Genomic DNA, 72089 nt, shown 5'->3' with positions numbered 1-72089 from the left:
AGGTCACCCAGTGGGTTTCTATGGCCAAGCCAGGGTTTGGCCAACACTCGAGCCGCTACGTCACACTGGCTCTGCATGCTGTTGTTGTGTCTCACCGAGTCATTTGTTACTTAACGGCAACCCTAAGGTGTGCCAGAGTGGCGTAGTGGTTTGCATGTTGGGCTATACTGTATTCTGCTTTGGTCAGGCCCCACCTGGAATATTGTGTCCAATTCTGGGCACCACAATTGAAAAAGGATATTGAGAAACTAGAGCGTGTCCAGAGGACAGTGACCAAAATGGTGAAGGGTCTGGAAACCATAAAGCCCTATGAGGAACGACTTAGGAAGCTGGGGACGTTTAGCCTGGAGAAGAGAAGGTTAAGAGGTGATATGATAGCCCTGTTTAAATATTTGAAGGGATGTTACTTTGAGGATGGAGCAGGCTTGTTTTCTGCTGCTCCGGAGACTAGGACCTGGAGCTATGGATGCAAGCTCCAGGAAAAGAGATTCCAGCTCAACATTAGGAGGAACTTCCTGACAGAAAGGGCTGTCCGACAGTGGAACACACTTCTTTGAAGAGTGGAGGAGTCTCCTTCCTTGGATGTCTTTAAACAGAGGCTGGATAGCCATCTGTTGGGGATGCTTTGATTGAGATTTCCTGCATGGCAGAATGGGGTTGGACTGGATAGCCCTTGTGGTCTCTTCCAACTCTATGATTCTGTGACTCTGGATAACAGAGTTCGATTTCCAGCTCAGCCATGAAACCTATTGGGTGACCATGGGCAAGTCACACTCTCCCAGCCTCAAGGGAAGGCAATAGCAGAGCCCCCTCTGAAGAAACCTGCCAAGAATCCCCCATGATAGAGGTCACCTTAGGGGTCGACATATGTCAAGACTGACTTGAAGGCACACAAAAACAACAAACCCTAAGGCTTGTTCATGAAGTTTTCTTGGAAAGTTTCTTCAGAGAGGGTTTGCCATTGCCTTCCTCTGAGGCTGAGAGAGTGTGACTTGCCCAAGGTCATGGCCGAACTGGGAATCAAACCCTGATCTCCAGAGTCTAGGTCCAGCGCTCAAACCACTACACCGCACTGGCTTTCATGGCTCTATATTTATAAATGCAGTTAATTTGGTTGCTTCGGCAGTAACGACTAGAAATGGTTTCTGGGGGACAATAAGAGTAGACTGCTATTTAGGCATGTCATCTTGCTGCTTTTGGTGTGTGTGATTGGGGATATGTATATGCAGACATATAGTTACATATAGAATGCTACCTATGTTGGTGTCAGGCTACATATTAGATCCCAAATTTAAGGTATTTTGGGAATGTGTCTATTTATGCTTTGTGTCTTTCTGTATAAAATCCCATCTGTGCTTGCCTTTTTCTGTCTCATTCAGTAGCTGAGGAACTGGCTCAGCGTTAAAGATTCCTATTTATGTGGTTATCTTGGGCAAGTCACATGCTCTCAGCCTCGGGGGATTGCAATAACAAACCTCCTCTGAACAAATCTTGTCAAGATAAGCCTGTGATAGGGTCGTCTTAAATCAGAAATGACTTCAAGGTGCACAACAACAACAGCAAGCCAGTGGAGAAGGGATTTTTGCCTCAGGGTGTCCCAGAAGTGATCCTGCAGGGCATCTTAAGAAAGCGTAGGCGTATGTAGTTGTGGGGAGGTTGGCACTAGGGCTGCCAGTTGGCCACATATGCACACATACAGACACACACAGCCTGGGCTCTTTTTGTGCCTTTAAGTCAGATCTTACAGAAATCAGCTAGCAAAGCTTTTTGATACATGGAGCTAAAAGTGATGGTCAAATGCATGGCTGAAAGGTTGGTAATCCTACCTGGGTGGGAGATTGGGCTTGGCCTGGTGTTGGCGATTACCATTTCTTCTTCTTAGACTCTCCCAGTGGTGAAGAAAACCTATCTCTAGGTAGCGAAAAGGCAATTACTCATGAAGACAGAGAGCATGCTGGGCTTTCCTTGTTAGGTGATTATTTATAGATGGGGGATGTAGGGATTCTGGCTTTAAAGTATGTTAGTAAAGGCGTGTTGAAATAGGGAGGCAAAAGTAGTTAGGTTAGGTTGGGTTGGATAGTTCCTGAAATGAGATGTCAGCTCAACTCTGGCCTTTCCTCCTAAACTGCATCCACACTGCAGAAAAAAATCCAGTTTGGACCCACTTTAACTGCCATGGCTCAGTACTATTCTGGAAATTGTGGTTTGTCAAGGCATCAGCGCCTCAACAAATTATAATTCCCAGAATTCCATAGCAGTTAAAGTGGGGGTCAAACCAGGTTGTTTCTGCAGTGTGGATGCAGCGCTATTGTGTTTCCTTTGCATAGTAAGGTGTACTTTTAGTTCTTGTAGTACAGTTATGAATTTAGGCCCACCGGTAGGTGCGAGGTAAAGTTTTGGGATGCTTTTCTTACCCAGAAATATTTCTGCTTCCCACAGAACTTTGAGAAATGTGTGTTTCTAATTTCTTGAGGTGACATTAAGGCTTTCTTGATAGACAGATAGATAGATATTCTTCCCAATGAGATATAACGTCAATTGGTCTGTGTTCTAATGAAATGAGAGTTTTGGTTGCATTCGTCTTCTATTTCTAGTCATTGATGAGCTTTGCCAAGAAACCCCCACTACAGTTTTGCTTTAGGGCCACTGTAAGTCTAAAAGTACTTGAAGGCACACAACAACGGCAACAACGACAACAACAGCAAAAAGGAGAGAGTCTTAACTACGTATTTATTTTAATTTCTTAGTCACATTTGTAAGCTGCCTTTCCTCCAGTAAGCTCAAGATGGCATACATGGTCTGTCTCTTCTCCACTTCATGCCTACACCAACCCTATGAAATAGGTCAGGCTGACAACCAGTGACTGGGCCAAGATCTCCTAGAGAGTTCGTAGGTCAGTGTAGACTTGAACCTGGATCTTCCAGATTCTGGTCTAGCACTCTAACCATTGCACTAAAGTAACCATGTATGGTCTAAAATTGCCAGGCTGTTCAGAAGAGAGAGAATTTCAGTAGGCGTTGCTTGTTACCTGGTGGTGTGACAAATGGCACCTGCTGAAACTCTTCTCTTCTGCATCACCATTAAAAATATAGCAGCCCCCTCCAGTTTTCATCTGGAAACCCAAGTGTGTAACTCATTGCCAGGTTTCTAAGAGGGGAAGAAATCTCCATTTGTGGCTTTAAGGAAAGCCCAGGGATCTGTGAATAGGGCAGTCCTTCCATTAGACAGTATTGTTTGTTTTTGTTTTTAGCATATTCGTATATTATTTTAGTATTTTAGCAATTTATAGCATGGTGTTTTATTGTTTGTTTTTGACTGTATATGTACTGATGTACTTTGGTGGAAAGGACATTATAAATATTATTATTATTATTATTATTATTATTATTATTTCCATGCTAGGTAGCAGATTTTGGGGACAGCAGTAATGGCCCTCCCGAGCTGTTCTTCCATTTCCTCTCTTGGTATTGGCCACAAGTCTTTTCATTCCTTCCTTTTTGTCAGTGCTGAAGTAAGTTTCAGTTGCTAATCCAACTGGCATTTGCACATGGACAAGTGTGTGTGTATAAAAGACAAAAAGAGAGACATTTTCTCAGGCTGCTAAATATCTTGGGCCAATCCTAGCTGGGAACATAAAAAGACGAAGGTTTCAATGGTGCAGAAGTGAAAAGAACAAGAGTGGGAAGCCTTTTCTGTTTGGTCCACAACACACTGCAGGAATAATCCAGTTTGAGACTGCTTTAACTGCTCTGACTCAGTGCTAGGGAATCCTGAGGATTGCAGTTTGTTGTAGCACCAGAGGCAGAGCTCTCTGACAGAGAAGGCTAAATGTCGCACAGAACTACATCTCCCAAAATCCCCTAGCATTGAGCCAGGGCAGTTAAAGCAGTCTCAAACTGGATTATTTCTGTAGTGTGTTTTGGAGTATAAGCACAAGAGATGTAACTGTGCTGCACTCATGAATCTCAAACCAGTGGTTAGAGGAAGGCACTTCCATACATGTCTATCCATTTCTGATTTTTCCTTCGTGTGCTTCCAGACTAAAACTGTAGTGCTGAAAATTGGTATTGGGGGTATATTCTGGTGGACCAGGAGTTACACACAAGCATCCAATGGGTATGTTTTCTTGTAGACAACAGCTTTGTGGGAGCCATGTTCATATCAGGAAGGGGAAATGCTTTACAATATTCATTCTGGGAAGGGATATGCCCAGTGTATGAGTTTTTCAGTTTTGCTTTATCATTGGTCATCATCAGTAACTTCTTATAAAGTCACACTTTCCATATTTGCTTTCTTCATGGAGCAGAACGGCAAAGCGGAAGAGAGATTTTAAGCAGTGAGTGGGGAAATTCCATCTCTTGCAGAACTGTGTAAGAAGAGGTGAAATCTCAACTCGGCTCCTGCCACACCTTTTCCATTATCACTAGCCAGCTATGATTCCTGTTTCATCTTTATAACTTGACAATATTTCCTTACTCCCAGCAAGCATTACAGTAGCACAGAGTCATCCAAACAATGCGCTGTCAAGACTGTTCAAAGGTAGTGTTTGATGCATCCGTCTGTTTTGATTTCTCCCAGTTTCTCATTCCTCAGTCTTGAGTTCAATTTGCCCCGATCTTTCCAACCATAAATACGGTTTGCCTGAACTCTCAGAATGTTTTAACCAACATTGGCATGAAAATTTTATGAATTTGTGTTCAAATCACCCAATTTTGGGGTATATTTTTGTTTTATACACACCTTTGCATGCATTTTCAGAATGCTTTTTTTTGTTTTGGACATTGCTTTCAGTATTAAACATATTTTTCTACTTTCCTCTATATTCCCATAATGTACACACATCTGTTTGGAGAACGATTTTTAAAAAAGATAACTGAATGTTGCTTTGCTTATTGTTCAAAAAAGTGAAATATGTTCATTTTACCTTAAAATACAAACCAATCCTATTTCTCCCCTATCCCTAGTTAGAGGTCCTGCAGTTTGTTGGGCAAACTGCACAATGTGCATACTTGTATTGTAATCCTCCACATAATGGATTACACCTTGTTGTTATTTGCCTCCACAATTGACTTCAATTTATGGCAATCCTATCAATTTCTTGGCAAGATTTAGCCAAAGAAGGTTCTCCATTGACTTCCTCTATGGCTGAGAGTGTGTGACTTGCCCAAAGCTAGTTTTCCATAGGAGAGCAGGAATTACTATCTCCTGGTATCCAAGGGTGCATCTATACCAGGCGTTCCCAATCTATGCTCCAAGGAGTCCTTAGGCATCTGCATGCTCTTCTCAGGTGTTCTGTGGCCACTCCAGGAAAATGAAAATTGAATTAAATTAAAGAATAAGAATATATTCTTATATATACTTCTAAACACCATTAACTTGTAAGACGTGGGGTAGGACTCTTAGAAGCTCCGCCATAGAAAAAAGGGCACTGCAAGTCAAAAAGGATTGGCACCTCGATCTGCACTATAAAAATAATGCAGTCTGACACCACTTTAAGTGCTTTAGCTCCATCCCATTGAATCCTGGGATTTGTAGCTTTACAAGGTCTTTCGCCTTCTTTGCCAAAGAAACTACAAATCCCATGATTCTGTAGGAAGGAGCCATGGCAGTTAAAGTGGTGTAAAACTGCCTTATTTCTACAGTGTAGATTGTCCAACACTCTATTACACTATGCTGGCTCTCAGAATTGGCCTTCCATGGATAGAAATGTTCTGCATACAGAAATTGTGTCTGTCTGTTTTTGGAAATGACTTGAAGGCACACAACACACACACTTACTTCTCCCTGAAGGTCATCCTTTTCACCAAGATACTCTGCTCTCATGAACACAGTTTTCAAGGAGATGGAGGGAAAAATGGATTGAGAAATCCAGCTTCAAAAGCCCAGTTAGCATGTGTTGGACTGGACCCAATTTGGGATTGGACCACTAAACTCTCCAGGTAAACAATGTGTTATTTCAGTTCAACTGAGTGAGTTTACTGTACTGGCCAAAGGTCATTACAAATACATTAAAACTATAGGAAAGTATAGGAAAATACAACCCCTGGCAAACATTGATAATATAAAACTGTTTCAAACGTACCATCAAGAATCTCTATCTCAGATTAGTACTGTGGATCTCAAAGTCAATTTATAGCAATTTTATCTAATTCTATCTAATATTTTTTGCAGCCCGCATTAGCACACCCTTCATGCCCCGCATTACTTTCATATTTTTGCTATCAAGGGCCAGGCATGTTCTTCAAAGGTCACAGTGATCTTTGGAGCACCAGGTGAATTCCCCATGGGAAGGTCATGGAAGACCTGAAGGCCTGTAGAAGGACCCAATAAATTCTGAATGGGTTTACAGTACTAACCACTCCTTCCCTTGGCCAAGCTCTTGGATATTTTCTTGTACCATGAGACACAGGAGATCTTATTGCACCAGTAAGCCAGCTCCTTCTGCCTACCCCTTGCCTTGCACCCAGCCAACTTCCCTGTCCATCCATGCTGGGGCTGTCCTAATCCAATTGTTGTTTTTGTAACTCTGAAATTAAACCTGTCCAGAATCCCATTGCTGATTCCTTGGAAAGGCCACCAAATCTTTGTTACCTTGCAAGATAGCACCTAGAACCCCTTGAAACTAGGATCTCTGGTATAAATATCAGTCCCAAAACCTAGCCTCTTTGAAACACCTAGACTCCATGGGCTCAAGACACCATGTGCTTGAGACATCATGTGCATCAGACACAGGGTGCCCCGATACAGTTTATGTCTCCCTCAGACTCTGTCTGAACCACTTACCACTTTCCATGATCTACTCCTTCAGACAAGTATGTATTGTCCCCTTTACAACCCTAGAACTCCTCTATCCAGTTTCCATACCTCTATTTTGGGCAGCTCTGCTTGCTTGATCGCCAACAATCCATACTCTCCTTTCCTCTCAACAGATCCTTCCCTTAATACTTATACGTGAAATTCATAAACATATTTTATCTTAATTTCTCTAGTAAACAGAACAATATATTTTTTTACAAAGGTCCATTACTTCACAGTAATCAGTTAGAGAAACATGACGCCCCACAAAAATAGTGGGTCTAGGCCAGCACTGCCACTTTTTAAAAATGGAGCTGTTTCTAAAAAAATAATCATGTTCTGAAGTTCTGAGAGGAGATGGAGAATAACTTTTTGTTCAGTTATGTAGCTGTTGTGCAACGCTGCCTTGTTGGTGAATTGTGCCATGATGCAAAAAGTGGGACAACAGAGCATTCACAGTATTTTCAGCATTCTTCTCCAGCACCTTCTCTCAAAAGAGTAGATTTTCATTCTTTTGACTTTCTTCACTATCCAGTTCTCTCATCCATACATGGGGATGGGGAATACAATGGCTTAGATGATCCTCACTTCAGAGTTATATCTTTACGCTTTAGGATCTTGCTCAGTTCTTTCATAGTTGCCCTTCCCAATCCTAGTCATTTTATTATTTCTTGACTACAGTCACCAATCTGATCAATATTTGATCCAAGGTACGGGAATGCTTTGACTATTTCACTTTCCTTGTTATCTGGAGACAGGTTTGAGATGTTTAAGTGACTCATGTTCTTTTATAGTGTAGTGTTTTGAGTAATACTCCTAGAGATCGGGAAATCCACTGGGTAACCTTGGGACTTTGGACAAGTCACACCCTCTCAGCCTAGGAGGAAGGCAAAGGCAAACATCTCAGTTAGTCTTGCCAAGAACAATTTGTAGTAGCTTCACCTGAAGGACGCCATAAATCAGAAATGACTTGAAAGCACACACCACCACAAAAAAAAGTGCCAAAATAACTCGGCTCACTTCAAACCCTATGTTCCTTGAATTGGGTGAACGGAGGTTGCTATTTGCTGCTCTGACACTGCAAAGTGTCTATGGTTAGCCTCAAAGTAGAAGAGTGACACTTATTGTGAGAAAGAATGCAACAAATGTCAGCTTTTACAGTTTTCTGACAAACCAGTTAAAGCTGAATAAACTAACTGGAGCAGAACGCTTTAAATCTGCTGTGTGAAAATACCCAGAATCTCTTCCTCAAGCCTTTGGGTTTCCTTATATCTGCATGATTTGAAAGGATTAACACATTGATCCCTGTGTGCTTCTGCCCAGTCTTAGGGAAAGAGTTGCTAAACTCTAAGCTACTCTGAACCAAGAGTGTAGCAACTCCTGGGAGAACAATACCAGCTGTCCGGTGTCTAGACAATAATTATAGCCATTCCTTGCTGCACCAAACCACGAACCTGGCTTTGGTCCAAGATGGGATATATATTAATCAAAAGCTACCATGAGCTGGCAAGCTTAGTAGCTTCTCCTGGCAAGAAGCCATAGCAAATGGCCATACCAGGGAAGCAATCAATTTAATTGGTTGGCACAGCAGCTTTGGAAAATTTGGGTGCAAAATCTTGCTCAAATATTGGCTCATGACACAGATCCCTCTCCCAGTAAATAGCACTATTTTGGAAGGTGCAATGCAAACAGGGTTGCTCTCTTCCCTATCACACATTCGAAAACAGGTTAAACTTACCCAGATCCCTAAGCTGCTCCTCACACACAAGACATGCTTTCCAGACCTTTCACCATTGTGGTTGCCTTCCTCTGGACATGCTCCAGCCTGTCAGTATCATAGTTCATGATGAGGATGGGAGGATGTCAATGGGGAGGAGTTACTGGGTGACACCAACCCTAGGGATGACACTGCACACGCACACACGCGCTCGCGCGCACACACACACACACCCCGATCTACCCAAAAATATAAATCATTGAGTAGTTTTACCTTTAAAAGGGCCTTTTTCCTTTACATTTCCATGTGTGTGTGTGTGTGTATGCTCCCTCCAGATCGAGATAGATTACAACTCATTAATCAATAGCAGATTAAAGTCAGCAGCTATCTATCTATCTATCTATCTATCTATCTATCTATCTATCCATCCACATGTAGCAATTAGTATGTCTGAACAAAGAAAGAAGAAATAGCAAAATAAATTCTTTTATCCAATTGTAAGACAGTTTTGGTTTTTCCTTATCGTGTGTGTGTTTTGGTTTGTGTTTATCATTCTTTCATCACTTCCCAGAAAGGGAGACTAGCACTCAGAATGATTCAAAAGACAGTATGATTAAATTATTTCCCATTTATTGCAGGCATCGTTCATGATGGTGTCATTCATCTGGTCAGGGGGGGGGGATCGCTGCAGCCGTCAGCTAGCCTTTAGATCTTGATATTATGGAAGCAGAAGGAAAAGCATCTTGAGGCAAAGGAAATCCACAAAAGGCTGGCTGGCTGGTCCTTCCAGTGCCAAAGCTGGTATGGGAAAGTAAATCAAGGGATAGTTGATGGTGGGATATGGGGGGGCAATCCTGCATGGATCAGTGTAGTATTGTAGTATTGCTCCATGTGTGGAACTAGACTATGCCAAGCCATTTACCACTCTCTGGACCTACTGCAGAGATGCTGAAGCCACTCTCCCCACTAAATTTGTGTCTGGTGAGGGTGAGGATTGCTTCACATCTGGCTAACCTCAATCTTGCATCAGGTTATGTCCCTGTAGCCAGATGCAAAGAGATTGTATCCACCAATGTCCTGCAGAGATCTCAGTAGCTGAGACGGGTGTAGATGTAAGGTTCACCTATGCCTACATATGCCAGCCATGAAATGTGGCCAGGGTGAAGCAGCGCCTGGTTATCTACACAGGAGGAATCTTCTTTGGAGGATTGTTTGGAGCAGCCCAGTTAGGACAGCTACCTGAGGGAAAAAAGTCAGGAGTAGGAATTTCAGGATGAAGCTGAAAAAGTGCAATTGGCCCAAAGTCATGCCATAGAGTGGGAATCTGATCTCCCAGAGCCCTAGTCGAATACTTCAAGCACTACACCAAGAGTGGGCAACTGTGGAAGACTAGAGACATTAAAATATAGTACTTCCATTGACCCACGGATAAATCGACTCAGGATTTTTGGGTCAATTTTTAAACCTAAATTTTTAGACATATACATCAGTATATACAGTACAACACTGAGGTTATAGTTTCAGTGTTCATTTATAATTGGTTCCACAGAATCTGTAGAAATGGTACACACACACACAAAATGTCAGTTTAACTATCTTTAATTGACTCTTCAAATACAAAATTGTAGCTAAAACAAAATACAAACTGAGTGAGATAGAAAAAAAATCCAAAATTAAGCAATATTTGAAGCACAGATGTACAAATGAAACCCTACCGAGTCCAGTCTGGTCCAGTAAGTAAGATGATAGTTTTCAAAGAAGTAGCTGTGTTAGTCTCTTGCAGCATATGAAGGTCAAAGGAAGGGGGGAAGACAAAGAAATGTGGCAGCACCTTTAAGACTAATTTGTTCTTAATTCTGCCTAAGATTTTCTGGATATAAACCTACTTCTCCAGGCACAGTACAGACTATGTATTACATCTGAAGACATGGGCTTATATCCACAAAAGCTCAAGTGAAAATAAAAGAACCAGTTAGTCTTAAAGGTGCTGCCACATTTGAAAATTTCCCCTTCCCTTTTCTTTCTACCTTTCTGTAAGAAAGCTGAATGTGTTTTGACTCTCAAGGGATGCCTCCTTTGTATAGCAGCATATTGTTATTCATCGATGAAAGGAATCATTCTTCATTGAATACAATCTACTGATGTTCATACAGTCTATAAAAGCGAATTCATGAACCAGAATGCAATTATACTTTGATTTGTACTGCTACAGCTTTTGCAATGCAGTTTTTCAGTTAAATATGCACACAAAAAGGTAGATATTAGGGGAAAACAGAATATAAAAAGGCATACCTTGAGGAAAATGCAAAAAGGTATCTATTACGGGAAAGTGCAAAAGGTACATATGGTGCAAAAAGGCATATGAAAATAATTGTACATTTTCATGGCAACTATAAACATTTGCAGACTGGTATAGAAACAGGACAGAATGAACTGTGCTTGGAAAAAACCCCCACAAACTCTGTACAAGATTAAACTCATTCATTTTGTTCTTAACTTTCTATTTAGCTGTCATGACAAATAGTCATCATTATTCGGACCAAGGGCAATTTACCTATCATAGGGTACATCTTTGTTGTTGTTGTGGGCTTTCAAGACATTTCTGTCTTATGGTGACCCTAAAGCATCCCCAGCAGATAGATGCCTAGCTTCTTTTTGAAGATGTCCAGAGAAGGAAATTGGTGCCATTGCTGATCCTTTCATACTGTCAGAGGTTCCTTCTAATGTCCAAAGAAATCTACTCTCCTGTAACTTACAACGATTAGACCTAGTCCTTTCCACTGGGGCATTAGAGAACAGGCCTGCCAAAGAACAGGAATAAAATGTGGGACTTTCCAACCAGTTCAGATGCACCCAGCGTTAATAGCTATCCTCGGCAAGCTTATCCCATTCCTTAGTAAAGCCATATGTAAAATGAAAGTCATCAGTAAGTTAACATTAAGTAAAGCTCAAGCAGGAAGAGTTTGGTCACGTCCACACACTATAAAGTTAGGCTGACGAAAACTAGGACAAGTCTCAACACTTTAAGTTGTAGGGAGGGGCAAAAGATTTCTTAAAGTAGAAACTTTGATTCTGTGAATAACCTCATAAACTGTTATCTCCAAGGTTATTGGAGGAAACCCAGACATTTAAGCAAATATTGAACTAGTTTCTCTTGCAATATTAATGCTTCCTACTCTCTAGAGTGTAACTTTTCAGGCTACTCTAGGATTTACAGATTTACCATTGGGTTCTTCATTGCTGGGTGTTAGGATCATTTCTATAGCCAGCATCTTCAAATCAGGGCATAAATAAAATGGTCATTCATCCTCCTCCTCACCGGAGGAACCTTGAAATCATGCCACACCGAGCACAGAACTCTGAACATTTCTCAGTGCATGAATGCCTGGTTTCTGGGGAAAGCAAGAAAGGAAGAGATCTCTATCAGATCTTTCCTGGACAAAGCCTTGCAGGTATCAATCAGTGTGCAAGGGCAGAGTGGCAGGTCTTCAAGACCCACCAAGTGACCTATTTTGGCTGGAAGAAGGAGACAGCCGAATCCTCCAGGTTGCATTTCCAACAGTCCAGAATAAGCGCTCCAAATGCAACCAAACTATTGAAGGGAGGGCATTTCCGTGTATAATTGAACATGAAATTGGCCCATGATGATTCCCATGGGTTTCTTGCTGGGCCCAACACATCAGTAAAACACTCGCATGTGAAATAATCACATACTGGAAGACAGCCATCATGGCATGGAGAATAGCTAACCTCTATTCCATACTTTAGAAAGCCTCAAAGGCTCCATGAGCAACTTTAACAACTCTGTAAATACTACTATCCTCATGTTGCAGATTTTCGGCCGAGGAACGCGGAGACATTCCCAAGGCCAGCTACTAAGCCCTTTCAAGCACGGACCTTTTGGTACTCAGCACAGCCCCTTAAAACTACACACTTACTAGCTGCTTATTCATAATTTAGCACAGAAGGACCCTGTATATACATATATATAAATATACCTGCACACACTTATGCACACACACATATATAAACGTGTATATAAACATACATACATACATACATATATATATATTTGAATGTATTTATGTCTGTGTATATATATATATGTGTGTGTGTGTGTATGTATAAATATATAGACGCATATATATATATACACACACATACAGAAATATTTATATACACACACATGCATATATATATATGCACACTCAAAACACAACCAGGATTGCATCTGCGCTGCAGAAACCCTGCCATCATGGCTCCATCCAAAACAAGCTCAGCTTTTAGCATTGCCATAGTTTAATTCCATTTTAATGGCCACTTTAACTGTATTGTGCTTTTAGACCATAAGCTGCTTTCAGACCTACAAAGGCCCAGAGAAATGTTTTCTCTAGTAGTCTCTAGTGCTGCCTTGTATTCCTTTGGAAATTAGAGTCAAAATGTTTCTGATCAGCCCTTGGTTGCCAATAGTCTGACTTCAGAGCCTAGCCCAGGAGAACCAAGAAGTCTAGGAGAAAAGCCAGGGTATAAATCCATGCAGTGAATAAATAACAATAAGCCTTGTTGCCATGGGTTTGGGAGACAGGCAGCATGACCTCACAAGGGAGCTGCAGCTGAAGTAAATGTAAGGTCCAGAGTGTGTGTCCAGTTTGCTATTGGCAATCAACCATGGCAGACTATTCTGGGCTGATCGTCATCCTTTTGGTATGGCTCTGGTCATGTGCAACGGGTCAGAGTCCAATCCAAGTCCTTTACGTGCTGTGTTTCAGTGGAGAAGTATTCATGGTCTCAACGGCCGTTTCCAGTCTCCTGATGCTCATGTTTGGAGTGCTGTATTTGATGTTTGTCAATCTCCCAGCCATCATCCGTTTCGAGTATGCACTCATAGATGCCGTGGAAGAGGTAAGCATTGCAATTTCGTCTGCTGGGAGGGAAGGGGACAGTGCTGTTTTGCAGTGGGTTTTAAGTGCTCTTCTAATTATAGTCTGATTAGGAATTTTATCTAGTATTTTTGCTTTTTCCCATATTTTAAGATTTCTGTTGAGGTGCCTTACTTAGCTTGGTTATTTACCTGGATAATTAATGACAACATGGTAGTCAAGAATAGTATTAAGCGAAAAAGGAGGTTAGCCAAAAAAGAAATTTGTACAAATGTTAAAAGGCCTAAGAAACCTGCCAAGAATTCAGTAGCGAGTTCAATGAATCCAGAATTATTGGAGGCTGCTACGACTTTGAAACAATTAAAAATGGAGGAGTTATTCCTAATCATATGACTGATCATCATAGTGAGTCTTTGCAATTAATAACACTGAATCCTCCCAAATCCATCAAGAATCCACAATCTTCCAAGACTAAGAAAAGGAGATGTCTTAAGTCAAATTCCTCTGCAGCAAAGATAATTAAGCAGAGTTTATCTGACAGTCTAATCAATTTAGCATCAGAGAAGGGAAATATACCTAATGGAAATATAACTGTTAATGAATCGCAAGCTTCCATACCCCAGGAACAGTCTGTAATAATCTCAGATAATTGACATTCAACTGACCTGTCCCCTCTGTCTATTATTTCATGGAACATAGCTGGTTGGAAGCCCAGATGCAGGCACCCTACCTTTAAGCCTTTTGTCAACAGACATAATATTATTCTTCTATAGGAAACGTGGCTTGCTGAAGATATATCTATAGAGGGTTATAAATTCATGGGTTTAAATGCTATTCCTGGCAAAGGTAGTGGGAGATTATGTGGTGGCTTAGGGGTGCTGATATCTTTGGTACTCAAGGTTCAAATAACTAAGGTTTCTGCACTGGAGCAGTATGCCCTAGCTGTTCTTTTGAAGTTTAAAAAACAACTTATTATATTTGATTAATATCTATATTCCCCCACTTCAAGGCCGTGCTAAGAAAGAAAGTGTATGGAACAAGCTTAATTCCTTTATCAAAGATTTGATGTTTGAGGCTCCAGCAGCTAATTTTATTGTTGCAGAGGATTTCAATGCAAGAATTGGTGCTGACGATGTGTCTTTGTATGCAAAATACAATTGCCAACCACCTTCCCCTACAGTTATTCCCCCGACAATGTGCCGCAAATCTAAAGATATGTTTTGTGGTTTTAAGGGTCTTTGCTTAGTTCGCACCTTTAATGAACTAAATTGAATTATCCTAAATGGAAGTTTTAAGGACGACCATCCAGCTGAATATACGCACTGGGTAGGTGCCAGACCATCACCAGGTGATTATGTAGGGGTCTCTCCAAATTTAATATCTCACATTTCTAAGTTTGCTATTGTTAGCAGACCTGACAGTGACCATTTTCCAGCCCTCTTGTGTTTAAAATTTTATGACAGTTTTACCCTGCCTCTTGATAAGATCTCAATTTTTACTAACGATATCAGTCTAACCCGAGTTAAATGGTCCCCCCAACTGTCTGATACCCTCACTAAGTTTCTTTCTAGTGAATCAATTAAGCGGCTTTCCATTACAATAGCGGATGCTAATTTGGATTCTGAAATACTGTCTAATTATAATACTTTAATTAGTTCTCTTCAACCACTATTAACCGTTTCCAAAAGTAATTCTGCTAGATATAAATCGATACGTCATCAGAACTGGTTTGACTTAGAATGCAAAGAATTAGGATTTAATTATGATTTTTTTCTTTGGCAGGGGAGATTCCTGCAATTCCTGCTACATGGCAATCATCAGCCTGCTGTCCTTCAGGTCAACCAGGTTGCCCCACGGATGAACAGAGGGCAAGCGCCAGGGGTGGCCATGATGCATCCAGTGTTCATCCAAGGGATCAAGAATGCCCCTGTTCGCCCTAGAAGTGCCCCTGCCTGTGGAACCTGCCTGACATTTAACCAGTGTACAGCCGTCCCACCAAGACCACAGAGTGCCCCAGCGATAATGAACCCCTCTGCACTCGGACGAGGCAAGACCACTACGACAGAACAACAGGGAAGCATGCTCCTAAGACGAAGCGCCCGTATCACGGCCAAGGATGCCAAGATGCCCAAAGGCTTTTAGGACTTCTTAGAAGATCTATAGACAATAGACTTAGACTGTTAGGATTTTTTTCCCCCATTTGTTTATGTCTTCTCCGGAGACCCAGAGAACTGGACAGTGTGCAAAGTTCAACCCCAGCTCTTTTCCATTCCCCCTACTCCTGCTGCTTGCCTCCTTGTTTTGCTCCCACGGTCTCACACACACGCTTTGCCCTGGAAGCGAATAGGGGTCGTTCCCCCAGTCCTTGGGCTCCAATATGGGGTCTAGTGGCTGCCAGGGCCTGGAACTGGGTCCCTGTCAGGAGGACGCCATGACAGCCTCTGTTCCCACTGGATGCATAGCCCACACTCCCCTGCCACAGCCAGCGGCCATCAGTTTGCCTTCCCTCTCTTGCCTTTGCAGTGAGGCCGGGTTTGCTCTTACAAAGCACTGGGGCTCAGGTCCTTATCACTCAAGCAACATTTGAAGTCATCTCAGGGTCAATGTGAAAGCAATGCAGGGGCAATTGTGGGGTTTCAATCAGGGCTCATTCCAGGCCTAGGAAAATCCTCTTTTCCCTTGAATTTACCTAACCCTGGAATGACCCCCGATTGCCCTTAGGTTGGCTTCTGATTGCTCCTGTCTTGCCTTCACATTGTCTTTGACCAACCCTGGGCTAACTTCAAATTTTGCTCTTGTGATGAGGTCCAGAGAGAAGCAAAGATTCATATTTTGGTAGGAAGGAAAGGAAAGAAAGGGTGGAGGACCAAAAGGGAAGCAAAATCAGCAAGTGGGGGGAAAGGTAGAATGATGGTGGCGGGGTGCTCCTTCTCTCAGTCCCATTGCCTTTGAGCAGATTGAGTGATCCAGTCGTACGGCTATGGGGCTAAGAGACAGAGCTGGGGGGGGGGGGGCTGCTTTCTCTCAATGAGCCCTATTGCCTTGGACTAGCTAACCCAGCCCTACTGTGAAGGCAAGAGAAGGGAGGCAAACAGGTAGCCACTGGCTGCGGCAAAGGATTGTGAGTCATGCATCCATTGGGAACGGAGGCTGTCATGGTGGCTTGCCGGCAGGGACCTAGTTCCAGACCCTGGCAGCCACTGCCCTGACCCCATCCCAGAGCCCAAGGACTGGGGGAAGGACCCCTCTTTGCTCCCAGGGCAAAGCTGGGTGGGGGGGGGGAGGAAAAGAAGGAGGAAAAGAGGGAGGAGAGAGGGAATGGAAAGGAACAGAGGGGAGGAATGAGAGAGGTGGCAAACACCACGGCTTCTCTGGTGGACTCTGAAGGGAAGACTCTATATTAGAAATAAAGCATGTTTTAACTTTTTGAAATGGATTCCTGTCTCTTTTTCTGGGTTTGCATCACTGGGTTTGCTGGCCGACCTCACTGAACAAGCCAACCTTGGGCCAAAGAAGCTTCTCTTTACAGTAAAGCTGCTCTTTCCAGAATGTTTTTCATATCATGGGGTATAGTCCTGGGATTTTGCTGTGTTTGCAGCGTTGAGAGCCAAGTGACATTGCCAGCCTTTTCCCAGCTCCCTTTCATCTTCCTGCTGCTGTGAGGCCTGTTTGCAAGAAGAGGAGGCAGTTGGGGGGAGGGGGGGAAGAGGTTTTTCCGTTCCTTTGGAGATGAAAGATGAAAGCGGAAATCTACACACGTGAAAATCAGGAACACATTGATTTGCAAAGGATGTTTCCCAGAAGCTGAGCTCTTTGGTGAGCAAGAGTGGGAAGTGACTGAGCAAGACCTCACATGCGTGCGTCATTGGGGCCAAGTGCACCTGGAGGAGGGTCCATGAAAGACATATACCCCAAAAACATCAATTGCAAGAGACTATAATTAAAAAAATAATGAGCGAGAGAGGTATAAAACTTCTGGAGAAATATAGTTTCTCTGGAGCATTTGTGAATCACTGCCAAGGGTCCCTCAGTCATGGGCTATTGGTAAGGAAACTGCCAAAGTTGAATGGCGTTTAGCCTTCTCTGCCAGAGAGCTCTGGTGCAAACTACAAATCCCAGAATTGCACAACATTCAGCTTTGGCAGATAAGTGGTGTCAAAACTGGTACGGATGTAGCCCAAACCCATTAAAGCATAAGTCCTAAATACCTACTAACTGAGCAATTATGACTGGTAAGGTATGAACTTCTGCATTCAATGGGTGCAAGTGGTTTTGAAGAAGGGAGGCCATTGCCATTGTGTTTCACTGGGAGGAACTAGCAATGAACAAGCCACTGGACAAACTGGTTGAGCTAACGCCTGCCTTCATGTTTCCTTATGCTCCACCTGTTGCACACATGCTCCAATTCCTCTGCAGAATTTATGCTTCACAATAGAATTTACTTGGCTATATGACAGAGAAAAGGCCCATATATAACCAGAGCCCACCTGGATAAACCTGACTTTTCCTGGCTTTGGGCAACAGAGAAATTCACTGCGCACTAGACTTGGACCCAATACAAGGACACCTTCCCACCATCTAGAAAATTCAGCATTTAGCAGCAGCAAAAAGAATTAGGACGGAGAATCTCCTTGCAATTTGTGCAGATGATTTGTTGAATGTTTCGCGACTTCTCTCTTGCAACAGAATCGACCTCTGAGGAACCTTTTCCCATCAGATTTTTGACATGTCCATAAATATGGCGCTCGGTCTTTCTCTCAAACGGCTATAATTTATATCCAATTTGTAGTTTTGGGTTGTTTTAAAGAAAGAATGAGCTTTGTTTTATAGGCAAAACAACATTGTTGATACTGATTGCTTGACTGGTGATGATGCCGGGTGACATTCTCCTGTGGACTCTGCACCAGGTTGATGTTCGAGATGCTTTTTTCCTTGGAGGGCGCATACCTTGAGGACAGGATGCACCCGTTTTCTGGGAGAGATAAGAGCTATTCTGGATTGCAGTTACCTTTTCACGCACGCTTGCCGCTGGCATCGCAGATGGGAGCATAGGATAAGATCTGCACCATTTCATCCTGGCTGGTGGCCACAGGAGGCTCCGGGTCAGAGGAACCCAACAGGTATCTCTGGAAGGAAAGGTCAAGGAGATGCCCAGGTGAGCTGTAGTGTCCTACCGATGAGAGGATGCCTTCCCTACACTCGTTTTATACAGTAGACATTTATAGATGTATATCCGTACAAACACATGGGTCTATTACACAAACCTCTCTTTATATTTATACTAATATTTACAGTGGGCCCTTGCTATCCATTGGGGCTTGGTTCCAAGACTCTCTGTGGATACAAAAATCTGTGGATGCTCAGGTCCCATTAAATACAATGGTATAGTAAAAATGCAAACTGTAAAATGGCACGGTAAAAATGTAAAGTGACAAAATCAAGATTTGCTTTTGGGGAGATAGATAGATGTGGGTGCATGTGTATACAATTGGCCCTCTGTATCCACAGATTCTTTATCCACAGCTTGAATATATATATTATTTCAATACATATATTTTTACTATGCCATTGTATTCAATGGGACCTGAGCATCTGCAAATATATATATATATTCAGGCTGTGGATGCTTGAATCTGTGGCTATGGAGGGACAATTGCCTACACATGCATCCACATCTATGTATTTATACAGCCGTATGTATATGTGTATTTTCCCACAAAATAAGTTGCAGTTGCAGGCAACGATTGTTTCTGACAGAGGGCTGGCTCTAGGAAAATCCCCATACAGTCTAGAGAAGCCATGAAACCAAAAGTGGATGCACAGCTCCATGTGAACACACACACACACACACACACACACACACACCACTTGCCCCCATGTCACTTAAGACCCCAGGCTTTTACTGACAAAAAGGTGAGAGAAGACTAGACATTAACAACAATTTCCGTTTCGAAGCACAGACCTTCATCCATTTCTTGGAGCTGTTTTCATTCTGCTGGTTTCCATCAGGGAGATGGTCCTGAAATTCATCATAACGCCAAAAGTATTCGTATAACCTGTTGGTCCACTGTCCCAAGGAGCAAATGTGGAGCCAGAGGGTCTCTTTGGGGAAAGAGAGAGAAAGAGAAGCTCAGAGCAGGAATTGAACCCTGAACTATCTTATGCTCAAGGGCTGGACTTGTCATCTTTGCAGTCACCAGTTATGGTGCATGCTTGGTTTTGGAAAAGGAAGCCACAAAGCCCAGAGTGTATACACATGTACACATGTGCACACATCATGCTGCTGCTATTCTGATGGCTTGCAAGGGTATCCACTGACCCCTGAGCTGTCCCATCCATAACCTTGGTGTGGCACACGGCAGGAATGGGCAACTGGCTTTTCCAGGCTTCCTGGGCATTCAGACCAAAGTCCCGGCTGCTTTCTGGACGGCCGCTTACCTCTTTGCTCCGGAGCGCTACTGATGGTGAAGGGATGCCACTCGTATTTGGCTATGGCAGGGATGTTTAGATACAGTCACCAGGCTTGTAGTGGAAAAAGGGAGGCCTCTGAATCACCAGGTGACTCACCTGCACAAGAAGGACAGACAGCTTATGTCAAATACCTTTGGTTTGGCATCGCCAAAGACATTAGGATTGGTTCCACCCGCTCCCTACATACAAACACTTCGGATGGCTTTCCCAAAATAAAATTTCCTCTTTCTTCCCCTTTTCTCTAAATCAGCGGTTCCTAAACTTTGGAGTTAAACTACAAAATCTGTTTTGGAGTTTAACTCCCACAAATCTAACAGTCAGGAAGCTGAAGTCCAAAACGTCTGGAGGACCAAAGTTTGGGAACCACTGCTCTAGACGTTCTTTGCTTTTCCATCAAAGGATCCCACTTTTTTGTTCATGTTATCCATCACAGTTTATCTGCGTTTCTTTTGGTCCCATTCTTTGACGAACAAACTTTTGAGGGCAAGAGGTTGACTTCCACGATGGACAGCCCTCCGGTGTGAGACAAGGCCGACCCAAGGATCTTCTCTAAGAGAAACAGAAACCCAGGCACCACAAACCACTTCCAGAAATTCGGACCATGGACTATTAACAAAGCCCAGATGAAGATGTAAGAAAGGTGGGTCCAGTAGAAGACCTGCTGGGAAGAACATCTTACAGGAAAGAGCAAGGGAAGTTTGGGAACGATGAAGAATTGCGTTGAAGATGGAAGACATGTCAAGGGTTTAAACAACCTGAACCGAGCTAAAAGGTTGTCTCGACACACGCACCATTGAAAAACCCCTCCTGTGTGCAGAATATTTCAGGGCAGGGCTTTATTTCTGAAATGAAAACTACTAGAGCTCAAGCTGACTCAGGCATAATTACTTTCATCCCCTAAAGCCATTCTTCTAGTTTAAAGTAGAGACAAAGAGACGGAGCTTGCATTTTCTCAATAGTGAAGGAAAGTCATTCAGTACATGCGCAAAGACATGCTCTTACGTCAAAGACCTAGCTGCGTTAGTCTGGAAAATCAGTGTGCAAAAGGAGCTGCAGGTTTTGTAGACTTGAGCCTACTTCTTCAAGACTCAAGTCTACAAAAGCTCATGCTTCTTTCTTAATCTCAAAGGTGCTTACAAGATCCCTTTGCATAATGTTTCTTAATTTATGCGCAATGAACACATGCTTTGGCTGAAGATCAGTTGCTGAAGGCACACACACACACACACACTTTTTTTTGTTTGATTTTTCATGCAACTCAAGAGGCTATAAAATTGGTCCGTTTATTTACTGAATTGATATCTTGCTTTTCTCCCAAGATGGGGTTCAGGGCAGCTTGCCAGAATCTCAACTGGAATTTCCTCCCATTCCAACCTTGATTGCTATTTATGCTAGATCCAACTTAATATGTGGCAGACAGGCAAGCTAAAATATAAAACTGTATATCCCAAAGCTATACATACTAGGGTGAAGCAAGTAGGTCACAGTGGAATCATTAGGGTTGGTGTAATGCAGTGCATTAAACTCATTGTGTCACCCCACCTCAATGACCTCCTCCTATACCATATTAGGAGTCCTAGTCTAACACTCAAACCACTACAGCACATTCATTCTCAGAAACATGATAGCAGTCTTCAAACACAGAAGAGAGCAATAATACATCCTCTGCTGCCCCAGAGAGCACAACTACAGAAAAAGGCCTGAACTGCAGCACTGTGGATTTGGATTATTTTATATCCACTTCAATATCCTATATGCTAGGTTATTGTTGTGTGCTTTCAAGTTGCTTCAAACATATGGGAATCTCAAGGTATCATGGTATTTTCTTGGCAAAGTATGTTCAGAGGAGGTTTGCCTTTGCCTTCTTCTGAGGCTATGACAGTGTGATCTGCCCAAGGTCACTCAGTTCAGCGCTCAAACTATCACACCAAGCTGGCTGTATATACTAGGTACCTTTTTCTTATTTAGCTAAAGGGAGATATACGGTGGGACCTTGTTATCTGCTGTGGTTTGGTTCCAGGATCCCCCTTGAGTAACAAAACCTGTGGATGCTCACGTCCCATTAAATATAATGGCCAAGCAAAATGGTGTACCATATATAAAATGGAAAATCAAGGTTTGCTATTTGGAATTTATACTGTTTTGGAATATTTTCAAGCTGTGTATGCTTGAATCTGTAGATAAAAAAATCCATGGATAAGGAGGGCTGACTGTACCAGCCAGAACAAGTATGATTCTGTTATGTTTGTTGCTGAAGAATACAGATGAGGTAAAGGTGGCACTGGTGCTGTTGCACACCATGTCCTACTTGTGGGCTTCCCACAGGCAATGCTTTGGCCATAGAAACCCACAGCATATTATGGATACTAGCTCCACAAGGGGCAGAATGAACAGCACCTCACTAGAAATTCTGAAGTTATGTTATCATGAGTGTCTGTTTATATCAAGGGTAGAACTCACACAATTTTGCAGATGGTGTTGAACAGCAAATCCTCAGTATCCGCTAGAGTTTGGTTCCAGGACCCCCGGTGGATGCTCAAGCCCATTATATACAATAGTGTAGTAAAATGGCATCCCTTATATAAAATGGCAAAATCCAGGTTTGCTGTTTAGAAATTTTTGTGTGTGTGAATATTTTCGAACTATGGTTTGCTGCATCTGTGGTTGTGAGGGCCAACTGTATCCTAAAGGCTACATTCAGAGGAAAGAACTAACAAAACCATCTCTAAGTATTCCTTGCCTAAGAAAACCCATATGACCAGCATAAGTCGAAAGGTGACAAGTCACTTGAAGGCACACACACAAAAAAAGCCTCTTCAGTTGTAGCAAGGTGGAGGAAATAACATCTATGTTTCTAAACATATGAAAAACAAACAAACCTCATGAACATTTGTTTTCACCAGCTGCTGCTTCAACTCATCTATTGTCCTCTGGCAATCTTCAAGCTCATTTTGCAACTGAGAAACTCGGTTCCTCTTCGATTTGTTACTTCTCAGCAAACGTTCCATTTCATCCTTTAACTCTAAGATGATCTCATCTTTAGAAAGTCCTCTGTCTGCTTCTTTATGCTCTGTAGGACTGTTGAGGGTTTTTTAAGTCAGGAGGGAGAAATTAGTTTCATGGAATCAAAGAATCATAGCATCATAGAGTTGAAAGAGGCAACAAGAGCCATCCAGTCCAACTCCATTCTGTCATGCAGAAACTCACAATCAAAGCACCCCTGACAGATGGCCATCCAGCCTCTGTTTAAAGACCTCCAAAGAAGGAGACTCCACTACACTCCAAGGGAGTGTGTTCCACTGTTGAACAGCCTTTACTGTCAGGACGTTCCTCCTAATGTTGAGATGGAATCTCTTTTCCTGTAGTTTGAATCCATTGCTCTGAAGCAGTAGAAAACAAGCATGCTCTATCCTTCAAATATTTAAACAGGCTATCATATGACCTCTTAACCGTCTCTTCTCCAAGCTAAATATACCCAGCTCCCTATGTCTCTCCGCATAGGGCATGGTTTCCAGACCTTTCACCATTTTTGTCACCCTCCTCTGGACACGCTCCGGCTTCTCAGTTTTAAACTGCGGTGCCCAGAATTCGACACATTATTCCAGGTGAGGCCTGACCAAAGCAGAATACAGTGGCACTATTACTTCCCTTGATCTAGACACTATATCTCTCTTGTGGCAGCCTAGAATCCCATTGGTTTTTTGAACTGCTGCATCACAGGGTTAGCTAAAGGTCTTTATTATGGGTGGGGAGCTCTTGTCATAGTTTGTCCCAGAGGAACCTTTAAAAAATAAGATCAATCTCTTCTACTGTCTCAAGTAGCCTTTTACAATGCCTGGGAAGAAAAAAGGCATTGACAGTGACTCTTTCACATTTCTCTGACATGGCAGAGAATCAACCTCTGTTTGGCACAGTGGAGAAATGCCAAAGAGCTGCTATAAATCTAAGAAACCCTATGCTGGACCCCAATGTTTTATCCTCAGCTTCTCCAAAGTTCAAATATAAGTCCATAATTTTGGCCCCCAAACCTGCCCTCAACTTAAACATGAGGTTGATTTATATGTCACGTTTAAATAGCTTAAGACAGCAGCTTACTCCATGTCAAAACTACAAGTGGAGAGTTTGCATGCCAACTTGCAAGGTCCACTAAATTTCAACTTGTCTTGTAGAGCTGAACTGTGATCAACATTTTAACTCCTTACCATAACTCATATTTTATCAATCGACACTGCAATCATAATAAAAAATAATCTCCTCATTTACTACTTCTCTGTTAGTTTTTCAGAAGCTACTGAAGAGCACATTTAAGCAGACCAGCAGTCTGGAGCACTCTCTACCACTGAAATAATTCATGGTTATTACTTGCTTTCTGATGTCTCATTTTCCCAGTGTTCTTATTTTCACGTTTTAATTATGGCTTTATTTTTTTTACATATATTTAAGTGAATGCTACTTAGTGTATCTGTGTAAATCTTAGTGCAAATCTGAAAAAAAATGTATCATATCATGGAGCGGATTTTAGGTATTCAGAAAATGAACTGGAAACACCTGGTCCTATAGCATTGCTAACACTATGCACGTTAGCCAGATCAGTCCCTTAAATGCAAGACGAGAGTAAGCCCCATGTAAAAATAGGATTTTAAAAAATGGCATTACAGTTAGCCGTATAACACAACAACAGTTTTACTGGAACAGCTAATGTATAATGGGGGCATATATGATATGATTTGAGCAACATTTCACTGTTTAATTCTTGTAAAAAAATCAGAAAAGTTTTCATTCCATACCTGTGCAGCCTTGTTTTCTTGTTGATCTTTTTAATACCCAAATCAACATAAGAATCAGACATTTCATTCAATCCTTCATGTGGGTTACTGAGAAACACACCATGTTTTGCTGCAGATTCATATAAAAAATTTCTTCTTTTTGTTCCTTTAGCTCTTCCTAAAATGTAGAAATTAGAGAGGGATAAGCAAATCCAGCACAACCTAATAATATAAATCTACTGATACCAGTGGCTAGGCTGATAACAGAATTATCCTACATTTATTGAGTCACCATAAGTCAATAGATGACTTGAAGGCACATACACACAAGTACAGCCGCCTCTCCATTTTCACAGGTGAGCCATGCTGGACCACACACCCTGCAAAAACAGAAAACCACCAATATTGGAGTCCCTCTACTGACTGCAATGGCAGCATGCTCCTGCATGCGCTGCCGCACACGTGCCTCAGGTGCGCAACCCAGTGTGTCGCCCTCCATTTGCCTCTCGTGTATTTCTGAGGGACGCAGATTCCAGGTCCGCGAAAACGGAGGGGGCAACTGTAGTCAGAATGCAAACTTCTAAATGTAACTTCTGACATTATCTCTTAGGCATATGAACTAATAACAGCTGGATGTACAGTTATGAATTTTCTTTATCTCTTAAACATTTATTTAACTATTCCCACACTGGACACCACTGGGATTTCTCATACCACTGAACAGATCCACACATTTTCTTCATTTCAACAATGAAGCAGGATCAAGTGCCATCAGAGTTGAATCTTTATGCTTCTGTTTACGACAAATATACAGTGACTCTTTATTGGGAAATATTTGCTCACATTTGCCAGTTTGTATAATTAATAATTTCTATACAATGTTAACATAAACACTATGAATGGGTCACTATAAATATGCACTTTGAATACATGGATCAGATGAAGTGAACTCTAGCTGAGAGAAACTCGTGCCACATTAAATTGGTTATAACCTTAAATAATAACAAGATTATTTGCTGTTATGCCTGGGAAACAGATAACTCATCTGAAAGCATGTAGATTATGGGAAACATATACGGTAGTCAAAACAGAAACGCATGTCAAGCTTCTTGAAATTGCCCTTTCAGAGAAGTTATTCAACTGTAGCTTGCTCTGAGAGGGCTACTTAAAAATGTCTTAAAATTAATTATGGAATAATTTCAGGGTGACAGATGTTATAACAAGTAGATTCTTGAAAGAATCAAAGTATGACACAGTATTACATGTAAGCTTTTAGGGATGACCTCTCAGAGACAACAGTAATATGATTTCTGGAACTCAAGAAAATGGAGTCAGACGAATGACTGTTAAGTATGCCTTAAATCTTGCTAGTGCCAATGTAGAGCATACAAGTAATGTAGAGAAAACAGTAGAGCATAGAAGTAAGCAAGACTTCACCCAGCTCACACCAACCAAACAGCCTTGCTATCAGGATTGGGCTAATCCTGTGCTGGGGGATCTTATCATGTATTTGATCTAACTGTGATGTATGATATTCTGATATGCATGGTTTCAACAGGAAGGTATGACATTATGTCATGATGCCTTACTTGGAGGTTTTGCTTTATATGAATATGCTGTGGGATGAAAAGGATATAATAGTTTACATCAGGTGACTTAACTAATATATATTTTATATGATATATGTGCTAACTGATATACATTTGATACAAACTTGGTAGTCTGATGTATTGTGTAGGACTGCTGTTAGGTTGGTGGACATATTTATGCTTTTGATATATAGTGTTATAAATAGCTATAGATTCATAATATGATACATTGTTCCTGCTAGCTGATATTGTGTGTGAAAACTGGTTTGTGTTATCTTGGGGGGGGATGCAGATTTGTTGTTAGTTGGATTAATGGTTATAGAGCTAATAAAATGTGTGCTTTTATATATTTTAAATATATTAACTACATAGACTACATAGGCAGTTTTAAAGAGGGGGGTTGAATACGGTAATTGGGCTTTGCTGAATTCTTGGTAAAGAAACGCATAGGGGTGTTTTTCCTTTTCGGCTTGTTCAGGGCTCTGTTATCAACTGCTGCAACAGTTAGAACAACTAGGCAATGCTGGCCTGGGAAAGAACTAAAAACAACTAAAGAAGACCAACTATTTTTAGAATCGTGAAATGATTGAGTCTACCAATTTTGTAAAGTGGAGCTAATGATAGACTAATGTTTGATGTATGTGTACTTAGGTTTCAGTTCTGTCCAGGACGCCCGACTAGCTGCATCTCTGTAACTTCAGGAATTAAAAGCTTGCTGATCATCCACAGAAGCCTGATTTACTGAGTCTGGGGTTAGAGTTGAACTAGTTCTGACACTTATCCCAACAGACCCGCAACCGTGACCAAACGAACTCTCCGAAAACATTATCTGGGGCTGGGGAAGTTTAACTCAACTGACCCAAGCTCCCCTTATGCTGCCTCTTTCACCACCCCATATGGCCTTGCCTACTAGCCAAGCTCCCAGAACTATATAGAGAGCTAGTGGCTGTCAAGGTGAATTGTGCCTTTTTCTCTGTTACATAAATTTAAATGACATTTTAAAGTGGCCTCACATTTCACTTCCACAATGAACTTGCTGGACAGCCTTTATAAGTAAAAACATTGTTTCTCTTTTTAAAAAGATAAGGGGTGGGGATAAACAGTCTAAAGGGTGATCTCGCAAACTAAGCAGGATCAGCCCCAGTTAGTACTTTGATGGGAGACCACCACCAAATTCCAGATGATGTAGGTGATATTTCAGAGGAAGGAATAGGCAAACCACCTCCGAGTATTCCTTGCCTAATAAAAATTCATGAGATTGCCTTAAATTGACAGGGGACTTGATGGCACACATGTAGAAAAGTGGAATATGCATCTTATAAATTCAGAGTCATATTCTTTACCAGCCTGCTGTAGTGGTTTGAAAGTCGGACTACAACTACAAATTCCCACTCAGCCACAGAAGCCAACTGGGTGATCTTGGGCATGTCACACTTTCTCAGCCTGAAAAGGTGGCAAAGGCAATCCTCCTCTGAACAAATCATGCCAAGAAAATGCCATAATAGGGACAACATAAGTTGGAAACAATTTGGAAGGCATATAAAAACAACATTCTTTACTGTAGGCACTTTTCTTTTGGAAATTCTTCTATCACTTTTGTACTAGTCCAAGCAAATCTTTTACAATATTTCAAGAGGAAAATAAACAAACCTGCAGAGCCTTGTTCATTTCAGTACTTATTAAGTGGGCAGACTGAGCTTGTTGAAGCTGCATACGTAACTGATTTGTTTCCTTTACCCAGCCTGGAGAGAAATAACTGAAATTACTTTTTAAAAATCACATAAGAATTGTTAAAGAGAAAAAACCCAAGTGACCTTTCGTAAGGCAGTCTGAAAAGAAGTAGCCATGTTAGTCTCTTGCAAAATAAAGCAGAAGGGAAGGGGGGAAAATAAATAAATGTGGTGGCACCTTTAAGACTTTTTTATTATTATTTTAGCATGAGTTTGTGTAGCTATAAACCCAGCAGGTTGTTGTTGTTGTTGTTGTGTGCTTTCAAGTCATTTCAAACTTATGGTAACCCTATAATGAGTTTTCTTGACAATTTGTTTTGCTTGATTTGATTTGTTCAAATGAGGTTTGCCATTGCTTTCCCCTGAGGCTGAGAGAGTCTGACTTGCCTAAGATCATACAGCAGGTTTCATGGCTTAGCAGAAATCAAATCCTGGTCTCCAGAGTTGTAGTACAACACTCAAACTACAGTGCTACACTGGCTCTCCGCATCCAAATAAGTAGGTTTCTATCAACAAAAACTTGTGCTTAAAAAACAAAAGCTTAAAGGTGCCACTGCATTTCCTTTTTTCCCCCCTCCTACTTCCTTCTTTTTACTGAGGTAGCATTTCCAATTGTCCTTTAAAAATGTACTAAAATGTTAGTTACCTAGAAGAAAGTATTGACAATGTGGCTAAATTTTAATGGAAGATATTCAAGCTCACCATTTAAAAGAGCAACTTTTCCAGCACTTCAGACTGATGTAGATTTATTTTAGGGGTTTTCCTTCTCTTCAAAATGAAAATAATGATGAGTAACTATAATGTGTCTAATATTTGCTTTCCTTTAAGCTAACGGAAACTGTGAAACCATGCCAGACAACAAGAGGAACAAGGCCGACTTGGTAATAGACTGAAGTTTAAAAAAAAGAACCTTTTTAAAGGAACAAAATGTCTTAGTGTGTACAGTTGCGAATTTAATGACTCTTGCAGAAGCGTTTCACAAGATTTCTTTAGCCAGCAGGAATATTTTTCAGTCTAGATTTGGCAGGGAGAATGTCACTTAAGGATTGCCTGTCACACTTATTTACTTTTATTATACAAACTTAATTTATAGTTTTCCTCTCTTACAACTTTCCATCCTCACAAGAAGCCACTTTTCACTTAGGTATACCAGATTTCTGGTCCAAGTGCTTCTTCTGCCAATCTAAGAAAAAATCTGATGTAAATCCTTTTGTATAAAATATCTGGTACTCAAAGCAATTGACCCACTTGCCAGATAACTGCACCTCCATCATGACCATTTAAACACCACTTCAAGACTTCACGCAAATGCTTATTTAAATTTCTGGAGTTTCTCATTTTAGGATTTACTGACAAAAATAAGGCCAAGAGGACATACCTGTCTGTAGGAGATTTGCACATTGATTTTGACTTTCTTCTAGGCTTCTTGAGAGCCGACTAATCATTTCATTTTTTTCTAATTTGCTTTCTTCAAGAGTTCTTTCAAGTTGTTTCACGTGTTCCTTTAGATGGCAGCAAAGTTCTGTCTGATAAGATATACTGTGTTATCTGGCATGTAGCATACATGGCCATCCCAATAAAGTTAAAGATTACAAGAAAAGCATACTTCTTTTTTTTCTCCTTCTGTAACATTGGGATTTTTAAAAATATAAATATACAAAATGACATTTTGATGCAATTCAGATGCCAACATTTCCCAATCCAATAAGGTATGGTTAATTGGCTCAGGAGCAAGCCATGCATCTGTGGTTTGCTCACCCTCCCCTTCTGCATTTCTGTTTGACAAGACTATCTTGACTTGCTTAAACCACAGTTCTTCATGACATCCAAAGCAGAAAACCATGATTTAAGAGCTCCCTCCTAATCAAGATTTGATTGTAATTCAAAGGAAAGAGATATTGTTACAAGGAGACAACTGCATGGCTCACTTTAATTTTGTTCAATAAACCATGGTCCAATATTATCATTTCTGGTATTTACTGAATATTTTTACTTTACATCAGAGATCCACTAGTGGAAACCTCAGGCAGAAGGCCTACAATTACAATTAAAAATTCTGAGCCCAGGAATTTGTACTTGAGTACCAAAAGTACTTCAGCAGTACTATTTAGATAAAAGGAAGAGAAGGGAATCAAAAATCCTTGCCAATATACTACAAATCGCCTAGCGATTTATCACTAGATTCCACTCCTAATTTATAAAACTAAGGTTGAGACCTCTCTAAGCAAGTTAATACTAAATTTGGCAGGGTTCAATAAAGGAAGTCTTCAGTAGCAAAAAATTATCTTTATTGTTTTACATGACTTGAAAACTCAGAAAATAGTTCTATTAACTTAAATAAAAATCTAGTTGTATGTTTCTCAGGCAAATGAAAGAATGCTAAACCATGTATTAGTTCTATATTGTCACCTGGCTCATTTCAAGTGGTGGATTGTCCAATATTGCAAGGAAACCATTTATATATCTATAAATTGACATTATCTGCACAAGTACGACTAAGACCTTACAATGCCAGGATCTGTAAACATGTCGCATCTGATCCACAACTACAGTCCCCCAAATTCCTATACAACACTATCTAGGTATAAATTCCATTGGTCATACTGGAACTTACTTCCAAGCCAACATTCACAACTACTCTTTTTGATATATTTGCTTCTACAAACAACAGAGTCTGACCTGCTCTTGCAGTGCTACATGGCTAGCATCAAGTTTCTGCTGCAGAGACATGACTTGTTCTTCATATTTCTGTTTGAGTGCTGCGACAACAGCCTCGTGCTGCTCTCTTGCACGCTGAAGAGCATCAGACCGCCGAAGTTCCAAGAGCTGCTGCTGCATGCTTTCCATAGCAACTTCTGCTATTTTGGCTTTTTTGATCAGCTACCAAAAACACCACATGTATTAGTTATACCATATCAAAATGATTCTGTGACTTCCTTTGACACAAGTCATCATCAATGTAAATCAAGATAAAATTCCACAAAGAAACCCATTCTAAACATCCAGTAAAAAAGAGAAAAACATCTATGCTTGTAGAATTTGAGCTGATGTACTAGTACAACAATCAACCATTCTTTATCAATCAAGTCTTTATTACAGTTTTACACATGTCCTGGGAGAAAATGCTGCTGAACAGGTACTACCCCACATGTGCCAACAGAGGAAAGTGAAGGGGTGGACAACTCTGACTCTTCAGATGTTTCTGGATTACAACTTCCAGCAATCCCCACAATTGGCTATGCTGTCAAGCGCTGATGAGAGTGGCAGCCCAAGAACATCTGCAGGCCAATAACCGTCTATCCCATGGTATCATTACACTTTCTTTATGCATCAAAAGTAAAGTGAACTGCATTACTAAATTTAAAAAAGGCAGCTCCACTTCCATCTCCTCAGCATGCATGCATTTCAGTGCAATAGAACTGATCTGTGTGATGTTCCCTATCATGCTCAGGACCTGGAGTAGTGGGTTTGAAGAGTATAAGTAACCAATAATAATGTCAGCCTGCCATGTACCAATCTCAGCCACTTCAAGCTACCATCACAAATATCTCATAAGCACTTCAAAATTGCTGAAAACCAGGGAAGGAAGGAAAGAAAACTGAAGCGCTGTAACATGACTTCTTCTCATTATCTACAGTTAGATCCCAAGAGCACTATGGACTTATCATAGCTGGGAACTGGGATGGAGTTGGGGAGAGAACTGAAGAATTCTAGAAAAGCAGTGTCCCACCGCATTGCTGCAATAGCAAACAGATAGTGTGATGTCTTCTTTTATATCCCGAGCAGGCTTATTACCTTATCCCTTTGATGGGTAGAGGAGATGGGAATGTATGTATGTGTATATGCTTGGGTGGAAATGGGCAGAGTGGGGAAACAGAGCCCTATTATCCACAGCCTGACACCTCAGGGTTTTTACCTAAATCATATGTTGTGTTCATGTCAAGTACAATTATGTTTCAACTCACACTTCACCCTAAGTGTTCCTTCACAAGCAGTTGCAAATATGTTATGATGTGAACATCAACAGAATTTTTAAAAATGAAAAGAAATAAACTTGTTAATCTACCTGCTCCTCGTTGGTAGTTAGTGTTTGAATTTGGGTTTTGAGTGCTTTTATTTGGCCTTCAAGTTGAATTTCTATTTCCTTGCCATTCTGATAGTTTTTTTGACTTTCCTGAAGACTGAGACACATGCCATCCTTTTCATCTGTACAAAATAAAGACATATTTATACCACTGCAATACATCATTTTTTCAAAAACTGCAAAATATCTTTGGCCAAGAAAAGATTAAAACACCAACATTTGTTTGATATTTTCATCGATCAAAAAAGAGAAATGACAAAGCTAATTCTGAATGGCATCTGCTTCAGATTCAACCTGAGACTTCAATGTAATAACCAAGTAGTGCCAGCCAAGGTTAAAGTAGATCTGAGGCCAACAATAACATTAAATACAGCAAGCTCTAAATCACAAGAAATGTGACAAACACTACAAATGCAGTGAATATCAGAGGAAGAAGGCAGACATAATGTGTTTCCAAACCCAGGTATATAAGCATTAAAATATATAAAAATATTTTAAAAACAGAAATGAAAGCCAATAGTTTGGCTCCTTGTTTATTTTTCTTAATAAACTTCTATTGGCTCACTTCTATTTGTTTTATTAGCAAAGTTCCATGATTTTGTTTAACGTAAACTTCTCAGTCTTCTATCATCTAAGAGAGATGATAGATCATGGATATTAATATCATGGCTACCAGACGGAAAATAGCCAATAGTGTTCAATTAACATTTATATACACACCCACACCCAAATCAATGTCACCTTTTGAGCCAAGAAAGCAACTCACAATAGATATATGTGTACACTCTATGGAACAATGCCCATGGAAGCACTGGGCATGGATATTACCAGATAACCCATCTTATTTGGCTACCCTAGTACTTGAATTACATATTAACTAGTTTTTTGGCAACTATAAAGAGGGTTACAAACTGTCTAGAACTTGGTGGTGGGTGGGAGACAGATATGTGGCTTTTCAATTACTGCAAGCATGCCATACTTTACTCCAGTTAACTGAAGTATTGATACTCCCATCCTACCTCAGAACAAGAAAAAACCTCACATCTTCCCCATTTTCATCTTTTACTTCCAATGAGCCTCCAAATGGATGCAACTCACCCTCTGCAAACCTTACCTCCAAGATTGGCATTTACCTTTCACAATAGCAAGCTGATGAGACAGATATCTAATCTGCTGTGCTCTATCTTCCAGCTGTTTGTTAAGTTCCTCCAGTTTTCGTTCTTTTGCTTTATTAATAATCTGAAGTTGTAGAATCTGCATGTTTTCAGAAGAATCTGTCAATACAGATAGTTTCAAATGTCAGGAATTAGAATGTGCATGGTATTCTCAACTTACATAAATCAAGCCACAAAATAGCATTCTTGAAGGAAATAAATATACAGTGGTACCCCGGGATACGAAAGCACCGCCTTACGAAATTCCCGGGATACGAAAAAATCCCATAGGAAAAAACTGTTCCGGGTTACGTTTTTTTTTTCGGCTTACGAAAAAATTTTTTGGTGCTTTTCGGCGCTATTTCGCACGAAATCGCGGCTTTTAGCGCTAGCGCCTATGGCTTTTTCGGGTTGCGAAATCTTTCGGGTTACGAAGGGCTCCGCGGAACGGATTAATTTCGTAACCCGGGGTACCACTGTATCTCAGCAGAATTAATGAACTTTACTATAAATCCTGTCAGCTATATCTTGAATTTTGTGTTTTCGTTTGTTAAACAGAAAAGGAAGTAGGAAACTTGTAGACCTTCCCTAGTTTTGGACGAAATGGCAATGAATTATGAAGAAGCACAGTCCCGAACATCTGAAGGGCGAAGGGTTCCCTATACCATTTTACATAGCTCCTCCTATCCAATACCCAAAAACACCTGTGACAACAATACTGTAATTCTACTGCTTAGCACTTCAACTATCTCACTATAACAGTTCAAACAATTAAGTGAAAACGACACTGTCATATCTATTTAAATATCAATTACTACAGTCTGGACATGAGGCTTCAAATAAATGATTTTTTTAAAATCTTCGTGGGTTAATACATTGAGGTCCCTGCCCTAGAACCCTTTGCTTAATCATGATGCAGAACTCTCGGTAAGCTACAGAACTGGTTGCTCCCCATACCAAATTCTACTTACCACTTGATTGGCAGGTAAGAGGTTGTAGGTGTAATATGTCTTTAAACAACAGAAAAATATTCTGATTGACAGGTGACAATTGAGAGTTGACAACTTGTTCAGCTGGTTGAGAGTTATGGGTTGAAGCAGCAGTGTGTTTGATTGCTCTGTGTGTGGATTAAGTTTGGAGCTATGAAACAGACTTTGAAGTTGATTATAAGTCAGAGAGCTGTGTGTGTATATGTGTGTGTGCATGGGTGGATGCTGTATTATAATGCATATATATTATAACTGAATACAAAAGCCTCTAGGAACTTTGGATGAATCAACTGTATGATTGTTTTCTTTTTAAGTGTGAAAAGTGGCCAGTGCTCTGCTAATGTTAATAACTGGGGGGTTTTGTTTTTATACTCTGCAATGTACATTGTTTTGGCTATAGCTGGGTAATTTTTACCCATACTGCAACAGAACTTGGCGTTGCCCAAATATTATTACTGGCGGACAGAGATATTGTATATACTCGATTATAAATTGACCTCATGTCAATGAAAGGCAGGTTTTGGGAACAAAATTATAGATTTTGATATGACCCATGGATAAGTCAAGAGTAAAACCTGGGGGAATGAAACAAAGGGAGTAAAGAACAAAGGAAAGGAAAATAATGATAAAGAAGTCACAAAATTCCAGCAGGCATAACTATTTTCGCTCACCCTAAAGGCTGGATAGTTGAGGAAGGAATTATAGACGCAAAAGGAGTGGTTTCTTACTTCTCCTTTTCATGGACTGTCCAAGACCATGGTAGCAGACGCCCTCGGGAATGTGGCATCTAGTTTCATGGCAGTCCCGTGGCAATTGTCCCATCTGCTTCCCCCCCATGTTAGCAGTGATTAGTCTTCAACGCTAATGTGATTCACTTTGTCTAATTTTATTTTTATTTTAACCTGAAAAAGCTGACAAACATACACAAGTGTCTTATTCAAATCTTTCAAAGCCCAATTCCTGTTGGTGCTTCTTTGAGGGGAACCACCAAAGAGCTGCCACCACTGCCATTTTCCCACCAAGGGTTTTAAAAAGGTCAGAAGTGGTGTCATGGCAGAGAGAGTAGAGAGGGGTCAGTGCTTCTTTTAGGTGCTGCCAGGACAGACTAAGCTCTTACCTTTTGCCACTCTATTCAGAGAAGGGTATAGTTCCTTTTTTGATAAGCATTAAAGTCAGTACTGACCTGTGAATAAGTCAAGCCAGGTTTTTTGGGTCAATTAAAAAGCATCAAATTTGTTCTCAAAATCAAGGTTGGACACTTACTCTCACCAGTACCCAGAAATTCTTGCTGCATTTCTTCAAACACTTCGTTTCTTCTTGGCGCATCTGGAGAAACAGAACCTGGCTGCTGAATGTTATTCTCATATGGCTTATATATTACTTTGTAAGGCTCCATAGGTTGCTTGGTAGTTCCTTCTGAAGTGCCAAACTGCAATTGTAACATAAATGCATAAGACTGAATAAACACTAGAATGAAACGACTCTTATATTGTTTAAAGGCATTCAGTGCCCAAGTTAAAAAAAATGTGTAATCACAGAGGTTGGATGGGTAACTTTTAGGAATGCTTTAACTGTGTATTCCTGAAAGGAAGGGGATTAGACGAGATAGCCGTTGTGACCCTTTCCTATGATTTTATGATTCTGTATAAGAGGAACAAATCCTAGTCACACTTCTCTTTAATACAACTGAGCAGATCCCCGAACCTTTCCCCTTTACACCTATGTGTATTTTAAAGCAAGGTTTCTCAAGCTATCCAATGCAGGGGGTTGGTGATTTTTTCTCCAATATGCCATGGACCAGTAGCTTTTTGTGGTCATTGGCTACAATTGTTTCTTTCTTTTCTGTAAAATCTCCTGGGAACAACAGCCAATGGTTCTGGGACTAGCACCAGTCCAGGAAGCACCACTTTGAGAGAGAGAGAGAGAGAGAGAGAGAGAGAGAGAGAGAGAGAGAGAGAGAGTATGCCTTCAAGTTGCCTGCCAACTTATGGTGATCCCATGAATTTCATAGGGTTTTCTTAGGTAAGATATATTCAGGGGTGGTTTTCTCAGTTCCTTCCTCTGAAATATAGCCAACAGTATCTGTTATTGGTTGGCAGCCTTCCATCCAAGTACTGATCAGGGCTGACCCTGTTTAGCTTCCAAGATCAGAAAGGCTCTGGAGCATTTAGGATATATGGGCCCTACACTTTGAGTAGTACTGTTTCAAAATACGAATGGGGCGCATGTGTTCACTTGTGGAAGAATAACACCCAGCAATCCTAAGAAGAATAGCCAAAGGTGAGAGATGATGGACCTCGCAGTCCAACAACACCTGAAAAGCCACACTTCCCATCCCTGCTTTAAAGGAAACTGTGAATACATATAAGCACATTCATGCTTCCAATCTAGTTTAACACACGTGTAATTTGAACTGCAATGTCAGTATTCAAATACTCAAAACGCAGTACAAGGAGCACATCAGAGATTTAATCTGGAAACACTTAACTTGAAAATAATTTCTAGACATTTCATCTTTCTAAACAATCAGGCCTTAGACCCAACATATAGGATTTTAGGACTCGTTCAGACGTACCCCTTCCCCAAATGGGCTGAATTCTTATTCAAAAGTTATAAATATCAAATCTTGAGGATGCAATTCCACTTTATACTCTGCTTAGAATACCAGTTATTACAACATAGGGCAAGGAACAGTAGCGGGACAAGAGATAACAAACTAATCCACAAACCTTCAAGTGTTCCTTCTTAGCATCAACCAAGTTTGCAATTTTGCTGTGCTGGTTACTGAATTCTTGTTGTTGACCATTTGTATACAGTCTTACGTTTTCTGGAAAATGATATGCATTGGTTTGTTGGTAATGGCTAGAAGCTTTATACCCATCTTCTCTGAGATACACATCATCAGACCCATCTTCACTGATTCTGCCAGAAATCTCATACATGTTTTTATCTTCATTTTCATTGCGATGGTCAGACCAGTCTCTGGCATGTATTTCACCTTGGATATTTCCTTGATCATACAGAAAGTTGTCACCATATACATTTGGACCCTGTTCGTAATCCTGCAAAGTATGAAAGTCAGGTAATAATGTGTGTGTCACCGAAGGCCCAGTCTGAATGACATTATAATTGATAAAGGATCTGAAACTAATGGAAAGACCAAACCTCTCCATATGAGCTTGCCCATATTTCAGGATCTGTGAAAGAAGGGTCTCTTTAAGTCTCACTACATTTAGAAGCACATTCCTTGGTGGCCTCTGCCATAGTGTGTTACTCTCCCCCATGGGAGTATGAGTTAACCTACTCTCTGCTCTCTCTCTTTTCCAGGAAGCAAAATTCTTTTTATTTAGGCAAGTTTTTCATAGAATCACAGAACTGGGAGAAATCACAAAGGTCATCCAGTCCAACTCCTACCATGCAGTAATGCGTAATCAAAGCACTTCAGACAGAGGTCCATTCAACCTCTGTTTAAAAACCTCCAAAGAAAGAGACTTTACTACACTCAGAGACAGAAAGTTCCATTGCTCTTACTTCAAGAAGTTCTTCCTAACCTGTAGGTGGATTATTTTTTTCATTTAGTTGCTGGAGCTGCAGAAAACAAGCTTACTTTATTCTCATAGGATATCACTTCAAATATTAAAACATGGCTATAATATCACCGCTTAACCTTCTCTTCTCCAAGTTAAACATACCAAGTTCCCTAAGCTGCTCCTTATAGGGCATGGCTTCTAGACATTTCACCATTTTGGTCACCCTCCTCTGGACATGCTCCAGCTTGTCAATATCCCTCTTGAATTGTGATGACCAGAATTGGGTACAGTATTGAAGATAAGGTCTGTCTAATGCAGAACAGAGTGGTACCTGCCCCCCTGAGTGCAGTGGCTGCTGCTGCTCCTACATTTGCACATGGAGGTAAACTGGGCATGACTGAGGTAGAAAACACTGGCCAGCTGGCTGCTACACAAACAGTAGACCTAGCATTATAAATAGTTGTGGGGGCAATAGAGTTGTTGCTGAAGAAAAATGGGGATGTTAGCCATTTAAAAAGTTGGATGTTGATGCAGACTATGATCATAATGGCTTTTAAAGCTGCGGCATCATATTGTTGACTCATGTTTAGCTTGTGGTCTACTAAGAGTCACAGATCCCTTTCACATGTACTGTTGTCAAATCCTGTGTCACCAATGTTATATCTGTTCCTTTTAATTTTTTTTCCTGCCTAAGTGTAGTACCTTGTATTTCTCTCTGTTGGAATTTATTTTGTTAGTTTTGGCCCAAATCTCTAATCTGTTAAGATCATTTTGAATTCTGATCCTGTTTTCTGGGACATTAGCAAGCAATAATTTGGTGCCATCTGCAAATTTCATAAACATGTCCTCCATTTTATCACCCCAAGTCATTGATAAAGATGTTGAATAGCTCTGGACCTAGGGCAGAACCACTAATTACTTCTCTCTAGGATGAAGAGGAGCCATTGTGAGCACCCTTTGGGTTCAGCCAGTCAACAAGTTGCAATTCCACCTAACAGGTGCATTGTCTAGCCCACATTTTACTAGCTTGTGTACAGGAATATCATGGGGGAACTGGTTGAAGGCCTTAGTGAAATCAAGATATGCTACATCCACAGAATTCCCTTCATCTATCATCTACCAAAATGGTGAAGGGGCTGGAAACCATGCCCTATGAGGATAGACATAGGGAGTTGGGTATGTTTAGCCTGGAGAAGAGAAAGTTAAGTGGTTATATGATAAATATTTGAAGGGGTGTTATATTGAGGCTGGAGCATGCTTGTTTTCTGCTGCTGCAGAGAATAGGACCCGGAGCAATGGGTTCAAATTACAAGAAAAGAGATTCCAGCTCAACATCAGGAAGAATTTTCTGACAGTAAGAGCCGTTCAACAGTATAACACACTCCCTCGGAGTGAAGTGGAGTCTCCTTGTATTGAGTTTTTTAAACAGAGGCTGGATAGCCATCTGTCAGGAGTGCTTTGATTCTTTATTCCTGCATGGCAGAGGATTGGACTAGATGATCTCTTCCAACTGTATAATTCTATGATGTACTGACAGAATTAGAACTGCCCAAAACATATAAATATTTACATCTCATTTTTCATTCCAGCTTACTCAAACAGCAAGCCAAAACTCACCCCATTCCTGTGGTAAATAACATTTTGAAGTGAAAAAAAAAGCCTGGGCTCTAAAATACAAAAAGGAAATTTCAGTATTTCATTGAATGGAAGCATTTCCCGTTTTCTCAAAGCAAATGGGTGCATAGCCATAATGTATAAGCCTCCGAACTGGTGACAAAGTTTCATGCAAAGTCTTTTAAGAAGCCTGCCCCTGGTTAATATGGGAGAGTGATACTCTTCCTTTGTTGAGTATCTGTTGCATAAGGTATAGTCAAGTCATGTTATTATATCACAAGTTTATATTACTGCTTTTGGTTGCAGTGTTTAAGGGTAGAGGAAATAATTGAATGTCAAGAGTTGCACATACAACTGTTGTGCCATAAAACACTGGGAAGGTTAAGTGATGGGTTATGTAGCAGTAAAACAGTTATTGCAGAAACATGATGATTTTAGCCATAGGAGGTGAGATAAATCTCTAGGAAAGGAAAGCACGAGTCAAGCCTGTTCAAGGTTGTTCCCGTAAGAAACATCAGACAAAGAACAAAGAAGGGGTGGTATTGGAATGAGAGGAGAAAATGTGTTTATTAATTTTAATGAATAAGAATTGAGTCTGCCGTGAAATTGAATGCATGTGTAGTTTAATTAGACAATGTTAATTCTTGTTATTTAGTTCTAATAATGAAGTCTCTGGTATGGAACTGTAGTGCTGAATAAAGGTGTGCTGTATTTAATTGCTGTGTGACCAATTAAAATATATGAACAACAGAAACAGGCAATGAGAGAGATGCTCCTTCTTCCTTAGCAAACAGAGAAATGCAGCAACTTGAAGCAATGACCTAACGTTTCCCTGACATATCTCTATGTTTTTTAACAGAATGCATTGGATTTTGCTAAATATGAATTAGTCAAGATTTTCCAAGATAGGCCAATATTAACTACTTGTACATCTTGCAAATTTATAACAAAAAAAGTTTCAAAAATTAAACAGACATTTGATTCTTACACTTTGTGTATTTGTTGCAACTGGATGATCATCCCATTGGTTGGCATTTTGGTCCCAATGTTCATTTACTCTACAGAGAATATAAAAGAATGTTTAGAAATCATGTTAATATTTATAGCATGATTGTGACATATATGGAGTTAGCTAAATAAGATAGGCTTCTTTCTTAGGAAGTTAACATTGAACATAGTTACTTTGTGTGTAGTTTTAGAGCTGCAGTACTTTCCAAAGAATAAAGAAAATGAAGGTTCTTACCTTTCATGGTCCTCAGGGGCACTATAATCAGAGAGGTGATCTCCACTATCTTCTAGCATATCATGGGGAAGATCTGTCAACAGCTGTTGCAACTGAAATAGGACATAACAGCTACATGAATATGAAATACTATTAATACAGTATTTAGACTTCTATATGTACCAGAATAGTTTTTTAAAAACAGAATTTCAGTTATGTGTGGACAAATCACACAAAATTTTTGAAGAATCCATAGCACCACAATATAGCTGTCATAATAGTGCAGGTGCTGTTTTTCCCTGCTATCTTATTAACATTTCTGCAAAAACAGTATTTCTTCCTGCAGGTAACATAGGCGGACAGACAGGTAGCCAGTGTAGCAACATATACATTTATGGGAGTTGGTATAACACATAACTAGCGCACACATGAGAGACAGGTTTTTATTGCTACTACTGAGGCATAGCTGGCAAGATGAAAACTGATCAGCTTGACCAGCATGAAATTCATATGTAAAACTGATCATGAGACTTAAAGTTGCCCTTAAAGTAATGGTCTCTAGTTTACATTTGAAGAACATCAGGAGTAACAGACAAACCCAAATCTTACCCACACAAAATTTCCTCTCAGTATTTCACCTGCCCCTACTTCCACCCAGCATTCCACCTGGCCCTTCTTCAAGAACAGAAGGTTACAACAACAACTACTACATTCGATCTTACACAAACATACCCTGTAACTCTTCTCAACTCCCAGAAGACAGGAGTCCAAAAGACCCAGAGGAAAGGCTTCTATTAGTGCAGTACTGTTTAACCTGCATGCATATGTCTAGGTGCATTCAAGTCGCCTACTGACTTATTGCAACCCCACAAATTTCATAGGATTTTCTTAGGCAAGGAATACTCAGAGGTGGTTTTGACAGTCCCTACCTCTGAAATATAGCCTACATCACCTAGTATTGGTCGGCAGTCTCCCATCCAAATATTAACCAGGGCTGCATACCAATAGGGAAATGCTGTAAACACTGATCATGATGTAGAGATCTTGTAGCATCTTTCAGACTAACAGCGCTAACTGATTTTACAGACTAACACAGCTATATCTTTGAATTCTACCACAGATCATGATGTTATCCTGGCATGCAACAGAGATTGCAGTAACTTGGGATGAGATATAAATCCTATAATAATCCTTTAAAATTGGAGCAGATGTCAGTAACATGACACTCAGTTTTTCAGCTAACACTGGACAGTTAGCGTGCGGCATTTCTTTTAGACATTACATTTTTAGCTACAGAAAACAGTGTGGATATATCATCTATGTTTCTTCAGGACAAAGATTTTATGTTTTGCTTTGTATTTGCCAGTGGCAATATAAATACATATACATATACATATACATATACATATATATATAGTATCACTCCCAGATCACCTAACCACCCAAATGCTTTTCATTTCATCCACTCACTTTGTGCAAGTTACTTTCCAGAAGCTAAAATAAAATAAACTGTCTGTACTTACTTGGAGCAAGGAATCCTGAATAGAGTGTACCTGTTCTTCTAAACCTTCAGAAAAGTTTTGGTACATAGAATGGATCTCAAGTGATACATCTGTGCAGTACATTTTCTTTTTCTCACAAGGTTACTAGAAAACTGTACACAACAATATAAGCAAGTATTGCATCGGAACTTGGCACCCAAACTTGTGTTGGTTTTTTTCCAAATTAACAAAGGCTATACATATTTTGTTAATTAGAGCAGAAGCAACAACCTACAACAAGGACAAGCAAATGACAGAAATAAACTCTTTCATTTAGGGTGAAGTGGTTACTATATTCCAAAAGAGGCACAAAAGGGGTGCAATATTGCACCAAAATCATTAGCAAAATTGTACTTGTTTTTCGGCAAGCCAGCTACAGATACCAGTATAAGCATTATTGCCATCTTAAAGTTCTTAGACTTCCTAAGTTCTACAACATCAACTCCTTTTATTCTTATGAAAACTAGGCCTAAAACACAACACATTACCAAATCTTTAGAATATCTAGTAAAGCATCACATGGGCTGCTGCCACACTGCAGAAATGAAGCAGTTTGATACCAGTTTAACTGCCATTATTATTATTATTATTATTATTATTATTAACCTTTATTTATAAAGCGCTGTAAATTTATGCAATTTATGCCATGATGCAATGCTATAGAATTTGAATTAAGGATTTGTAGTCTGGTGGGGCACCAAAGATCTCTGCCAGGGAAGGCTAAATATTTCACAAAACTACAAACCCCAGAATTACATAGCATTGAGTCATGGCAGTTAAAGTGGTGTCAAACTGCTTCATTTCTGCAGTGTGGAAGCAGCCATGGTTTAGGAAAAACAAAGACATACTGCCATGCTTAGCTATTGAATTCTACAAGGTTTTTTTCACCATGTATTCTTTTTTTATCGGGACACAAATAGAAGAAAGGAGGATAGGTCAGCAAATTGCATCAGTGTTTCTTAGACAGATGCAAGGAGACCAAAGTAGGAAGAAAGAACATGGGAGCAGAAGGCTCTAGAGTCTAGCAACCAGCTCCGTGATTAAGGCACAGGCTGAGTTTTTGATGCAGGGCAAGAGAGAAAGAGGAGATATTAAAAGGAAAAGTATTGTTCCTCTTATCCAGTAACTGAAGCTGATCTCTACGTGTCACACAAAATAACACAGACCTATTTTGCATCAGGTAGTTAACGCAGGTGTGAGATGCACCCCATTATGCTGCAAATAATTTTTAAAAACACACATGCATGCACACACCCAAAGAAAAACACAGCAGGGAGAGAAATTCTAGCCTAAACCTCTTCTTCCCAACATGCTGGTTTTAGAACTGGGGATGAAGAACATACCAAAAAGTGTTCAGTCATCATATCAGTCCACTCACAGCATGATGTGTCTAAGTCCAAACATAAATTTACCAATATTAGTATGAATTAGGAAGAAATTTCAGGCATGCCTCAGTTAGCAAATCCTTTGACAAAAGCAGCTCCTTCTTACAAAGCCTTTTTACACCCCCTCCCTTTCATATTCTCTATCTAGCTGGAGGTGTTTTTTCTTTACCAGGATTGGCACTTGGGAGGCTGGTGAAGGAGGGCTGGAGAATTACTTCTGGTGTCAGGTTGCAGACGTGTGTCTACAGTAAACTATGCAATAAAGCTCAAGGTCAGAAAGAACAGAATTCTAATCTAGCCGATCCTACTGTAGCCGTGTGTACCTGCTTAGTGATATAATCCAGCAGGAAACCATATTGCAGCTGACACTATCCTTTCCATCACAGAACAAATCTCAACTTACAAAAAGCACATACTGAAATGCTGCACAGAATATCAGATATTCTCTCTTCACAGAGATGCACCCATATTCCTTAAAGCTCCAGGTAAAAGGCAATATAATACACAATTCTGTTACAACAGCTAGCCCCAACATGCATGTAAGCCTGAAATTTGACACATGACAGAGGTATTTTATTTGAAAGTCTTATTTTGAAAGTAGCTACATAGTAAGGAGCTGCTTGAGTGACATCATGAGAGACTCAGAAGATTATGATGTCACTAGAAATCTCTTTTCCCAAGACAACAGCATTAGCTGTTCCAGATGGTTCCTGGAAGAAATGGTGACTACCATCTCCAAACTGGGACAGTCATAGCATTTCCAAGCTCACAGAGATGTGAATATTTCTGAAGATCTGATTCTAAAATGGAATTATTAAAGAGACTAAGCTGTGGGTGAGTTGGTTATAGACATACTGTTCATACTGGACAAGTGTCCAAAAACATCACCATAATTACCATAATTACTTGGGGCTAAAGGCACACAATTGCCAAGTCATCTGCTCCAAACATTCATGACAAATTCACACCAGGCTCCAAGATTATTCTGTCCCACATGCAGAGAACAGTGAAAGACTTATTCATCTTTATCCAGATGCAACTCTCATTGTGCTTAGTGAGGCTTTCTTCCAGTACTTGTCCATACGATTGCACACTATATATGCTGTATCACAAAAAACCTGCACAGCAAGCTTAAGATACTGTTTAGAAATATGAGCTGTTCAATAAGCCTCACTGATACATGTGTTACAAAGTGCCAGTAGATGAAACCCGCCACACACCAAGTAAATTGTTATGATAGCATTCCCAATGTTAGTGAAAAGCATTTCTCAAACAGGTAGCCAGTTGGGAAACACAGCAAACTGCTTCAGAAAGCAAAGGAAAAAGCACTGAACAACCAAAGAGAAAACAGTCAAAGCATCCAATGAGTGTACCGAAAACTCAGAGGCTCAATCAAAAGTCGCTCTTTGGGTCTGAAGTAGATACAGGCCTGTTACAGACAGCCAAAATAAAGCTGCTTCGAGTCAGAGTGGAGGTATGGTGTTTCAATGATGCATGCATCCTAAGAGTCCAGAAGCCACACCAAAGTCACGCTCCAGTCCTTAGGCTCGAAGCAGCTTTATTTTGGCTGTCTGTAACAGGCCACAGTAAGTAAAATTTCTAGAGATGTAGCAATTCAGAGAAGGATTGAAATATGGACAATACTTCTTTCCACATCAAATTTAAATTTATTTTTCTGTTTCAGCAATATCAAACACTTCATTCATATAACTGTGGCACACTTACAAAATTTTAAAACACAAAAGCCTCTGGTTTGTACAAAAAAAAACCAAGGTCACCCAGTGGGTTTCATAGGATTTATTTATTTATATGCCGCCCAATCACTGGGAATCCAGGCGGCTTACAACAGAGGGGATAACAGATGGTTCCCTGCCCTCAGGCTTACAATCTAAAATCTTCATGACCAAGCTGGGAATCAAATCCTCATCTCCAGAGTTGTACTCCAACGCTTAAACCACTATGCCACACTGGTTGGGAGAGGGGGCATAAAAATGGTCTTGGGGTCCAAATGCAGTCCCAATACTGTACTACCGTATATAATCATGTATAGGTGAACACATGTAGGTTTTGGGGCCAAAATTCTGGATTTCTATGAGCCATGGATAAGTTGAGGGTAAAACTGAAAGGCATGTAACTATGGGTGTAAAAGATGTCCTGCTCCTCCTCCTGCATCTTCCCGGTTCAACTGCCCCCTCCGGAGGCAACGGGGCTAGAAAGAAGCTTTGGGAGCGAACGATCGCTCTCCCTGCCATCTTGTTACTGTATTGACTCATGTATAAGTCAACCCAGGTTTTTTGGGACAATTTTGTAGAATAAATTTTTCGACTTATACACGAGTATATATGGTATGTGTCACCACTGCCTTAGAACATCTCACATACAAATCTTCATAGTAAGCAATTCCTGTCATCACTGATCTAGACACTATAGTCCTATTGACGCAACCAAGAATCACATTGGCTTTCTTGGCTACCGCATCACACTGCTAACTCATGTTCAACTTCTGGACTCCTAGGACTCCTAGATCCCTTTCACATGAACTGCTGTCTAGCCAGGCTTCTCTCATCCTATATCTCTGCATTCATATTTTCTGCCTAGGTGTAAGGTCTTACACTTCTCCCTGTTGAAATGCATTATTACCTTTCGCCCAGCCGTCTAATCTATCAAGATCATTTTGAATTTTAATCCTGTCCCCTGGGGAATTTGCAACCCCCCCCCCCCAAGTTTGGTATCATTTGCAAATTTAATCAGCATGCCCTCTATTCCTTCATCCAAGTCATTGATAAATTTGTTGAAGAGCATAGAGCCCAGTACAGTTCCCTGGACCACTCCCCTAGTCACCTCTCCCCAGGATGGAGATAAACCGCTGTGTAATTGTTTTTTGGTTCGTTACGTTAAATGCAATTAAAAATGCAAAACAGACTCTAGAATGTATTTTTGAAGCAATATAAAAAGCTATGTGCACTATAAAAAGATCTTGTTAAAAAATATATCATGATGAGAACAAACCAGTCAGCACTTGGCTCCCCCTCCATCAATGTTGCCATGCAGAGATTCTCAGCTTTCACTTCAAATATGATTCAGTGTAATAATGAGCTATGACAATTTTTAAAGTAAGGTTAGGTCTTAACTATGGTTTGTTGAAACTAATCAACTTCCTATTACATTGCTTCAAACAAAACTGAGTTAAGATGAAGAACACTTTGCTAGGTTTGGATAATATAGCATACTACAATTAATAACTCGAAGACAAAGCTTCAGTCTTCTCTTTATATGCTGAAAGGTGGGAGGAGAGTACAAACCCTGAGGTTTACCATGGTTTGTCTCATCACAATATATATGTGGATGAAAAGTTGAGAACACAGCAAAGGTAAACTGAAGCAACTATGGTCCAAAACGCACTGCAGCAATGATCCAGTTTGAGACTACTTTAACTGCCCTAGCATAGTGCTAGGGATCCTGTGAATTGTAATTAATTGTGGCACCAGAGCTCTCTGACAGAGAAGACTAAATGACTCACAAAACTACAGTTCCCAGAATTCCCTAGCACTGAGCCAGGGAAGTTAAAGCAGTCTCAAACTGGACTATTTCTGCAGTGTGTTTTGGACCTATATTAAGATTTCTTGAGATTTAACCGAAGTAACATTTTAAAATGTTAAAAGTCACAAAATGAATTCACGAAGTCCACAAACTGGACCTGAAATTATAGCTGTGCAAATGACATGCAACGTCAGCCTCATTTTAACCGTAAACCTTCCAGCTTGAGATTCATTTGCAGGGTGGCCTTTAGTAGTGACTGAATCACCTATCTCAGGGCCCATAGAGACAGGCCCAAATAAAGCTGCTTTGGATCACATTGGAAGTATGCTGTTTAAATGATGCGTGCATCCTAAGAGTCCGGAAGCAGTGGCAAAACCACACTCCAGTCCTTTGGCATTTAAACAGCATACCTCCAAAGTGGCCCGAAGCAGCTTTATTTTGGCCTGTCTGTATGGGGCCGGAGTTTAAGAAAAAAGGAGGGGAAAGGTTTTAAAACATGAAATGAAGCTGAGTCTTAATTTTTACCTCTTGCTCCCTAACGTAGTCCTCTTGGTCATATTCTTCATCTTCATGTTGCATCTGTAAAGCTGCGCTGTCAAAGTCAAGCGACATTTTCGGGAACGTTGCTTCGTGTTTTTCTACCAGGGAGAAATAAGAAGTGTACCATTTTATCTACAATTAATACCATAAATAAAACTGTGCTGAAAGAGAAGACATTCCATTAAACCTAAAAAACCAGCAAAGCCGTGCTCTATTCCTGTTGTGGTATTTCAGTTTGCATATTCTAAATATACTTTCTTGCTATGGAAAATCCTTGGATACTGAGCTCTTGGTTTCAGTGAACTTTCAAAAGGCATATATAGGGATTACTAATATTTGGTTGAAGAACAATTTGATGTAGTCAAGTATCTAGCTGTGCAGTTATTTCAATGGCAACCCTGAAATGCATTGTACATCTTAAGATGGGCCGCATGTGGCCTTCCAGGAATTGGCTTGCAACATCCATCAGACCTCAACGCTAGTTATGCCAATTAGGGCAGACTGGAATTGCGGACCAATAGTATATTGAGGGTTACAAGCTACTTACTCACCCTTGATATAGCTGCTGCTCCCATTAAAAGAGCCAATCCCTTGCGAGGAAGCCTTTTTCTATCAATAGAAATAACAAATGGCCAAGGAGGAAATAGAGAAAGAATCCTGGGAAACCCTCCCTAAAGAACAGATGTACACAACATTCACTGCTGTTGTACATGGAAACTGGAGGGGACACAAATCCAGAATCATTGGAGAATACCTAGCCTGGAGAAGAGAAGGTTAAGAGGTGATATGATAGCCCTGTTTAAATACTTGAAGGGGTGTCATATTGAGGAGGGAGCAAGCTTGTTTTCTGCTGCTCCAGAGAACAGGAACCGGAGCAATGGATGCAAGCTCCAGGAAAAGAGATTCCAGCTCAACATTAGGAGGAACTTCCTGACAGTCAGGGCTGTTTGGCAATGGAAGAAATTCCTTCCTCGGAGTGTAATGGAGTCTCCTTCCTTGGAGGTCTTTAAGCAGAGGCTGGATGGCCATCTGCCATTGGGGATGCTTTGATTGAGAGTTCCTGCATGGCAGAATGGGGCTGGACTGGATCAGGGCCCCTGCAGTCTCTTCCAACTCTATGATTCTATGAATACTTGGCCATAGAGAATCATTGGAGAATGCTTGGCCACAGGGAAACATAGAGGGATACTTGGTCTTTAAAGAATCATTGGAGAATGCTTGGCCATAGAGAAACATAGAGGAATACTGGCCCATAGGGAAATATTAGGCAAGGATTCAATGTTTCCCGATGGACAAGTATTCTGCAATGATTCTCTATGGCCAAGTATTCCTCTATGTTTCCCTATCCAGGGCAAGCGTTCTCCCATGATTCTCTATGGCAGTGGTCCCCAAACTGTGCCCTTTAAGGGCTTTTGGACTCCAGCTCCCAGAAGCCCCGACTGTTGGCCAACATGGCTGAGGCTTCTGGGAGTTGAAGTCCAAAAGCTCTTAAAGGGGGACCGCTGCCATAGAGAATCATTGGGGAACGCTTGGCCATAGGGAAACATTGAACACGTGCCCAATACTTCTCTGTGGGCAAGTATTCCCCAGTGACTCCCGATGGCCAAGTCTGGCTTCGCTACGCAGAGGACTGAGAAGCCTAGGCCCGAGCCTTCCCGTTCCCATAGCAACGCCCAACTCATTAGGTACCTCTTCGCACAGTTCCGTCGTCCGGAGGCCCAAAGGCTTCACCGGCCCAACCGGCGTCCCAGAGCCCTCTCCAGCCCCCTTCCGTGTCGCAGAGGGCCCACTCTAACCCGCCTTTTCCAGGACATCGAGAAGAGAGTCCAACCAATCAGCAAAGCGGGAGGTTTTGATCGACGTCAACGTAGACCAATCGCAGGGACGAAGGGGCGGGGCTTTCGTCGGGGGCCTTTCTTTTTGGGGGAGGCAAAAGAGCTTGCGCTGAGCCAGAGCCACCTTCTCTGTTCGAAAGCTGGCGCGGACTGCGGCGGGAAGGGGAAGCCTGCGCGGGGATTGGCTGGGAGTCCCAGCCAATGGCGTGAGAGGGGTACAAGTGGACACAGCCAATCATAGCTCCCCGTTCCCGTGACGTCATGCTGTGTTTGTTGCTAGGAGACGGTTCAGGGTTTTGAGGGAGAGAAACAAAATGGCGGCTCTCCACCCACTTTATTGGTTACTATCCACACTGGAGAGATAACCCGCTTTGGCAGCGCTCTAACTCCTTCCTGGCTGAAAGGCTATGGAATTCTGGGAGTTGGAGTATGTTGTGGGCCCCCAGATGATGAGGGGGAAGGGGAGGCTGTGAAGAAGGCTTTAAAGGTCTTTGCAAAAGGGAGCTTTTTGTCAAAGGCTTTTTTAAACTGTGGTCTGTCTGTAAATACTTTGAACGAATGAACAGTGTCAGAACAATGACTGAAACAATGGAGTTTATCAGAGGGGAGTCGGATGAAAAGAAAGTGGGGCCAGAACGCATTCAGCGAATATACGTGAATTCGCATTGCGTCCGGACTGACTTCACATTGACCGATATTGCGTCTGGTAGTCTATCACGCAATAACCTGAAACCCCACGATTGCGTTCAGATTGCCATTGGATTATACTTCCAATTTCTCTCATATTGATCCATGGATGATTTGATTCAGGTTTTTGAGGTCAATCTTTTGACTAAAATGTCTAGACTTATACATGAGTATATAAAGTAACTATTGCAATAATCTCACACTGCAACCTTTTGGGAACCATGGATGGAGGCATTATGCATTAGATGTGTCCCTGGACTAACTATGAGTAAGGACAAAGACTTCCCTCAACACATTTAGACCTAAGAATGTGTGTGTTGTTTGCCTTCAAGTTGTTTCTGACCTATGGTGGCCCTAGGTCCTCTACTGTGACTTATGGCAGAGGTTGCCCATAGAACCGCACTGGAGGAACTGGAGAGTCCTAGAGCGAATGTATTAATTGAACTCACAAAGGTCAAAGCCACGAATGTGGAGGGCTGACTGTACATCCTACTCTGCCCTCTGCCAGTTTCACCCTCATTCTATTGTGCTTCCCAGCAGTGGCATCAATGGAGGGTGCGGGGGGTGCAAAATGCGCCAAGTGGCACCCTAAATGGGGTGACACCACTGTTCCCCAAAAGTGCCCAGCAGGGAAAGAAAAGCTCTCCACTTGCTGCTGGTTACTGCAAGCAATGAATGTGTCTCTCTGTCCACTCCATCTGGGTGGAAAGCATGAAGGGTGCGTGGGCTCAGGGGGGCAGAGAGATACTTTCCTCCCTCCCAAACAGAGCAGAGAGCAAGGAGGTCTCTCCACTTTCTGAGCCTGGCTAGCTGGAAGGTAGGGATGTGTTTGCATGTGTTTGTGTGTGTTGTTATGCCTCAGGGGCCAGAGAAATACCTTCCTCCCTCGCCGTCTGCCTTTACCAGATATTCACTTCTGCCGCATGAAACTATGTAAATGTGAATACATTTAGACAGTGCATACAAGGTGTAATTTTAAGTTTGGTCGTTGTTTATGTCACTACTATTGCCATTACCTTCAGTGAGATACAGGAATTACAACGTATGAGTAACATTAGTACAAAAACATTGTTAAGGATTCTGTATGGGCTGCATGTGGTTTGTGTGTATGGATGCAGCTGAGGGTGGTATAGAGCCAGCATGGTGTAGTGGTTTGAATGTTGGACTGTGACTGTGGAGACCAGGGTTCGAATCCTGGCTTGGACATGTAAACCCACAGGGTGACCTTGGGCAAGTCGCTCTCTCTCAGCCTCAGAGGATGAAAATGGCAACTTTCTCTGAAGGACCTTTCCAAGAAAACCCCATCATAGGTTCCCCTTAGGGTCACCATAAATTGGAAACAACTTGAAGGCACACAACAGCAAATGGTGTGGTATGGGAGGAGGTCAATGGGGCAGGGGTGATACCAGGTGACAACAAGCCTCATGATGCCACTGCTTCCCAGCCTCTATTCATCTGATCATACCACATCCCCCTATAAATGCATAGGAATCATCCTGATTTTGGTATAGTGAAAGACAAGTTTCTGACAAGAATCTCCTTCTTTGGAAGTCTTCAAATAGAGGTTGGATGGCCATCTGTCAGGGGTGCTTTCATTGTGAATTCCTGCATGGCAGGGGTTTGGACTAGATGGCCATGGTGGTCTCTTCCAATTCTATGATTCTGAGATATGCAGCAAGATTTTTGGTAAATGGTTGAGGCCACGCACACTGCCAACAATGTGACAAGCCACTCTTGAAATGAGAGAAATCAAACGTGTAAAAGACATGTGCGCAGACAAAATTTACTTTCAAATGCCATGATTTCAAAAGCTAAACTCATTTCTTATTTATGATTTTCAAATACTGTATGCACTGTTGGAAATCCTTGAAGAGATTCACAAACAATGGCTCTGCCAGCTTCTTCAGATCTTGAAAATTTGATTTCGGGGATGTTGTCTTCAAATATACTGTATATAGGAAGATACCCTGAGAAAACTCTCCTATCCATCTCTGCCTGGTATTGTGTGCAGCATAGTGTTAAATATGTGCAAGTAAATTCCATTGGCCGTGTTTCCACATCTTTTAAACTAGAAATCCTGTTTTAATAAACCATCATGTAACCAAGCATTCTGCTGGTGCATACAGTTCATGTGCGTAGCCATGTGAACAGACAAATTAGGGATAGCTTTGTGCAACATATAATTTCATAAATCTGGGATTATAGTTAGGCGGATCAAAATAAACCAGGATTATAATACAGGTTTAAACAGTGTCTGTTGTTGATTTACAATTTTTTTATCTTGCTAGCTATAATCCTGCATTCAGATTTCGTTCCAAACTACCCCTCTCTCAAAAGGAACAGCAAACAAGTTCTGTGCACTAGGACACTGGTCCTAAACATTGCAGTGGCAAAATGAACCCAGTCCCTAAACCCAGAACAATTTACTCCATACCTAGCATCCTTAAGAGTTCAGTTTTCTTTCCAGAAGTCAAACGCCCTACCTACTCTTCTCCACTATACATAAATTACAGCCTAACTCCAGGATATGTTAATTTACAGACTATTTTAAACTGACCAGTGGTACAGAGGCAATGTAGCATGAATATTTATTTATTATAAAATACTATAAGTTGATTTAATTATAATACATATTTGTGTTACAACTAAACAATGGTGTCACTAGAGTTGGTATCACTCCAGTGTAATAACTCATGTTGTCCCAGGCAGGCAGCCACCCCATAGCTCCGATGAATGAGAGCTGCTGGCAAAGGGAGGAAGCCAGTCTTGGTAGTCTCCTGCTTGCCTCCTTTTTCCTATATTCCCACATTTTAAAAGTCTAGAAATGTACCTTTTAACATGAAAATTGACAAAGTGGAGAAGAGCCAACAGGGACGTAGCCAGGATTTTGGGAAGGGGGGGTTCCAGACTAAGTGCCACCATTATAATGGGGCTTAGGTGCAGCAGCGCGGCAGCACACACCATTCATTTTATCTAACAGAAGGGGGGGGGGGTCCAGACCAAGAATCTCATCAAAGGAGCCAAGACCCACAGGACCAGACTATAGTCCTGACCACACCAAGAACAATACAGTAACTTTAATAGTCTTGGAAACTGTGTTGACTGGTGGCTTCCATAGTGAATCTGCTGCAGATTTTACTCCAGAGTCCAGACCTTAATGGAGTTATGCAAAATGCTGACTGTTTACATCCCAAATAGTCTCAGCGCCTTGAATAACTCCATTAATATTCAAACTAAAACCAGGAGCAGATTAATGGAGCCACTGATATGGAAGCCACTAGCAGTAGTTGCTTGCAGAGCTGTGGTGGTAAAGACAGCTTCTCAGGTCTTTATGAATACAACATGGAGGCCACTCTGTGACAGAATCAAATACCTTGCTCTAGAAAGGCATATCTATCTAAATGACATTGTATGTGCAATACACTGACGGTCCCTGAGTTGCTCACATTCTGAAAGTGTGTCCTATAAAGGCAGCTGTCATAATAATGATGGACTATGACTCTGGAGAGCAGTGTTTGATTCCCAACGCGGCCATGAAACCCACTGGGTGGCCTTGGGCAAATTACACTCTCTCAACCTCAGAGGATGGCAATGGCAACCCCTCTATCAAGAAACTGTCAAGAAACCCCCATCATAGGTTCACATTAGGGTTGCTATAAGCTAGAAAGGCACACAACAACAACAATATAGTAACCCCCTTTTTTTCTTCCTTTTCTCTGACAGGGAATAAAAGCTTTTATAGAAAGGTAAGGAGAAGTCAATAAAAAGGTATTCTCAAACTGTTTCAGCAGGCACGTTTTAATGCAACATGAGCCCTATTCAGTAATCAGCGCATGAAGGGGATAGTGTGAACAATATATGCACAACAGCCCCATCACATAGAAGTTGCTGATTACATCTCCCTGCTACTATATGTTCTGTACCAACTTGAACAGGCCTACTACAGTGGGCCCTTGCTATCTGCTGGAGTTTTTTTTTTGTTTTGTTTTGTTTTGTTTTAAATATTCTCAGTCCATGGATGGTTGAATCTGTGGATGCAAAATCTGTGGATACAGAGAGGCAATTGTACAGGATTATAGAGGGACTCACTTAGGGCTGTCTCTGCAGTCTTATTAGAAAGTCAATTGAACAGGGTCCTTGTGCAGTATTTGTGTATGCCCATTACATCTTATGCCAAAGACTGCCCTTTATCTTGAGCCAATTTTGGAAAATTAGTTTTATGACAAATAAATATAATGACAACTGACACCATCCATAACTGAGATGATCCAGATCCAAGAGCACTATCCTACCACTCCAATATTTTCCATTCCAATTTCTGTTTCAATCCTCACAGGTACAAGCACTTACATAAAAGCTTATGATTGGTGTATGTACCTAAAAGTAATCTCATGCATTTTTACAGATTAGTAGGACTAATTCAGGCAGAATGGTAAACCAGCATTTAATGTCATGGGAACAAACAATTTTGAGTACTCCCCCTTCTCTCCTTTCTAAATATGCAGCAGAGATGGATAGTGGAAACAACTGATTTCTGGTATGAACTAACCAGTTTGTTAAATCTAAGCCAGGAGCTGGGAACTAATAACAACAGAACAAAGATCCTCTTTTTGTTATGAACCTTGAACAGGACTACTTCTGGATAGTTTATTTTCTATAAAAGTTTTTTCTTTTTAAGAGTGAGAAATGAGAAGGTAAACTGTAGATTAGTAGAAGGTAGACTGTAGATTAGTAACATCAAATGAAGATTCTGTCATGTAAAGGAAAGGAAATGTTCCTAAATAGGATCTATATGAACATGAATCGGACAGAAACTAAACAGCGATCTAAGTCTAGGTAGATCTCTGAGTGGCTCATATTAAATCAGCAAAATGATTATTCCTGTTGTAAATTACACTGTTTAAATGAAGAAAATGTGGAATGACCATTGATTTGTACATGGAAGAACACAGAACACCATTCAGTGATGATACTCAAAACATATTCCAGAACTCGGAATTCTTTGTACCAGATTCTGGTTGGTGGACTTAGGGGTTCTAGTGAAAAAATAAAACAGATCTAACAAGCACATCATCTACTCAGCATTGCTATTTATGAAGCATTATAACAATTGTAACTTTTCCAGGTACCATCTCTTTTTGCTAACTGAAGTGTGAATTAATGATTTGTGCAGGATGGAACTGAAAACTGAAAATTCATCTCTTGGTGAACTGGTGACTGCTACTCTGAATGCAGGGGTATTCAAGGGCCCCATGCATTATTCTGTGTGGAAGGAAATGAAATCCATTCTTTGTCCAGGTAAAGCTGTGGTCTAGTTTAGGTTACCCATCTTTAAATCAAAGTTAAGTGGATAAAAGGTAGGCTCTAAGAAAGATCAGCGAAAGTCATCTTCTGCTGCTTCTTTCTCCTTAATCAAATGAAACTACCTGCCCATTTGTTTCAGAAAAGCAAATGCCTTTTGAAGTTACTGGGGAAAATGTTTAAATGGAGTGGGAAGTGGTTGTTGATTAAACTAAAGGAAAACTGTAGGCACAAAAATCAGAATACAAACTAGCAATACATAATTTCAGACTTCAAAATATTAAATCATTGTTAAACCTTAAAGAAAGAAATCTCTCATTTGGTGTCAATAGGGCAGATAGACATTTTTGCAGGAAAATGCATGGACAAAATGCTAGAAATGACATTGTGTGTATTCATCTGGGTGGAGAATGCATCTGGTTCCATAACAGTTTCATTATATAATTGCATATGATGCAATTACAGCTTTCAGGGTGTAAACACTACTGTAGACAGTAGCATTACTACTGTTGAAGCTGTTAGAACCTTTGCCTAATTTTCAAGGAAATTCAGGCAGTAACTTTAAATTCACCCACTTTAAAACAATTATTTATTACATTTGAACCCATTTTTCTTCTGTGATGGAACTAACAACAATCTGTATGCACTTCCAGATGGTTTCCCTTCTATGCAGACACTTTCTATTGTCATACATGCTTATCTTCAGTAAGGTTGTTGAATCATGTGGTTCTGACTCTGTGACAATAGTTAGAAGTGAAAGACTCCCATTTCAGACACAAATGAAAACTAGACTGTCCGTTGAATCTTGATTGTGTGTTCCTGCCTGGCAGGGGTTTGGATCGGATTGCCCTTGAGGTCTCTTCCATCTCTATGGACTTTATCACACAGGGAAAATCGGGGATTTCAACAGCGATTATCCTGTGGAAATAGCGCAATTGCAACTAACATTTTCACATGATGTCGTGATTAAAGTGCCATTATCCCAGGAATAAACAGGCAATAAATAGCAATAAATCATCCCCGTGTGATTGAGTCCTATGATTCTGTGATTATTCTGTTATTATAGCATGGCCTTGTCTATTGTGTGATCATCACTTTTAAAAGCTGCTATGTACAATCATTCTGTTCTTCCATCTTAACCAGACATATCCTGCATGACTCTGGACCCCAAAACAGCACATCCAAACTTGGTTCTCTCTGAAGAGCTAACCTATGTGTATCATAGTGACATAAAGAAGACACTTCAAGACACTCCAGAGAGATTTGATTGTAGTGTTTCTGTCCTGGGCTCAGAAGGATTCACCTCTGGGAAGCACTACTGGGAAGTGGAGGTACAAAAGAAGACTAAATGGACACTGGGAGTTGTAAGAGAGAGCATTAAACGTAAAGGGAACTACCCACTGTCACCCAAAGAGGGTCACTGGCTCATAAAGCTAAGGAATAAGGATGAGTTCACGGCTGTAGATATACAGCCAAAATGTCTGAGCCTGGACAGCCTTCCCTGTAGAATTGGGATATTTTTGGATTATGAAGGTGGTCAGGTGTCCTTTTATGATACTAACCAAACGTCTCACATCTACACTTTCACAGACACTTTCACAGAGAAACTGTACCCCTATTTTTGTCCATGCTTGAATGATGCTGGAAAAAACAGCGAACCACTGAGAATTGTTGGTTATAGTATGTAGACAAATGGTAAGAATAAAGTCCATATGGAAAAACAGATCTCTTAGTGTCTATGAATTACTACACACAGGCAGCTTTTAGGATCCAGTGCTACAGTTCCAGTGCCAATGAAAGGGGATAGTTGGTGACTTTGGACACCTCTTAGGACCCTACTTCAGCTTTACCACTGGTGCAAAACCACCCATTGGAATTCCTGCACTGATTGTTATCCTTAACCTTCCAGTAGTACAGCTGTGCAGATTTTAATACAGAATTTTAGTTCTGTCATGTCTGAAAAGGTGTCAGGATCCCACAGCCTGTGGCACCACAATTTAGATCCATAGACTCTGTGTGCTGATAATTCCTAGTCATAGAGTCAAACAGGAAAGAGGTTCACTTCAGGGGAGCTGTCTGTAGTTAATGTATCTACAGTCCATTCTTTAAACAACAGCAAAAATTAAAACTAAGGAAATAATTAAAACCTTTGCACATTCATTTTGCAAAGCAAATTTAGATCCTTGTTAAAATTGTCCAAATATACTTTTATTATAAAAAATTTAACTTAGAACATGGATGATTTGCATTTTTGGACTACAGCCCCCAGAATTCACAGAAAACATGGGAATGCTGGTTAGGAATTTCTTGGAGTTGTAGTCCAACAAAGTGATTTTACAGACTCTGAATTCAGCAATAGGGGCAAAGTTTAGTGGAAATTTCAACTTATTCAAAACAGAAGCAAAAATGAAAAGATGTAAAGACTCTTAAGAGCTCTGGATTTTGGAAAGTAATAACTGAGCAAATAACTAACCTCAAACAAAGATTTAAGTGGATTCTTTTGTATTGGTTTGATTAAATCTAATAAAAGAGCAACTAAATTCTGCACTGTGCTGGTTGATTCTTGAATACATATAAAATATATTTATGAAGGGCAAATGTTTATGCCTATAGATATTCTTCTCTGAGTTGTTCAGGTTTTATGCCCAGTAAAATATTTACTGAGACTGATATACAGGAACTACTGTCAACTGAAAGTGAAGCTCTAATTTTATCATTGCCTCATATTATTAGATATTTTCAAGCAGACTTTGGTGTTGAATTAACACAGGCAAAATAATGTGTCCTTACCTCGATATCAGTCCTATTGGAATGCATTACATTCCTCTCATTTCAGCCTAAAATGCGCCTTTTTGATGCCCGAGGGCTTACCTTTACATGTCCTTTTGAGTAGGGTGATTCAGATGTTGTGGTTTTAGCAGGACTATGCAACTAATCTCACTCACACATTCTGGTTTTGTTGTTCACTCTATTTTTTATCAGAACCGTATCTGTGAACATCTCTGTGAGTTCTGTTGCTCACACGTGTCAGCACTGCAAATAAAGATGGAGTCAGTGATGTAGATGTATTTGAAACACATTCAAGGCATGCAGAGTTTTATCCCAGTTTATCCTGGGTGTATTGCATCAGTTATTCACCCATGTGACAATGCAAATCATTTAGGAAAACTCAGAAAACCCCTAAAGACCAATTATCCTAGGTTAAGTGGTTTTTTTGACAGTCCCCCTCCAAATGTACTCAGGTGCATTCGAAATGCATGTGAACAACATAGATTCAACCCACATTTTACTGGTATTATTTTCGCTGTCAGAATAACACCCCTGTCTCAGGGACAAGCACTATAAAACACTTTCCTGGGAGTAAGCATTATCAAATTCAGTAGAATTTCCTTTAAGTAGGCCTGAATAAGATTGTACCATATGCTGACAATCCAACACTTTCCTAGGAATTAAGTTTTTAAAATGACTGATTAAATTAGAGGGGGCACAGGCAACACTTGTAGCAACATTAGAAGGAACTTCTTGACAGGGAGACCCCAAAAGTCTCAATCAAAGCATTCCCAACAGATGGCCATCCAGCCTCAGTTTAAAAGCCTCCAAAGAAGGAGATGCTCCACTGTTGACAGTGTTGCTTTGATTGAGAGTTCCTGCATGGCAGGGGGTTGGAATGGATGGTCCATGGGGGGGGGGTCTCTTCCAACTCTAGGATTCTATTATTCTAAGTAACCATACAGGTATGCATCTAATGCACTGGGAGTGCAGGTGGGCAGTCAGAACAAGGGGAAATGAAAAAATATTATTTGAGTATGCAACTACAATGGGACCTCAGTATCCACAGAGGATTTGTTCTGGACCTCCCTGCAAATACCAACATCTATAGATGCTCAAGTCCCGTTGTCCCCAATGGTGGCATGTGCATATGGCCGTGCCACCATTAGGGACAGCCTCTGTTGTCCCCATTGGTGGTGTGTGCAAGTGGCTGTGGCCGCCATTATGGACAATGTAACTTTAGTTAAGCCTCCACTGTCCCCAGTGGTGGCACATGCATGCAGCCACACCGCCACTGGTTACAATGGGGGCTGTCCCTAATGGCGGCGCCATTATGTAATGCAAAAGACTTTCAGAAGACGGTGTGCCGATCCCGTAATTAACCCGTCTGAAAAGTGCAATTGATTGCTACTATGCAAAAGACTTTCAGAAGACATCGTGCCAATCCCATCATTAACCCATCTGAAAAGAGCAATTGATGCCGATTGCGCAAAAGACGTTCAGAAGACGTTGCGCCGATCCCGTCATTAACTCTCATTAAAGCGTCACTGGCTGGCATTTTGCATTAATGGATGTTTGCGTTACTGCAACGCTGCTTTAATGGTGGGCTCAGTGCTACGATTTGAAAGCCTTTCACGCTATCACAGTCACGGATGGGTTAACGACGGGAAAAGGACAGGGGAACGATCCCATCCCTATCCTGTCTTTGTGTGATAGTGTCCTTTGTGTGATAATATCCACGGGTCATATAAAAATTCATAATAATTTTGGCCCCAAAACCTTACCTCGACTTATACATGAGGTCGAGTATAGACGGTATTTTGCTATATGGCCAACATGGCTACCTCTGAATATGTTTCATAGTTGAAAGGCGTGTGTCTATGTGTGTGTGAGAGAGAGAGAGAGAGAGAAAGAAAGAGATGGTCAAAAATGCAAAAATGGCACAATGCTAGAGATCAATAGAATCCTTGTTTTCCATTCCAAAATTGTTTTGATTTCACTGTATCAAAAGAAAAGGCAGGAAAGTGAAGGCCTCTAAGAAGGCCTACTTCTCAGGTCAAGATGTTCAATGGCGGCGTTGCCTGGTTCTCCCAAAGTGTCAGTGAAGAACTCTGCAGATTTTGGGGTGAGGGAAATAAGCCCTGACTGAAGGAGGAAAAGAAATCAGTGTGAGGGAAAAAGCAAGGGCAAAAAGGAAAAGCCAAAACTAGTCTTTCCCCGAGAGAAATGTGTTGATGTTAATGGAGTGGGGCAACGAGACAATTACGTTTCTAACTTCTGAAGAGACAACAGAATGAACTTATTTTCCTTCCTTCCTTCCTTCCTTCCTTCCTTCCTTCCTTCCTGTCATATTTGTAATACTTTATTTCTTAACTTTCAAACACTTTTCTAAGGTAGACTTATGGGGAAGATATGATTGTTCTGGAGTGACCATTCCTGTATAAACAGAAGAGCATAACAAGCAATCTTGAGGCACATATTAAAACCAAAAGAAGAGGCCAAGAAATTATGTATTTGCTTGTTTATTTATTTCGTTTATATGCTGCCTTTCTCCCCGAAGGGACCCAAGGCGGCTCACGGATAAAACATTTAAAATCTCAATAAAATTCAAAACAGGAAAGGTTAAGAATGTGGAAGAGTTACTCCTTTTGGATAACTATAAGGTTCAAAACACGCTGCAGAAATAATCTATTTTGAGACCGCTTTAACTGCCCTGGTTCAGTGCTAGGGTGTCGCGGCAGAGAGACGCAGAGACAGGAATGGGGGTGCAAAGCTTCTTCTGGCCAGGTCTTGGCCAGCCCCTTTTATTGACATCAGGGTTACATTAGGTTTTCATTATCTCATAGTACATCAGAAGGCAATTTGCAGAATCAGGGACCAATGTGTATTCAGGAAAATCCTAATTAGCAAAGGGAACAGGATGTGTACACTGTCTCAGCCGAATCAACATGGGCTTATCCAATTATGGATAAAGCATTGTCAACCAGAAGGTGAGTCATGACCTCGTGGTTTGCCAGCGAGGCCATCACATCCTATTCTCGGTAGACATTGCTATCCTGGGAGGGGGTGCAGCCCCTGGGCTTTCCAGGGGATGCCACATCTCCCTCTTTTTTGTTTTTTATGAGCTGGTGTACATATCCTGCGACCAGCTGCTTTTCCGTGGTTGTCATTGTCTTTTGCGAAAACCTAGAACACAAAGCAAGAACACATTGGATGAGATGGCAAAATAGGATCATAATACAAAAATGATAATGCCATATACAAGAAGTCTTTTCAGCCAATGAAGGTCTGGCAAATAGTAAATCAATCAGCTTCATAATCCAGAATATCCAATGTTCTGGTGGACCTGAGTCAGGTAAATCATGTAGCTCTTCAATCAAATTATTAATGGAACAAGAGTTATCTGACAATTTGAAACAACACATATCTTGACGTCTTCACACAGCAAAAGTATTCAGTTGGGCTATGGAGGTATATTGTAGTCAGAGGTGAGTGTTACTGCTCTTTGAACCCTGGAAACATCCAAGATAGAAGGGTGTAGGAGAACAGGAACAAGCCTACTCAGACAGCACTGTGTGCCATCAGACACATTGGCAGGTATAGAATTATAAGTTTGACAGTTACAATTAAAAAACTATCCAGGTGGCAACAAAACATGGATATATATAAATGAAATCCCCTTTCCCAAACATTTTGATCTCCCCTTTGATACCACTGGGCTGAAGGGGCTCCACTGGTCAAACATAATAAACCAAGTACAACAGTTAACACAGAATTATGGGTTAATACAGCACATATTTTTGATTTCTTCACATAGCAAAAGTAAATAGTCTATGGCTGCTCCATTGTCCAGAGTGGCATTTCTAAGTTCATGTTGTTCATGATTTAGCATCATGTGAAATTGTTGAGTGGGTTGAAATATTAGGTTCTGTGGGTTTAAGATACTTGGCTGATGTCCACACTGTGCCTATTGGGGTTGACACTGCTGCACAGCCTCTTTCCCAAATGACGGGGGTTGCTGGTCCTTTCCGCTGTCTCTGGAAACTGTCAATATCACACCAAGGGCCACAGCAGCAGGGAAAATGAAGAAAATGTTTCTGTGTTGGAAATAAATAATCAGACAGTGCAATTAAATTATTCCAGGCAAATCAAATATAACAGATATGACCCGGTTCACAACCTTTTTGTGTTGATGGGGAGGTTGCATTCCCCCTTTTTTGTTTATAGAAGAAGGCTATCCATAGGGGAAAACATAGAAGAATGGCAATAGCAGACTTTAGTAAAGAAGGTAGGATACCAATTTTAGCAAAAATGAGGAAATCTATTTTAGCAAATCCTTTTCTGCAAGCAGACCTATGGAGTACAGGATTAAACTCCAGAACAAAAAGGACGAGGCAGAGGAGAAGGAGGGGGTTCTCCTCCCTCCAGTAATCCCACTATAGCTAACCCAGATGAAGAGTAAGAGAGACAGATAGACTGTGCTGGTAAGAGAAGCTCTCTCTCTAGGAAACAATGTATAAAAGAAGGAAGCAAAACAACACAAATGGAGGAAGAGTACAAGAAATTCAGGCTTATGTGTTGCAGAAGTGTAGCACAAATCCAAACACATTAACAGACAGACAAATGAACAATTTCTAGGTGCAAGAGGACTAGAATCTGTTTCTAAACATGTACCACAAATTAGGTAGATGGGATATGTAGTCCTTTAGCCATGAGAATATAAAGCAACTTAGACAAAACTTTTTTCCTACTTTAGCCAAGACAGTTTTTACAGATAGACTGTGCTGACCAGAGTGAAGCTTAACAGCAAGGAAAAAGACGCTTGAGAACAGGAATTAATCCCTATTGAGAAACCAATGCAGCAAAGACCTTTGGAGTAAAGGAAGGGAGCTGTCTTCACATTTGCAAATCACAAACAGCCAAACAAACAAGCAAATTAACAAATACAAGCAACAGTTAATAGGATCTACAACAACCTTTAGTTGTTGCAATTCTCCAGCCAAGCCTGGGCAAATCAAACACATAAAGGAGACAGAGGGCAAGACAAGCTGACTACTAGAAGAATGAGACATAGTTTTCCAAGCACACTCTAAGTACTGATTTTATTCCACAAAATGGTATGTTCTCTTTGTCTGTAAGATTTGTGCATCCAAAGAGAATTTCAATTATGCTTTATCACAATCAAAAACGCAAAATTAACACAGATTTGAGTGGGGGGGGGAACCTAGAAACTCCTGTCCCTTTACAATTTCCACAATTAAATAGGAGAGAACAAACTAAAGGCATACAGAATCCTCTGAAAACAGAATGTAGAGACAAAAGTTGAGACAGTGTCACTCTGCCTGAGCACATGTAGAGTGCCAGCAACAGAAAATAGTGAGACATTTCTCAATCTCAATTTGCAAAGCAGGAGCAGAAGAGGGGGGGGGGTCCTTACTCAATTTGGAATTTCCTACTGAATGATCTTATCCACTTGCCTCATGGGCACAAAGGAAAATGCAGAAATGCAAAAACACCGACTACTGAATAAACTGGACTTACTGAGGGGAAGGAAAACTTCCTGTCTTTTAAGATCCCAACACTTACAAAAGTTCTCTGAAATGCTTAAAATGCCTACAGGGTTTTGAGTTTCTCAAAGAGCAGTTTCTACTATTCCTTTCCGAGAACTACCTTCTGAGGTCTTTGTTCTGGAAGCTGAGGCTGAAACAGTGTGCCTCACCTCTTGGTCAAGGAGCTGGGTTGAAGCTGAGATGGTGTCATCCATTTTCACTGTTTTTCCCAGGGAGCTGGGCTTTTGCCTCTTCCAGGAAACACATCTCCCAGTGCCACTCCAATCTGAACCACGGGAATGGGAAATATGACCTCTGAGGTTCCCTTTCTCTGGCATGTCTGGCTGGAAAGGTTTCCAAAGCTTGGGGTTTTGTGGTTGAGTCCATGCCCTGTTTTCTGGGGTTTTGACCCTCTTGGCCTCGAAGTGCTTATTTGGGGTATGGTTCTGATCTCTCTGTAGACTGTAGTCCGAACAGTAGCAGAGGTGTCTCCAAAAGAAAGTGAGACATTTTTCTTTCCGTTTGGGCAAGGGGGGCTTGCTTTCCTGAGATTTACAGAGCAACTAGTAATATAGGGGCTCTTGGAATGGAGTCCCTTGGGGGTCTCTGGCAATTTCTGCTTGCTATGGTGAGGCAGGCCTTCGGGTGTTTCCATCTCTCTTTGGGGAATGAGGGAAGGCTGAGTAGGGCTTTTAGATGGATCTAAAAAGCCTTTTTTAAGGGAATTTTCCCTAGCTTTCTTCTTTAGGGCTAGGGACTTTTCTTGTCTCTGTGCTATCATCAGATGAAATTTTGAAGAGAGCTGCCTTAGGTGCTGGGAAAAGGTTTCCCAACCCGCAAATAGCTCTGACTCTTTGATTTGGCATCCCAGAGACTCTTTGCTCTTGGGATGAAGTCCTCTATATATCTCACCCATGAACTCTTTATTCATAGCTTTGGAGGGGCGAGCTATTCTTGCAAGCAACATTTTCCTAGCCATGTATGTTTCTGGACCCTCATTTGTTTTTTGCTCTTGTGCATAGTATAAATCCTTGGCCAGTTGTCCTGGCCACAATAGGCTCAAGATATGTCCCATCCAAGAGTACATATCTTGGGACAAAAGGTTTCGACACATCACTGCTGCTTCCAGGTTGTCTCTGTCCACAGAGGACATGCACAGCCTAGCCAACTGTGTCAGATGAAATCCTGCAGCATATGGATAACTATTTGCAGCCCGAATCATCCATTTTATGCTCGTTTCCTGATTTAAGGGACCTAACAAATCTGCCATTATACATGCTTCTGCGATGGAGAAATGGGTTTGTTCTTGATTTGACGTTGCTTCCCATTTTTGAACCTTGGCTGCCAAAATGGAATTTTCCTCCTTGAGGAGGTTGACTTGGGCTATCAATTCTTTAATCTCTTTCTTCATTTTATTGGGGAAAGCCCTAGCAATTTTGGGAGCTTATCTGAGTCTTATCCTCCAGTGGGAGGATGAAGGGCAGAAAAGCTGAGAAAACTTACTGTTCCTTTCTTTGGAAGAATGTCCTCCAAGTCTGTCGTGAAGCTGTAAAGCCTCTTAGACGTGATTGGCTTAGGGTTTAGACCCAATTTTTAGCCGAAGTTGGTGCATACCTTAAAAGGTTTGTCCAGTGAAGAGTCTGGGTTAAAACCACTTGCTCCAAACCAAAATTGGCCAAGACCTTAGGGGTTATTGGCATTCCCTCCACCTTTCAACTCAGGTAGAGTTTAAAGCCAGGCCACTTCTAGTGTTCTGACTTTAGGATTTGTCTTTGCTTCAGCTATTCCTGCTTCTACCACTCCCAGCCGGGGCCTTACAGGCGATAAGGGAGGAGCAACCACTGGAACAGGGTAACCAGGTGGATCTCCTGGAGGAGCTAATGTGGCTAGAGGAGCGGGGGGCTGTAGGCAGGATTTGGGGGCCGTGGATTGGCTTAGCCGTCCCACGGCCGTGTTTACCACCTGCCAGGCAATCAAGTGGGGTGCCGCGGCACGAGGCTCAGCCTTAAGATGATTGCCTATCTTCTCCCATTCCTCTGCAGAGTATTCCCCTCTCTGGGTACCAGGGACACTGGCATGAGATCTCTGCGACTAAATTTTTAATGTTTCTCTGGGTGATTTGTTTATCCCTTGACAACTGCTTAACTATAACTCCCTAGCGTGAGACCTTTGCTTGGCGGTCAGCGTTCCTCCCATACTCACGGGATCCTTTGAGGATGTGTGCGCAGACTATTCCAGTCGAGTGAGCTGGGCCAAAGCCACCTTCTCCGTATCACGTCGGGGTCACCAGCTGTCGCGGCAGAGAGACGCAGAGACAGGAATGGGGGTGCAAAGCTTCTTCTGGCCAGGTCTTGGCCAGCCCCTTTTATTGACATCAGGGTTACATTAGGTTTTCATTATCTCATAGTACATCAGAAGGCAATTTGCAGAATCAGGGACCAATGTGTATTCAGGAAAATCCTAATTAGCAAAGGGAACAGGATGTGTACACTGTCTCAGCCGAATCAACATGGGCTTATCCAATTATGGATAAAGCATTGTCAACCAGAAGGTGAGTCATGACCTCGTGGTTTGCCAGCGAGGCCATCACATCCTATTCTCGGTAGACATTGCTATCCTGGGAGGGGGTGCAGCCCCTGGGCTTTCCAGGGGATGCCACACTAGGGAATCCTGGGAAATTGTAGTTTATTATGGCACTCTGACAGAAAAGGATAAATGTCTCAAAAAAACTACAGTTCCCAGAATTCTTTAGCATTGAGCCAGGGCCGTTAAAGTGGTCTCAAACTGGATTATTTCTGTAGTGTGTTTTGGACCTAAAAGACTTCTAGTTTAATAAACCAAAACCCAAAATATACTGCAGAAATAAGCCAGTCTGAGAGCGCTTTAACTGCCCAGGCTCAACACTAGGGAATTCTGGGAACTGTAGTTTTATGAAACATTTAGCCTTCTGTCAGAGAGCTCTGGTGCCACAGTAAACTGCAACTACAAAAAATAATAATAATCCAGCTGTAATCCAGTTAGGTCCAAAACACGCTGCAGAAAAAATCCAGTTTGAGACCACTTTAACTGCCTTAGCTCAGTGCTAGGGAATCCTGGGAATTGTAGTTTGTTATGGCCCCAGAACTCTCTGAAAGAAAAGGCTAAATGTCTCACAAAAGTACAGTTCCCAGAATTCCCTGAGCAAGGACAGTTAAAGTAGTCTCAAACGGGATTATTTCCGCAGTGTGTTTTGAACTAACTGGACAACAGCTGGATTTTTTATTTTTGTGGACTGGCCATACTGATGGGGGGATTCTGGGACTGGTAATCCATAAAAGTGGCTTTCCCACACTATGGAAAGGCATATCTCCAGGCCCTAGATGCAAGAGTCTACAATCCCACTAAGATACTTCTGGGAGTCCTATAATATAGGACAGTATACTACTACTACTACTACTACTACTACTACTACTATTATTATTATTATTATTATATTTATTATTAAATTTATTTGTATCCCACTCTTTTCCCAGAACTGGGACTCAGAGCAGCTTCACAACATTAAAAAACAGTACAATTAAAGACATAGAAAAAAGTACATTAAAAAGGAAATTAGTGTATTGTGGCACCAGAGCTCTCCGACAGAGAAGGCAAAATGTCTCAAAAACTACAATTCCCAGAATTCCCTAGCATTGAGCCAGGACAATTAAAGCAGTCTCAGTTTGGATTAGTTCTGCAGTGTGTTTTGGACCATGGTCTCCCAAGGACCAGCTCCAGTTAGTCCTGAGCAGGGCATTTCCGATAACCTACAACCTCTGAACCTAGAGAAAGAGTGAGATGTTGTTAGATTGCAATTCCCATAATCCTCACCATTGCCTATTCTGGCTAGGGATGATGGGAGTTGTAAACCAAAAAAACCCAGACTCCAACTGCAGAGGCATGCATGCCCAGTCTTAGCTGAATATTTAATTTAACCACAATTACTCCACATAGCCTTTACACAAATCTCAAGCATACATTTGCTTCTTGTATAAAGAACAGGCTCATAGGCTACGCTGTGGTGGCAGTAAGAGAACAGTACACATAATAACTCGGGATGCACACAAATATTGGCGATGGCTCAATACATCTCATTAATAATTATAAGGTTTGAACCACACCTTATTATGCAGAAAAGATTTTGTAATTCTGTCTCTTTTAAAGCAAAAGCCTGCATAATGACATTTTGAGAGCATAGCACTGAAAGCAAGGGATAGACCTCTGCAAATCCAAAGACCATTTTCCAAAATCAAAATATTGTAAAGAACATCCATATCTCCTTGTGATGTTTTTTTTCTGCAGCTGCTGAAGGAGGAGTGATTACAAACCAGGATGGTGCTGACTATCTGTTTAGCAGTGATGCTTCCCACCCTGATACAAAAAGGTATACTTTGTCACTATTTCACACAGACTTCATTAATACCATACATAATCTGAGATCTGGACATACAAACTCCATCCTCCTGCTTCTGCTTCCAGTGCTTAATTTGTAAAGAGTAAATATCCTGGACCCATGAAAACCTGAGAAGCACAGCATGCTGTATATATATTTAACTGAGGTGAGAAAGTGCTGTCCTTCTGTGTAAAGGCCAACTTGCTGTAGTATGAAAGATCCTAGTGGTACCCTCATCTGGTGGTAAAATATAATGACAAACTAGTAATTCTCATAAAGACATCTATCTCTTCCGTCTGGGGATGATGGGAACTGTTCTCCAAGGTCTCTAACACTGACATTCAAGTCAATAAAATTATGAACATTATATATGACTGTGTATATATATTGTGTGTGTGTGTGTGTGTGTATAAAACTATTACATATGTCAGTGTGTGTGTGTGTATATATATATATATATATGACTGTGTGTATATTATATATATGCATGTATATATGTGTGTGTGTTTATATATGTATATACACAAACCTGTGTGTGTGTGTGTGTGCGCGTATAATATATTATCCAGCTCCATAGATCGCTTGAGGAGGATGGGGGCCAAGGGCGCAGACAGGCTACATGACCTGGGGATGATGGGAATGGGACTTCTTAGTTTTAGAGGACTACAATTCCCATCACGCCCCAACCAACCCACATGGCCCTGGCCCTGGAGGGCTAAAGGATGCGCTTGAGGAGGGAGGGGGCCAAGAGTGCAGACAAGATGGAGGGAGACTTCCCCCAACCTCTGGATTGCCTGGGGGTGATGGGAAGTGTTCCCCAACCCTATTCTTGAAGGGCCTGAAACCCCCCCCCCATGCTATGCCTGATGAGGATGATGGGAACTGGAGGGAGACCTCCCCAACCTCTGCATGGTCTGGGGATGATGGGAAGTGTACTCCAACCCTAGTCTTGAATGGCTTGCTGTGCCTGATGAGGTTGATGGGAACTGGAGGGGGACTTCCCCAACCTCTGCATGGTCTGGGGATGATGGGAAGTGTGCTCAAGCCCTTGGAACCCCTCCCCTGACATTCTGTGCCTAATAATATTAATAATGATAATAATAGGATTCATTTATATGCCGCCCAATCACTGGGAATCCAGGCGGCTTACAACAGAGGTGATAATAGACGGTTCCCTGCCCTCAGGCTTACAATCTAATGAGGATGATGGGAAGTGTCCTCCAAGACCCCTAACACTGACATTCAAGTCACCAATAAAATTACATCTACGTACGTGTGTGTGTGTGTGTATATATATATATATATATATATATATATATATAAAACTGTATATAATATATATATGTGTGTGTGTGTGTATATAACTATATTATATATGTGTGTGTGTCTATATGTATGTATGTATGTATGTATGCATATATATATACACACACACACACACTGTGTGTGTAATATGTATGAAGGCACACACACACAATTCTATATACAGTTATATATAATTATATATACTCACAAGTCACACTCTCTCAGCCTCAGAGAAGGGCCATGCCAGCCCCATATGACTGATAGGGTCGCCTTAAGTTGGAAACAACTTGAAGGCACACAACAACAACAACAACATATAACAACATAATTACATGTGTGTGTGTGTGTATATGTTGTCGTGTACTTTCAGTGTATACACACACACACACACACACACACATCTTATATTTCCCATCTTCTTCCAGAATACACCAGAGTTTAGATTATCTCGAAGGCAAAATCACCGTTTTCCATTCTTGTTATCTTACTGCTTGTGCCAACTCAGAAATAAAAAACACAGTGCCATTGGGACATTTCCTCCTTCCACCAGCCTGCTTGCATCAAGGTATGTGTTTATGCTTATGGAGTGTTCAGCATTTTATATCCACCCGCCTTCACCATTTGAATGTTACGTTCTGGGCTTTGGGGTTTCTTTTGAATTAAAGACTTCTTAAATTAAAGAGGCTAGTGTCCATAGTGACACCAATGTGATGGGGATAGGAGAAGGGAGAACCATTCTGAACACTGCCTCCCTGAACCACCAAAAGAGACAGACTGGCCTGCAAAGAGGGAGCAAATGATGCCGACAGTGAGCAGCAAAGAGCAGGTAGGACACAGAAACATCATGGAAATAGGACCTCAGAACGAATGGCTGGAATCATGCGAACCAGAAGACAAGCTAGGTTCACAAGATCAGCCAGATGCAGCTGTGAAATCCTTCTGGACTCTTCCATGGACTTTGTATGATCCCTGCCACTGAGTGGGGGGGGGGATCCCTGCCGCTGAGTGGGGGGAACTAAATATTTGGATTCCCCCCCCCATGGAAATGTATATGTATTCAAAACTGCATATATGGTTATTCAGGAGTCTTTAACCTCTTCCATGCTATCATATGGCTATATGTGTGTAAGTGTGTGTGTGTGTATATAAATTCTGTATCTTACCTTTTTATTAGCATGTTTATATAACTCAAAGCTAAAGTTGTATAAAGGAATTACACTGAGGCTGCAATCCTATATCTATTTACCTGGTACTAAGCCCTCTAGAGCACCTGCTGTTATATATCTGGTAGCAAATATAAACTGTACACTGGGGGAATGTTGATACCGATTTCTCCATACGTACTTGTGTTCAAAGAACACTAATGTGTACCTGCAAACACTTTAAGTTTGTGTATCACAAAATGTATTTTCGAGAATGAAATCATATCCTTTGGGAGTTTAACATATGTGTTACTGAAAAATATGTTTCATTTAAAGAGAAACAGCATGGCTGAGCACTGTTGCTATTCGGTGTTAAAAAACCATTTCAATATGCTGAAAATTCATTAAGCAATAGCAAATATTGTGAGTGAGAGAGAGTCATACTCTATTATATGATAAACATATTGCAATGCTGCCCACCCTCTACATATGCTTGGGTGATGGTTTTGTGGTTATTGATCTCTTATTTTGCATTCACTGCAGAAATTAGACAGAAAATTGGTAGCTTTATATGGGAGCAAATAACCGATCCTCAGAAACAACAGGTAAGAAGTGCACCTTGAATGTATATGACTTTAATTTTGTTGTTTGTTCTGATGATTTTATTATCTAAGATTTTGTAAACTCTATACACACATTTCCATTTAGTCAGTTAAATGTTATTAATGAATGACAAGATCTTGACAAAGTTAATAGTTAATTTTTTTCAAGAATTTGTTCCAGAACTCATTTAACTTAATTTCTTAATGTAGTATTTGAATATGGAATACTCTGCATATACAACATGAAACATTAACTTTTAAAATGACATAGCTGGAAGTATTAGCTTGGTATATTCCTCCCTCCCTCCCTTCCTTTCTTCCTTGTTCTCTTTGTGTTACTACTTCTCTCCTTCTGCCTCACTCTTCCCATCCAACATAAGTCAATTACTTTATTCTCTTTCTGTTTATCTGCCTTCTTGCTGCTTAACAAGATAATTAGCTGGTCTAAAATAGTAAATGAGTATTTTGGCACTAGTCAGAAAAGATGGCAGCTGTTGAAGCCACTGAACTTGAACCAAATCTTATAGCCCATCTATGAACAGTCTATAGATTGCTTCTGATTACTTAACATTGAAAAAGGTTATTTCGTCTCTTTCATAAAACTGCACAGTTAAATGGAATCTTAAGCACAGTTTCAACTAGGATCACTTTGAATATTCACAGGGCAGTCAATATGCTGAAGTAGAAGATAACAAGGCAGAAGATGAACAGAGCAGAAGAACACTGGAAAGAAGGTTTTTCTTGTTGAGATTTTTGGATAATGAAAACACATAATGTAAGAGAGAAAAGTACAGCATACCACATTAAAACTCCCTTCTTCCACATGATTTAAGAAGCAAACTCCTGCCTGAATAAAAAGGTCTTTGTCTATTGGGGGAAAGAGAGCAGGGTAGGGACCAACTGAACCTCCCATGGAAGGGGGTGCCACAATTTAGGGGCCT

The 72089-nt window shown here is 41.0% G+C and overlaps 3 protein-coding genes and 2 long non-coding RNA genes across 5 annotated transcripts in view; 3 read left to right on the top strand and 2 right to left on the bottom strand.

The window, feature by feature from the left end:
• The window catches only part of LOC149307272 (uncharacterized), an 18127-nt gene extending 1351 nt beyond the window's left edge, over positions 1–16776 (top strand). The window contains exons 2-3 of the mRNA XM_089538773.1: positions 13282–13414; positions 15175–16776. Of these exons, the coding sequence (XP_089394899.1) occupies positions 13295–13414; positions 15175–15534 (480 nt within the window). The 5' untranslated portion in view covers positions 13282–13294 and the 3' untranslated portion in view covers positions 15535–16776. The remainder of the gene's footprint in view (positions 1–13281; positions 13415–15174) is intronic.
• Positions 16777–19910: 3134 nt separating this feature from the next.
• On the bottom strand, positions 19911–40372 carry LOC149307271 (centrosomal protein of 152 kDa-like). The gene is made up of 11 exons (XM_089539160.1): positions 40308–40372; positions 36905–37237; positions 35439–35604; positions 33166–33306; positions 32015–32154; positions 30628–30828; positions 29327–29474; positions 27869–27960; positions 24651–24807; positions 22743–22941; positions 19911–19959 (listed from the first exon to the last, which is right to left on the bottom strand). Exons 2-9 carry the CDS (start codon positions 37115–37117, stop codon positions 24718–24720), a joined length of 1191 nt encoding a protein of 396 aa, XP_089395286.1. The 5' UTR covers positions 37118–37237; positions 40308–40372; the 3' UTR covers positions 19911–19959; positions 22743–22941; positions 24651–24717.
• Positions 40373–40607: 235 nt separating this feature from the next.
• On the bottom strand, positions 40608–49281 carry LOC149307270 (uncharacterized). The gene is made up of 3 exons (XR_016282362.1): positions 49237–49281; positions 47533–47645; positions 40608–40654 (listed from the first exon to the last, which is right to left on the bottom strand). It is a non-coding gene; the product is annotated as an uncharacterized LOC149307270 (long non-coding RNA).
• Positions 49282–53798: 4517 nt separating this feature from the next.
• On the top strand, positions 53799–57892 carry LOC149307269 (E3 ubiquitin-protein ligase TRIM69-like). Its single transcript, XM_089537681.1, has 3 exons — positions 53799–53815; positions 55243–55367; positions 56514–57892. The coding sequence occupies exons 2-3, from the start codon at positions 55244–55246 to the stop codon at positions 57056–57058; spliced, it is 669 nt and encodes a 222-aa protein (XP_089393807.1). The 5' UTR covers positions 53799–53815; position 55243; the 3' UTR covers positions 57059–57892.
• An 11958-nt stretch (positions 57893–69850) lies between these two features.
• Positions 69851–71882, top strand: LOC149307268 (uncharacterized). Its single transcript, XR_016282361.1, has 3 exons — positions 69851–69969; positions 71090–71151; positions 71812–71882. It is a non-coding gene; the product is annotated as an uncharacterized LOC149307268 (long non-coding RNA).
• Positions 71883–72089: the final 207 nt, after the last annotated feature.

Source organism: Sceloporus occidentalis, unplaced genomic scaffold, assembly GCF_023333645.1.
Source record: "Sceloporus occidentalis isolate IW3139 unplaced genomic scaffold, rSceOcc1.0.p SCAF_9, whole genome shotgun sequence".
In the NCBI taxonomy this organism is placed as follows: domain Eukaryota; kingdom Metazoa; phylum Chordata; class Lepidosauria; order Squamata; family Phrynosomatidae; genus Sceloporus; species Sceloporus occidentalis.
The sequence above is the reverse complement of the archived record's forward strand: the minus strand, read 5'-3'. Positions and strand labels throughout refer to the sequence as shown.

Excerpts from the sequence above, each read along its gene's own strand:
- LOC149307271 (XM_089539160.1), bottom strand. The coding sequence starts at position 37,117 with ATGTATGAGATTTCTGGCAGAATCAGTGAAGATGGGTCTGATGATGTG. Across the intron at positions 33,307-35,438 it reads ATTTCTGGGTACTGGTGAGA|ATTCTTCTGAAAACATGCAG; the intron begins GTAAGTGTCCAA and ends CTGTATTGACAG. Across the intron at positions 32,155-33,165 it reads TCAGCTTGCTATTGTGAAAG|ATGAAAAGGATGGCATGTGT; the intron begins GTAAATGCCAAT and ends TATTTTGTACAG.
- LOC149307269 (XM_089537681.1), top strand. The coding sequence starts at position 55,244 with ATGGAACTGAAAACTGAAAATTCATCTCTTGGTGAACTGGTGACTGCT. Across the intron at positions 55,368-56,513 it reads GAAATCCATTCTTTGTCCAG|ACATATCCTGCATGACTCTG; the intron begins GTAAAGCTGTGG and ends CATCTTAACCAG.